The following is a 51,497-nucleotide window of genomic DNA, read 5'->3' as shown; positions in this document are numbered from 1 at the left end:
TTCAGATAATTGATGAAGTAAAACAATTTTTAAGTAATAAGTTTGATATGAAAGACTTGGGACAAGCTGACTTAATTTTAAATACCAAAATAATTAGAAGTGCAAAAAGTATTGAGTTATCCCAAAGTCATTATGTTGACAAGATACTTAATAAATTTAATTATTCCGATTGTCAGCCTGTCTCTACTCCATTTGATCCCTCTACTCATCTTAAGAAGAACTTAGGAACTCCTGTCCTTCAAAGCCTATATGCTCAAATCATAGGCTCACTAGGATTCCTAACAAACTACACTAGGCCAGACATAGCATATGCTGTAAATAGACTTAGTAGATATACTGTTAATCCAAATAGAGATCATTGGACAGCATTAGAGAGAATTCTTAGGTATCTTAAGGGTACCAAGTCCTATAGTTTGCACTTTAGTGGGTTTCCTGCTGTTCTAGAAGGCTATAGTGATGCCAACTGGATCAGCGATACCTTAGATGTTAAATCCACCACAGGATACGTCTTTCTCCTAGGAGGTGCTGCTGTGTCTTGGAAATCCACCAAACAAACCTTAATATCTAGGAGTACCATGGAATCTGAACTGATAGCTTTAGACACTACTAGCACTAAGGCTGAGTGGCTCAGAGATCTACTTATAGACCTTCCTGTAGATGAGTCACCTTTACCACCTGTCTCCTTACATTGTGACTGTAAATCTGCAATAGATAAGTGCAACCAAGAAAATGCCAATGTAAAAATGAACAGGCACTTAAAAGTACGTCATAAATCATTGAGATATAAATTGAAAAATAATGTTATTGCCTTGAATTTTGTAAAATCAGAAAATAATTTGGCTGATCAGCTTACAAAAGGTTTATCTAGAACAGTGGTTCTAGAGTTGTCGAGGGGGATGGGGCTTAGCCCATAAAGATAGATCACCATGGTGGGAACCCAACCTTAAAAGGTTCAATGGGTAGAAACAAACCGAAGTGTGACTAAGAGGAGCACTATTTTATGTTGTCCTCATCCCTATGGCGCTAGTGCTCATAAAAGCAAGCGGTAGGATGAGTTCGTTTGTATAACTCTTAATGAGTCCGAGACCCAAGAGGCAGGAGCTTCCTTGCTAGCATCCTTATTAGGACTCACCTATATGTGCAGTCGTGAGGCCGCGATTATGGGAAATGGGTGATTCCCTAAAAAGCACATGAAAGATACCTGCGCATGGCCATAATAGCGCAACCCGCTTAGAACCTTGATCGGGCTATATTATGTGTGCTGTTGATTTAATCTGAGCCATGGACCGAGGTTCAAGGTTAAGACCACCTTGGCTCCACAGATGTAATCAATTGTCACTAAGTGAAGGTTCAAACCGAAAGGTACCTACACCTATTACATAATATAAGATATCCAGCATTTTATTTTGATTTTAAAATTATTTAAATTTTTGTGGGGGATTGTTGGGAAAAATTTAAATGCGCACGCGGCCCGAAATTTGGCCGCGTGCGCGTTTGAGAGAAAAAAAAAAGGGGTAACGCCCAGCGGGCGTTACGCTTTGGAAACGGCCGCGGCCGCGGCCGCGTGCTCGTTTGAAAACGAAAACGCCAATGGGCGTTTTCGTTTGCATTAAATGGGACGCGTGCGCCCGTTGGCGCACGTTGCGCGGACGCGTCCGCGGAAGGCGCGGACGCGTCTGCCGAAAAGACCATATTGCCCCCGATTAAATCCCTATATAAACCCCTCCATTTCATCTCTTTAGGAGTACGAAAAATTTCAGAAAAATAGTGAAAAAATTCTGAAAAAAATTCTTCTCCCTCTTAGCCACTTCCAAATTTTATTTTTACATTTTTATTCAGTTTATTTAATTATTTTCATTCCGTTCTTTGCTGGATCTGCAAGTTCGATCGGGTTCGCTTTGACTTCTTCCGAGACGTGCCGAAAAAGAAGTTGTAGGGTCGTCGTATCTCCGAGAAGGATTGCCGGGTGACCCGTACGTGGGGGCAAATACTTCTTTGGGACAGCGTCTACGCGCTTCGACCTGCCTTCAATCAGGCTACTTTCTTCTACTTTTATTTTTAATTTAATATTAGTAGATTTGTAGGATTTGAAATTCTATAATATAAATTTATTAAATGCATAGATTTATTTTGTGCTAGAATAGATTTATTTTGCATTAAAATAGAATTATTTGGATGCCGAATAATATGCATGTATATTATTCCCTTTAAGATTTTTTATTAATTGAATTTATAGATTTATTTATTTAGTTAGGAGATATATTGCTAACAATAATCTCATAATTTATTATTATACCATACACTAATGCTTATCTTAGTTTTAGTTTTGTCAAATAAAATATTAGATTTTCTTCTTTCGCTCTCTCTAATATGCTATGTCCAAAATCAACAATTTATATTTTGAAATTTATTATTATATACTTCTAGTGACTTGATATTCAAGTACAGTCTTGATGCATGCCCCGGCATGTAAAGTATTTTCTGGATTATTTTTTTTGAAATTCTTGTTATTTACACTTATTCTTAATATATTTTATTATGTCATCAAAAAAAAAATATTACATAAAATTAAAACATTATAATACTATAATTACTTTATAATTTTTAGATAATTAAAAAAATAAACTCACACCTTACTGTACTAAACCTGATGGTATGAAATGCACCGTATCATACCGATTCAATATCGACATATAGTACGGAAGGTTTATTGATCCTCAATACACTGAATCGACTTCATACCATACTGAGATAATGATAGTATGTAATTGATGGTATATCTTGGTCCCAAGCACTTTGATTTTGGTTGGGTTTTCTCAATTCAAAGTCAGCGCCGTTGCTTAAAATCTAATTCCAGAGGCTGAGAGAACCTACGGGAATCAGCTAGTGTTCGTCCTTCATCCCAGTCCACGTGGGGGGCGCGGAGCCTTTTGCGATTCTGTGACCAATTGATCCACCATTCTCAACGAACCCTCCCACGTGCTCCACGCTCGTGCATAACCGGGTTCGCGAAACTCGGATTCCATCGGTCTCTTATATCCAGCTGTCGTTATTTCCTGGATCTCAGAGATAGAGAGAAGAAAGGCGTGAAGTAAAGTGAAGAGGGAATGCGGGCGGCGTCGTGCCCGGCATCCTGCTGCGCGAGCTGCACCTGCGGCCTCTGCACCTCCGTCGCGTCCTCCATGTCCCGCCGCTCCGCCCGCCTCGCCTGCTGGGGCCTCTTCGCCCTCTCCCTCATCCTCGCCTGGATCCTCCGCGAGGAAGCCGCCCCCCTCCTCGAAAATATCCCCTGTAAGAAGCCCTTCCCCTTCCCCTTCCCCTTCCTCCTCTTCCTCCTCCTCCTCCTCCTCTAAATTTACTACTCCCCTTCCTCACTCTCTTCCTTAAAACCCCATACCTTCTTCCTTTCCTCCAAGATCTCGATAAATCTCTTCGATCTGCTCTTTGTTCCTCCCGAACTTGGAGTCATTTTACACCGTTTCCCAATCGCAATCGTATTCATTCACGATGGCATCTACTCTTCCGATGCTGATGATGAAACCGGCTGCACGCGTTCCGGACCGCGGCATCGCGGAGCTGATTCTTTTTTTTTTTTTTTTTTTTTTTTTTTTTTTTTTTTTTTTGCTAAAACGGGGTATCATACCCGACGGAAACGGATACACCCAATAAGGTCAAAAAATAGGATACCTCGAAGTGCCAAAGGCAACTCCCCATCATCAATCCACAAGGTGCCTCCGGAGTGACAAGCTACATACGCAGCTACCCAATTCGCGGCGCCGTTACCTTCACGGTAAATATGCCTGGCCTGAAAGGCCCATCCATCCCTCGCCATAGCCCAAATGTCACGAAGCAAAGGATGATCACTACCACCACCCCTTGGACCCCTCTGGATCCAACTGATGACAGTGGCTGAGTCACCCTCCAGTATGATGGACCTAGCCTGTAAGACGCACCGGGCATGGCGAATATCCGCCCAGGCTGCTCTCAGCTCCGCACACGGAACCGAAGTGTCAAATAACTGACTGCCACCGGCAGCCACCACCCTGGCAGACGGGTCCCGAATAACAAAACCCGCGCCACCCCGTGTGCCACTATCCAGAACAGACCCATCAAAGTTGACCTTGAGGAAACTCGGAGCTGATTCCTTCGGTGCAAAAAAGATGTAGATATAGTGGAAAAGTTCCCATGAGTCTGCAGTTTGGATGTCTCTCAGTTTGGCTACCAATACCTTGGCCGTAGCGTTATACAATGTGGTACATAGACTAATCGGACGAAAGCAGCCCGGCTCCATAGCTTCTTGCCGCTTCGAAACTAAGGTAACACAAGTTTTCTTCCAGTTTATTGACATCACCCCTGAACTGAAGAACTACTGAATAGCCTCTATCACGTCCTGCCTGATGAGCATGCAATACCTCTTGAAAAATATCGGTTGAAAACCATCCGCCCCTGATGCCTTATCCTCCTTCAGGGACCACACTACCTCCTGGATATTCCTCTCCGATACTGGTCTAGTCAAAACTGCATTCTCCTCCTCATATACCACGACCGAAGGCGTCGGTAGGTCAAGAAGGCCCCCACACCCCGTCTGCTCCATCCATCTCGCTTTGAAAAACTGCTCTAATACTACCCTAATCATATCAAGGTTCTTCGAAATCTGACCCTTAGGCCCCTGATAGCTTTGATTCTGTTCGCTGCCTCTGAAATATCGTCGATTGATGAAAGAATTTGGTGTTACTGTCCTCCTTCAAATTCCACTGCACTCTTGACTTCTGTTGCCAAAAGGTCTCCTGCTGCCGAAGCAAGGAATCATGCATTGACAGAAGTAATCTGAGCTCCCCCATCTCTTCTGTCGATAAACCTCCCCTGCTAGCCTCCACAGGTTGTGAACTGGAAATGGCCTTCTCCATCTCCTCTATCCTCTTGAAGATGTTCTCTACCTCTTTTCGGTTCCATCTCTGCAACCATCTCCTAGTCAGCTCCAACCTAAGTGACACCCTGTACATGGCATCTTCCCTCACCGGTACACCTCATGCCTCTCGCATAATCTCCCAAGATCGAGGATACTGAAGCCAAAACTTCTCAAAATAGAAAGGGCATCGAACCAAAGTAGATGGAATAGTGCTTACCAGGATTGGGCTATGGTCTGACGCAAACCTGGGTAAATGCCTCACATGGTGATCTGAAAAACTCTGAATCCATCCTGCAGTAGCAAATGCTCTATCCAACCTCTCCCACACCCGGGCCTGTCCCTGTCGGTTATTACACCATGTAAACCTCGGGCCAGAGAACCTCAAGTCAATCAGCCCATTCATCATAATAAACTCTTGAAACTCTCTAACATTCCTCTTGTAAGTGAATGCCTTCCCTTCCATCTTTTCCTGCGGTCCATCTATGCAATTGAAATTTCCTGCCACCAGCATTGGATGTCCCTGGTTAACTAATTTGGACGCCTCTTCCCACAGAACTCTTCTCTCCCTGGAATCAGTACTGGCATACACCGCTGCTAAGACCCATGGGCTACCACTGCCCTCTGATATCACCATAACTATCTCCTAATTACAAACATTGAAGATGTCGAATTTGCAAGACTTCTGCTTCCAAGTTGCAATGATACCACCCGATAGTCCCTGAGATTCCACTGCATAAAACTTTCAGGATCTCGACACTGCCCTCTTAGCCTGCTGAAGACTCCCTCCAGAGAGCCTAGTCTCGAAAAGCACACAAATCTCCGAGTTATACTGCTACACCAACTTACAGAAACCCGAGATGAAAGAGGGCTTTCCAGCCCCTCGGCAGTTCCATAGGAGGATCTTCATGTATCCCTCAATGGATTGGTTCGGCCCTCTCCCTCGTAGCCGCCCCCCACAACTCCATTTGAGCTTCCATCATCCATAGACTCTCCTTGGTCAGCCCCCTTCCCTGCCTCCATCACTTTCTTAAGCAATTGAACATGGCTTATTTTACTATATTGGCGTGCCACTCACCACGCCTCATCCACTGAACCTCCTGTATCCCCAAAACCCATTTCACCACCATTCTGTACGGCCTCCTTAGGTACTCTGGCTTGAGATCCCGCTGAACAGGTCGTCGTTGGCATGATTCCGGCCATTGCCGCCGCTCCGGCCTTCATCAGGTCCCAGCCACCAACGCCGTGCGAGCCAGCCCACGCCGGGGCATCTCACCCTTCTCTTGCCGCTGGCCGGTCGGACCATCTTTTGCCCTCATCGCCGCCCCATCCTTGCGGTTGCGTGCCGCCCCCACTGTTCATTTCTTTCAATGCTAGTGCCCATCCGGAGAGCACCATCTTGCCCGAACAGTCAGAAGGAGTTGTTTGGCTTCGGTTGGTTGATACTTTTTTTTTTGCTAGGACGGGCGATTCATATTTGATGAGTACGAATACACTCGATAAAGTCAGAAAACAGAATATCTTGGAGTACCTGAGGCAGCTCCCCATCTCCAGCCCATATGGTACTACTGGCCACATAGGCGGCCACCTAATCTGCAGCCCCATTAGCTTTACGGAAGACATGCTTGGCCTGAAAAGCTACTCCATCCCTCGTTATGGCCCTGATGTCACGAAGCAGAGGGTGGTTGTCGCCCACACCCCTCGGACTCCTTTGAATCTATTTGATAACCGTGGCTGAGTCGTCCTCCAGGATGACCGAGCAAGCTCGCAAATCTAGCCGGGCATGTCAAAGGCCTAAACCACACGGCTCTCAACTCTGCACCAGGAATCGAAACATCGAATAGCTGACAGCCACCTACTGCCATCACCATGGCGTTCGGGTCTTTGATAACAAACCCCGCGCCACCTTGCATACCTTCGTCCGAGATAGATCCATCAAAATTGATCTTAAGGAAGCTCGAGGATGGAGGCTTTCAGGTGAAGAACACCGTACGGGATACTGCTGGAGCAGGATGGGAATCTCAGATATTCCGAGCTGTTAAAGGCCCTTCCGCTGATGTAATATGATTGATTTCTGCCACCTGCGCCCGGGCGCCCTCCACCACGAGCCTCGGCGACATGCAATACTTCCCGAACATTCGAGCATTTCTTGCCGTTCTTTTCAAGTGATACTTCCCTTCCAGGATTCTTTTCAAGTGATTCTGATCCCAATGTTCATCAGGCTGCAGGATTATCATCCTTTGAACTGAAGCCACACAGCTGTGTCTGATTTGCTACTAAGCGGCAGAATTTTGTTGATATTTCTATTCTCCTTGTCTATCTATATCTTGAACATCTCATCAAATAAGCATCTTTGTATCCTAATTTAGGATTTTGATTATAATAATATTTTTCATATCTTGTAATATGACCAGAAAGTTTATGTGTTCATTATTTTTCTGATTTTGTTTGTAATGTTTGTTAATATAGTCTTGTATGCCAAAAGAATGGCTCATTTTAATTTGTTGCTCATCTTCCCATGGGGTAGTCAGTAGGGCTGCAAATGGGTCAGGTCGGGTCGGGTCTTGAGTGACCCCGATTCGACTCGGTTTCTTTTTCGGTCCTAATTTTGGACCCAGACCCGATCCGGTTGAAAATCGGATCGGGTCGGATCCATGCCTACAAATTTTGACCCGACAGGTCATCCGGGTCGGGCCGGGTCAGATCCATGCCTACAAATTTTGACCATGATTAGATCTCAAGAAAAATATGCAAACTAGGTTAATTAAGAAGAATCACATATTGGTAGAAAATAAAACTAGTAGGTCTAAATGATGCTGTCACTCTCTAACTTCCGAGGCCCAAATGATGCTCCCCAAGTGTGGCACGTTGCTGAAAGGGGGAAGGGGGAGATCTACAGGGAACAGCGTCGTCACTCCTCACCATCGTCGTCCCCAAGGAGCTCATCCCTGCCAAGCCCAGAAATTTTGAGGCTCAAATGAGTCAAACGTCACCTCCTCGTCCTCTCCTCTTGGGTTTCTTCTTCTCCCGCTCCTCCTCCAAATCTCCCAGCTAACCCAGACAACCCCCACCTCTCCCTCTCCCTCTCCCTCAAGTCTGGCCTCATTGCCCTCTTACAAGATAAGCCCCCCTCGCCAGAACCTCCTCCCGGCCTATGCTAAAAAAACTCCGGAGGCGGAACATACCTTGGGACGTCGAAGAATAGGGAGAGGGAGATCTACAGAATGGGGAGCTGGAAGTCGGGAGATTTAGGGCACAAAAGCGGTCTTCTCTAGAAGTTCCTCCGCCGTAGCTCAAGATCTAGGGCACGGGAGCGAAAAAGGGATGAATCAGAAGTCGGAAGATATATAAAGCAGGCCATTTCCTTGTGGGCTGCGGGTCTAAAAAAAAAATCTGACCCCAAAAAAATGGCTTGGGTTGGGTTCGGGTCCGGGTCGAAATTGAGTGGATCCGATCCGATTCGAAAATAGAACGAATCCAAATTTAGAACTCGACCCGACCCTGCAGGTCTTAAAATTCGGGTCGGGTCGAGTCTTACGCAGGTCAGGTCAAGTCGGGTCAACCAGGTCAGGTCGGGTCATGGGGTTGACCCGATCCATTTGCAGCCCTAATAGTCACTGGCTGGTTGGCACTATTATCATGTTTATGCTTCAACATAAATGCTTTTAAAAATAAGAACTATCATAGTTTCAAGCATGGACAAAACACTTTTACCAAGCGGCTCCTGCAATATATATGAATGCCTTTCAACCTTCTCTTCTCTTCTCTTCTCTTCAAGGTGCTCATCTTACAATCAGATAAAAGTGAAAAGAACTCCCCACCCCCACCCCCACCCCCCCCCCCCCCCCCCCCCCCCCCCACCAAAACCAAAAAAAAAAAAAGAAAAGAAAAAAAAAGGAGGCAATAAGCAACCGTACGATAATTCATTGTTTGGCAAATCAGCCAGATCTCCATACCTCAGTTTATTAGCCATAGTGAAGATAACTGCAGATGTGGATCACTTGCAAGTGTACAACCAAAGTTTGCCGCACATAAGGCACGTAAGAATTGTGGTCCCTGCAACAAAATAATTGTTGCGATTCTTGTCGACGCGTAAATTGGAATTTTAAAGAGACGAGTTATCATGACAGCGTCAAGGCAAGAGTCACAAGAAGCACGAAGATTTTTTTTTTATATACAAACAAATGCAAAAAGTTGGCGGGACCAAAAGACCACGAAGCAATATTTTTGCTTCAGATTTTTTTTTAAAAAAATATTATTATTATTATTTTAACAGAAGTGCACACACAATAGATATAAATGTGCCCAATAAAATAAAAAAAAAAGAAGACTATACAAAAATTCAGATGATAATACGTAATCATGAATGATACTAAGGATGGCGGTTAGACAAAAGCTCAAGCAATGACGCGTGATTATAAATGACACCAAAAATAGCTAAAAAAAGCTACTAGAAAGTTATTCTCCATAGTAAGCGGCGGCAAGAAGCGTTAACTATGGATGACAACAAAGACACATTGGATTCACGATTCAAAATAAAATGAGAATTAAAATTAAAATTAAAATAAACTAAAATAAAAATTAAAATAAATATATTTTTTGATATTATTGCGATTCTTATCGACGCGTAGGTTGGAATTTCAAGGAAAGGATCTATCATGACAGTGCCAAAGGAAGTTTCCCAGAAATTTCGTAGGGACGTGCGACTTCCGTTTTCCTTTTTCTTTTTTTTTTGGGATGGAAGCATCTTTCATCTTGTTGGATGATGAATAAATCCAACGGCGGCCCGCTGCCACTCCAGTGACATGTGGTTAGATCGCCTTTCTGGGCAGCTCTTTTGGCCGTTTTCGGACTATTGCCGGTGGTGGTGCCATGTCTTGTCACCTTCGCTTAAACAACATGGCAAGAATCGTGCTAAGAAGCACATTTTTTTTTTTTTTAATACAAACGAACGTGAAGACTTGACGGGAGAAAAAGACACCACCAAGAAATATTCTTCCTAGTTGGCGAGGGGAAGAAGAGTAATCATGCTCACACAAAATACATTTGGTTCGCAATCAAAAATAAAACTAGAATTAAAATCAAAATAAACTAAAATAAAAATTAAAATAAATATATTTTTCGACATATTTACTTCATCATTGAAATCAAAATTAAAAAAAATATTAGATTGAATATCAAAAAATCTAAGATTATATTTTGAAAAATTAAGATATTTTTATTTCTTTTTAAAACTGGAATAAAATTAAAATTTTCTCCAACGAAATAATAAAAATAAGAGCCATCTATTTCCGTTCCTATCAAATCTCTCAGCCAAACATCTTCCGATTATCTTTTCTAAAATACGTGATAGCAATTTAGTTTGGTAAGATAAGACTGAAATAATGGGTGGTTGTAATACTGTAGACTATATGCAGAGCAGTTGATTAAACAAGCAGGAAAGGAAAAAGCACAAACAAGAAAAGCTTCCAGAGCACCTACAGATCTAGCGGAAAGAGGGAGAGCATTTCCACTGGGTCACGTTCTTTGCCATTCGTCAACTCTTCTTCCCAAATCAATCGGAGAGACTCTTTGCAGCCTGGAGTAATGGCTGGCGTGCTTCTCTCACCCTTGCTATCGGTGGTGCTTGGGAAGGCGACCGACCATGTTGGAGAACAGTTTGGACGGATGTGGGGCATCCATGAGAAGCTAGAAAAGCTGAAAAGAACGCTGCTGGCAATCCAGTACAAACTTGGAGATGCAGAGGAGCGCCAAGTCAAGGATGCGGCTGTGAAGAGCTGGCTGGCTGCACTGAAGGATGCAGCCTACGAAGCAGACGACATACTGGATGAGTTCAATGTCGAAGCAATGCGGCGGAAGGCAGAGATTCAGATCGATATGACAAAAAAGGTGCGCAGCTTCTTTTCTCTTGGCAATCCAGTTTGGTTTCGCCTTAAGATGGGGCGAGAGTTGCATGCTAGTGCTGAAAAAATAGAGAAACTAGTAGACGAGGGAAATAAATTTGGTTTCGAGGTCAAAACCCAACCCCAAAACAGGGACAGGCCACAAACCCACTCTTATGTTGATGAATCAGAGGTCATTGGTAGGGAGGAAGATAAAGAAAAAATAGTGAAGTTGTTACTGGATCATGATAACATTAACCAGAATGTTGCAGTCCTTCCCATAGTTGGGATGGGAGGTTTGGGTAAGACCACACTGGCCCAATTGATTTACAAAGATGAGAGGGTGGAGAAACATTTCCAGCCGCTGCTCATATGGGTCTGTGTGTCGGATGAGTTCGATGTTGCAAAACTTGCTCAAGCAATAATAGCTTCAGCCACAGGGAAAGAGTGCGAGCTATCGACCATGGAGTTGTTACAACGCGGCCTTCGAGAAGTTGTAAGTGGGAAGAGGTACTTGCTTGTATTAGATGATATTTGGAACGAGGATCAGGCAAAGTGGGATCAGCTAAAAACTATACTAGCAACTGGTGGAGAAGGGAGTAGGATTGTTGTGACTACACGAAGTAAGCGGGCATCGTCGATAATGGGTACCCTCGGCACTTATCACCTACCGACTTTGACTGAGGATGATTCTTGGGCATTGTTTAGGAAGAGAGCATTTGAAGGGGGAGCAGAAGAGCCTCAAAATCTCGTAAGCATCGGCAAGGAGATTGTCAAGAAATGTGGTGGGTTGCCTCTGGCAGTGAAGACACTGGGGGGATTAATGCATTTCAAGAGCCAGGAAAGGGAATGGTTGTCCGTGAGGGATAGCGAGATTTGGGATCTGCAGGTCGGTGAAGATGAGATCTTACCAGCACTAAGGTTGAGCTACAGTCATTTGCCTTCCGATTTAAAACAGTGCTTTCCTTTTTGTGCCATATTTCCGCAGGATTATGTGATGGAAAAGGATCTGTTAATTCAACTATGGATGGCAAACGGATTCATTCCATCCGATGGAAGAAAGGAGTTGGAGGACAAAGGGCATGAGATTTTTAATGAGTTGGCTTGGAGATCTTTCTTTCAGGATAACAAAGATGCTGAGGAGCACAGTGCTCGCTCATACAGGCATGAACTTTATTATAGAACAACATGCAAGATGCATGACCTCATGCACGATCTGGCACGATCCATTATGGGGAACGAATGCCTTAGCATACTGGACCCTGCCAGGTGGGAAGATGTACCTCAGAAAACCCGTCACTTGTGTACACATGAGGAGTTTCGATCGTACATTCATAGGACCTTGAATAATTATCCAAATATTCGCACTCTCCTGTCCTCCGTACCAAAGAGACTCTATACTGATATCACAGTGACTGCGGGTTCGTCAAAGCCGAAGCCCTTGAGAGCATTGGATCTACATGGTACTATTATCACACGACTACCTATTGCAATTGCATATTTGAAACATCTGAGATACCTCGACCTTTCTGATACTCCTATTGAAATATTACCGGATGCCACCAGCACACTTTTCAATCTACAAACTCTGAAACTCTCTTACTGCCGGAATCTGCGTAAGCTGCCCAAAGACATGAGAAATATGAGTAGCCTGAGGCATCTCTACATTGACAGATGTGGTAATCTGAAGCAGCTGCCAGCAGGTATGGGGCAATTGAGCAGCCTGCGAACATTGACCAAATACATCGTAGGCAATGATGCTGGAAGGCGTATAGGTGAGTTGAATAGCTTAAATCTCAGTGGCCTTCTAGAGCTGTATAACCTGAGGAATGTGAGGGATGCAGCAGATGCTAAACAAGCTAATATTTGTTCCAAGCTAAACCTTTGCTTATTAATATTATGTTGGGATTTGATTCAGTGGTATCCCCCTCAGTGCTATGCAGAAAGTGCCCATAAATATTTTGAAGAAGATGTTTTGCCAGTAGAAAATGCTGAAGAGGTGTTGGAAGCCCTTAGACCTCATGATGGCTTAAATCTGCTGACAGTATGGCATTACGGGGGCGGTAGCTTTCCAATGTGGATGATGGACTCTCCATTGCTACAAAATTTAGTTGAGATCCATTTGGGATTTTGCACAGGATGCCAACATCTCCCGCCTTTGTGGCAGCTACCTTTTCTTAAATTTCTCTATATGATTAAGATGGATAGGATCAAGCATATTTGTAGCAGCACCATCTATGGCAATGCAAGTAATGGCATAGTGCGAGCATTCCCCTCACTGAAGAGACTGGTGTTGCATACGATGCATAGCTTGGAGAAGTGGTCAGAGTTTGAAGGAACTGCAGAGGTCACGTTAGTTTTTCCTCACCTTGCTAAGCTTGAGATCATTAATTGCCCAAATTTGATGACCATGCCAGAGCTTCCATCTCTCAAAAGTTTTAAAATGAAAGGAACTACTAATAAGCAGTTGGGCTTGATCTGTAGTCTGACGACACTCTCTTCCCTTAGCATTCATGTCTATAAAACAAGCGATGGTACAGAGTCGCCTCCTGTTGCTGATCAGAAGAAAATGTCTTTCAGCTATTTCAGATCTCTTGAAAAGTTAGCTATTACCGCATTGGAGGATCTAGCACCATTGCTGGAGGAGGAGGAGGATATGAGAGGGCTGAGCACATCCCTGCATCATTTGGAGATTAAATCCTGCAATTGGATTTTTTCACCACCACTGCAATCATCACCACCTTTGGCATTTTAGAAGAACCTTACTTCTCTCCAATATTTGAGCATGCATTCTTGTGATGATCTGCTCTACTGGCCGGAGGCAGAGTTCCGTGGCTTGAAATCACTGAAGACGATATATATCTGGCATTGCAATAAGTTGGTTGGCACGTCACCTTTGCCATTATCCTCGTCATCATCAAGGGATGGAGAGCTCCTACCAAACCTGAAAGAGCTGACTATTGATCATTGTGATGGTCTGCTGGAATTGCCCAAGTTACCTGCTTTCCTCAAAGAACTCTATGTTGGCTGGTGCCCCAAACTAAATTCCTTGACAGAAGGCCTGCGACATGCCACTTCTCTTAAGGATGTCCGTATTGTCGGTTGCCCAAGTCTGACTTCTCTACCGGTAGATCTGGGGCACCAAACAGCGCTCGAGATTCTGGTCATTAACAGTTGCAGCAAATTGCCATCTCTGCCAGAAAGGATGCAGGGCCACACTGCCCTTTGGTATCTGTCTATTGGGCAATGCCCTCTGCTTTCATCACTCCCAGAAGGTATGCAGGGCCTCACTGCCCTTCAGCGTTTGTCTATTACGCAATGCCCTCTGCTTTCATCACTCCCAGAAGGTCTACAACAACGACTCCCCGGCCTTCAGTATCTTGAGATTGAAGGGTGCCCCGACCTGGAGAGACTGTGTAAGAGAGGAGGACCGTATTGGGACCTCATCTCACACATCCCCAGGACTGAAATATTATCTGAGAGGAGGAGCAACTTCAGCACATTCCTTCCTTCCATTTCTTGCTTTAGAAGACCATCTACAGTTTAATGTCATCCCAATCCTTTCGAGGTACAGTCCCATCTCTCTCTCTCAAATGAAATGGAAATTAGCGAGTACAATTATTTATGTTCCTTCACATGCTTGTTCCTGCTGAGGGAATCTAGTGGCAAGTTTTAGATCAGTTTGTTCATGCTCGCCTAAGCAGTTCCTAAAGGGAATCAATGGCATCTTCCTGAGATGGTAGCCACACTACACTGTTCACATAAACTATTATGAACTAATTCATGATTCTCACAAGTATTTTGCAGGGATAAGAGGTCAAGTGGGAGCTGGAGGGATACATATTGGAATATTTTATTCAGCTTTTCTCATCTTATTTTTCTCTTGCTATGTTAGATGAGCAGCAAATTTAGCTTCAGGATGAATCAAGAGCATTCATGGTACAAGCAGCTTTCTTGTCGATCATTTCAGCATTGAACTTCTTTCTATTCTAAATCCAGTAACAGAAGAAACAACATACTATGCTTTGGATAAACTTTTCAAAGATTTCCAGACATTCAATGATCAAGTAGCTTCATGTGAATCTTCTTGATAGATTTGCTTTTGCTGTTGAAGGGACGCTAGGAAGAGAGAAGCTTAATTCCCTTTCAGAAGATGTTATTTGGCGTTTAATGTTATGCTGATTGTTTACTCTGAACCTTATTTCATTTCATGTCCTTCAATATATAAATATTGTATTTGAAGATTTTGGACAGTACTTCTGCTTTATGAACCAAAAATAAGTGAAAGATAGTGATGTTCATTAATTATTTGAACATCCACTTTGGTTTCTCTAAACATTTTTAAGTAGCATCATACAACAGCTATTTGATTGAGAAAACTACTGTCACTAGCATGTTTTTCTAGTTTGCTTTTATGAGAAAATGTTTGGTGATGTTTTCTTACAAGCTTCGGCACTTCTCTGGTTGATCTGGAAGGAGGAAAAAGAGTGGCGTTAAAAGAGTATTTTCTTGGAAGAGGGCTGCCATGGAGGCATTGATGTTTTCTTGCCACTCTTTGTTGTTTTTTGTTGGGCAGTGAATTGGTAAGGTTCAAGAGAAAGAGAAACTGAAGTCCTTGTTTCTGATTGTGGGCATAGATACTGGATAGAGGATCCTAGAGGAGAGGTAAAATCTAGAGTGTAGATTGCATGACAATTCCTCTCTTTTTTGTGTCCTTTATGGGCTCGTTTGGTTCGCGGGAAGTATTTTCCCTCATAGAACTATGATTCCTGGGAATCAGATTCCTGGGAAGAGGATACCTAGGAAAGTACTTTTGACATGTTTGGTTAACCATGGGAAAGTGACTAATTTCCAAAGTGCTTATGTTTGGTTGACCATCCACTTTCCTAGGAAAGTTATGTATAATTCCTATTATGCCCTTAATAAAAATTAGGTCTTTAATGCCTCTTTAATGCTTCTTTAATGCTGAAGGGTCTTTTTGGGAAAAAATAAAAAAGGAGTGATTCCCACCTCATGGGAAAGTAACTTTCCCATGTTTCTCATGGGAAAGACTTTCCCATGAAATGTGGGAATCATATTCCCATGGGAATACAACTTTCCCATCTCTCTCCTTTGAAAACTCCAACCAAACAAGAGGCATTTTATTACTTTCCCGTTGACCACACTTTTCCCCCTCGTTTTCCTGCGAACCAAACGAGCCCTATATATTCCAGGAGATCTAGCTTCACTGCTCCCTAGGAGTTTTTGTTATTTATTCTATTTTTTTTAGGCGTTGTTTCTATGCCTACACCTCTGTTGCATATAATTCAAATACAGATTGCAATTAGAAATGCTGCAATTAAAGTTGCATTTGAAAATTGTAAATACAATTGCGGCTATTGGGTTGTATAATGCTGAAAGTGTTATGGTATTCCTGCAAATGATTGACTGAAGTTGGAAACAATGAACTGCTTTTCTACTATTATACTATAATAATTATCATACTATTTTTATAATTATAATAAAAATGTAATGATATTATTAAATTGTTATTAAATATTATTAAATTATTATAACAATAATTACTATATTATTTTTATCACTATGAAATAATTTGTTCTTATAAATTAGAAATATTATTACAATAATAAACAATATTCATAATATATCTTATTATACTAACTAATAATTATTAGTAAAAATGTATTTTTGTATAATGAAATTTTAGTGTACTAGCAATCCGGTCGGTAAAATTCAGCTCGTAGATATTTGGTCAAAAAGATTAAGAAATCATGCAAAATTCCGAAGTCAGACAGACGAAGCGCAACGTTGTCTGTCCTTTAGTGCCATGTAAGTATGTAACTGCACGTAATTTTTAAATTTGCTGAAGTAGCAAATTAAGAATTAAAATAATATTTTCTACCTAATAAATTAATTAAAAAATTAATTGATTCCTGCAAAGAGAATGGCCAGCAATAAAAATTGAGAGGTGCCACATAATTAATTCATTGTTGGCGAGTCTGCTAGCCTAACTCGCCCAACTCAACTGAGTTGAGGTAGAGTTTGGAACTGGGTTAGGGGGTAAGGCAAGTCCGGTGCTACATAATCCTTCAAGTTGCTCTTCCATATTTAATGTTAAAAAAATTATTCATTGTATTTTCCAAGCCTGATCTATTTTTTCTAGGTTTGCATTGATGCTTGATCTAATTTAATAGGTTTTGACTCAAATATCAAATTGATTTTTTGAGGAATACTAAATTTATTCATCTTTTATTTAGTTGGTTTTAATTATGCCAAATTTATACATGATCCAAATAAAATTACATCAATCTTGTATTTACACATAATTGATGTTTTCATACAACGTTGGCTCTAATGTATTTTTGTCCAAAATACCAATTCAACTATCTCCCACATTGTTTCTTATTTGACATTAAGAATGTATTTACCTGCAAGACTTTAGATTCATCAATTTCCCTTCTTTGCCACGCAAGCCATTTCCACCAACCCGCTTCAGCCACTTACATGCACCATAAATTTTGTCAATCTATCCTATAGAAGACTCTAAAAGAATCAGTTTTATCCAATAAATCAGCTCCCCAAACTTTGTAAATACCTCCTTACCTCATGCACATGAAAAGAAATGAAAGGAAAGATTGAAAATTTAGTGAAGATTCTAGTCAAATGAAGACTTCTGTTCTTCTTCTTCTTCATCATCATCAGATCTTAATGAGAAGAACAATTGAAAGCTTAGCTAAGACTGGAGTCATTCCCTTCTTCTTCCTCTCTCCATCAGACCTTTCAGAACCTATTTCCACCATTCGAGCACCCTTCAGTGTCTAGATTCAACATGCTATATGCTTCCACACACCCTTTCTCTAAACCATTACAAGCCATCCATCAAGGAGATCAGGAAGGACCAAGAAGGATTTGCTCCCCTATGCTTTACTTGAGAGATGTCTACTATAGCTCCAAAGGAGATCTCATTTGAGCAGGGGAAGCACTTGGAGGAACCAGCTTTCCTTATTTTATAGTAGCACATGAGGATGCCGGGCTGAAATGGAGGTGACAAAAATTAGGAGGAGGAAATTCTTTTATATAGCTCATAGGTCTTGTGATGCAGGAAAAACAATCAGATTAAGAGGAGGAAATCTTCCAAATTAATTTCCTTTTATATAGGTGATGGCCTTCGCAAGAAAGAAAAATGGGGTACTTTTCAACTGAGGTCAGATTTTATTAGACTAAGTTAAGTTCCATTCTTTTAAATGGGAAGAGAAGTTATAATAATATAGCGCGAACATCTTAAAGTTTGTTAGGTATGTATATCTAGAAGCTATTGCAGAGACCTACAAATAAAACATCAATGTTGGTTATGTGAAATTTAGAATGTTATGAAGTTAAATATACATATAAATGTGAGTAATCAAATCACCAAGTTCAAATCTCGGCATGGTGTTTATATGGCGATAATGAAAAATTATAGTGTGCATCGACCTTTTAGATATGCTTCTATATATGATTACTGGAAAACTATTTGTGACAAATGTTTTTTATTAGGCTTAAATTAGCCAAATAAGCAATCATCAATCTGATAGGTGTATGTAAACATGCATATTTGTACTAAGAAAACATCTATTATCAAAACATGCATGATATGTGGTCATTCAAAATTTTACATTTCTTATTTCATATATATATATCTTGCAAATGGTTCCTTCTATTTGAGCGATATATATTGGCTCATGCATGTTGTACTAACAAAAGCATCCATACTCAACACATGCATGATATGCGGGTGTTGAAAATTTTACATTTTTTAATTCTCAAAAAAAAATACATATCTTGCAAATGGTTCATTCTATTTGCAAGATATATATTAGATTTGTATAATTTTTGAGTACCAGACCTCCAAGAGGCTCTTAGGAGTAAGTTGCTACCCAACTGTGCTAACAATTCTTAACTATGATGCTCTAGAAGTAACTGGACTATTTTTTTTTTTTTTTGAGAAAAAATCAGGCAATTTGATGGACAAGGGTAGTAAGTAGGCAATAATCTCAGTCTCGATCATGCACCTAGGCTTACCTTTCATCCAATTTAAATATTTCACTCTCCCACCTCGAGGCTTCTTTGTGTCATTAGATAGTATATATGCTATGGAAACAATGGAATAATATCTTTCAGTATAAATTGTCCATGAGATATCTCCATGAAAAAGGCTTCGTGCTCTATTCTTCTCTAAACTTTAGATGAATGGTATACTAAGTTTTTAGGGATGTTGCTGTCACACCCTCGCTTGCGCAGGGCACGTGAGGCACCCAGTGCCCACATGGGAGCCACATAAGGAGGGAACACGGAGCTCCCCTGCTAGATATTGTTTGATTTGGGGCCCGTGCGCACGCGCACGCTGCTCAGACCTCTCCCCGATTTTGTTTTTCATCCAAAACACGTCTGCAGGATTTAGAAACACTCGCATCATATGCTCAGCCTCTGAAACGAGTCTAGCCGATGTGGGATCTTTCATTCACCCACCCTCGGACTAGAGTCGTCCTCAGCTCTGATACCAAATATCACGCCTCCGCCTGTACGGGGCATGTGAGGCTAGGGTTGTTAATGAGCCCGAGCAGCTCACGAGCCCAAACGAGTTCTAGTCTTCCACTGAAAAATTTTATTTCAGCAGCATAATTCATAAAAAATTGACCACATAGAGAAAAATAGCCTGATATCGAGCCCGAGCTCGGGCTCGTTCTGGAGCTCGTAATTGAAACAAGCTTTACAAGCTCATGCCCGAGCCTTTGCTTTGCCAAACAAGCCCGAGCTTGAGCCCAATACAGAGCTCGTTACCGAGCCCGAGCTTCTATGAAACGAGTCGAGCCGAGCTCTCCCAGGCTCGGGCTCGGCTCGGCTCGTTAACAGCCCTATGTGAGGCACCCAGTGCCCACGTGGAGGCCATATGAGAGGGGAACACGGGGCTCCCCTGCCAGATATTGTCCGGTTTCGAGGCCCACACCCGCGCGCACGCGCTGCTCAGACCCCGCCTCGATTTTGTTTTCCACCCAAAATGCGTCTGCAGAATTTGGAGACACCCGCTTCATATGCCCAAGCTCTGAAACGAGTCTAGCTGATGTGGGATCTTTCATTCACCCACCCTCAGACTAGAGCCGTCTTCGGCTCTGATACCAAATATCATACCCCCGCCTGCGCGGGGCACGTAAGGCACCCAGTGCCCACATGGGGGCCACATGAGGGGGGAACACGGGGCTCCCCTGCCAGAGATATTGTCCGGTTTCAGGGACCGCACGCATGCACATGCGCCGCTCATACCTCTCTCCGATTTTGTTTTCCACCTAAAACGCGTCTGTAGGATTTGGAGACACCTGCCTCATACGCCCAGGCTCTGAAACGAGTCTAGCCGATGTAGGATCTTTCAATTGTTACTGTAGTAATGGTTCTAACATTAAAAAAACATTATGTTCGACCAGTTTTATGCCGGTTTCGTAGTTGGCTAGGTAGCATGCAACGCGTGCAAGATGATTCAGGACAAGATAGTACATCATCTCAAGAACCAAACCTACCTGATTGATTTCATCAGGTTAGCTTGGTTGGTGTTTTAATATTAAGTTGTTTAGTTGCAACTTTTGTTTGGAAAAAAAAATCTTATTCGCTGACTTGACTTCGAGGGAAGAGGATGTTCCACCAAATTAAACCCAAATCTTCGTGATTTATATTGTACAATATTCATCTAAAATTTTCGAAGTAAAGTGCATAATCTCATAATTTATTATTATACCATACACTAATGCTTATCTTAGTTTTAGTTTTGTCAAATAAAATCTTAGATTTTCTTCTCTCTTTGTCTCTCTCTCTCTCTCTCTAATATCCTATGTCCAAAATCAACAATTTATATTTTAAATTTTATTATTATATACTCCGATGACTAGATTATCTTATTATATACTTCCCAACATGTAAAGTATTTTCTGGATTAATTTTTTTTTAAAATTCGTGTTGTTTACTCTTATTCTTAATATATTTTATTATGTCATAAAAAATTATTAAATAAAATTAATACATTATAATACTATAATTATTTTGTACTTTTTAGATAATTAAAAAAATGATTTCAAATATGATACATCGTACTGTACCAAATTTGATCGTAATATTGGCACGTAATACGAAAAGCAGCTCCATAGTGTACTTAGACAATGATAGCATGGCACATGTACAAAATGGATGGTGTATCTCAAGCAATTTGATTTTGGTTGGATTCAGCATCATTACTTAAATTCTAATTTCATAAGCTTGGAGAACCTACCGGAATCAGTTCTTGTTCATCCTTTATCCCAATCCACGTGGGGGGCGCAGAGCCGCGTGCGATTTTGGAACCAATTGATCCACCATTCCCAACGACCCGTCCCACGGGCTCCACGCTCTTGTATAACCGGGTTCGCGACCCAAACTCGGATTCCATTGCTCTCTTATTCTCGTTATTTACACTCATTCTTAATATATTTTATTATATCATCAAAAATATTTTATTGCATAAAATTAATATATTATAATACTATAATTATTTTGCAATTTTTAGATAATTAAAAAATGATCTCAAATATGATACACGATGCTGCAATTCTCACCGTATAAAATGTACGGTAAAATACTGATTCAATGTCGGGCGCATGGTGTGGTATGAAAGATTTATTAATGTATTGAAACAATTTCATACCATACTGAGACAATGATAGTTTGAAATTGATGGTGTATTTTGATCTAAAGCAATTTGATTTTGGTTGGATTCACTTAATTTAAAGTCAGCATCATTGCTTAAATTCTAATTCCAGAAGCTGAGAGAACCTATCGGAATCAGTTCTTGCTCTTTAGCGAAAAAAAAAACAAAATCAGTTCTTGTTCGTCCTTTGTCCCAGTCCACGTGGGGGATCGAAGCCGCGTGCGATTCTGTGACCAATTGATCCACCATTCTCAACGACCCGTCCCACGTGCTCCACGCTCGTGTATAACCGGGTTCGCGACCCAAACTCGGATTCCACCGCTCTTTTCTCCAGCTGTCGTTATTTCCTGGATCTCTCTGTGGTCGAGGAGCAGAGAGAGAGAAAAAAAAGTAGGAAGCGGACAGCGCCGTGAAAGAACGGAGATAGAGAGAAGAAAGGCGTGAAGTGAAGTGAAGAGGGGATGTGGGCGGCGTCGTGCCTGGCATCCTGCTGCGCGAGCTGCACCTGCGGCCTCTGCACCTCCGTCGCGTCCTCCATGTCCCGCCGCTCCGCCCGCCTCGCCTACTGTGGCCTCTTCGCCCTCTCCCTCATCCTTGCCTGGATCCTCCGCGAGGTCGCCGCCCCCCTCCTCGAAAAAATCCCATGTAAGAAGCCCTTCCCCTTCCCCTTCCTCCTCCTTCTCCTCCTCCTCCTCTAAATTTACTACTCCCCTTCCCTACTCTCTTCCTTCAAAACCCCATACCTTCTTTCTTTCCTCCAAGATCTCGATAAATCTCTTCGATCTGCTCTTTGTTCCTCCCGAATTTGGAGTGATTTTACACCGTTTCCCAATCGCAATCGTATTCATTCATGATGGCATCTACTCTTTCGATGCTGATGATGAAACCGGCTGCACGCGTTGCGGACCGCGGCATCGCGGAGCTGATTCCTTCAGTCCAAAAAAGATGCAGATATAGTGGAAAAGTTCCCATGAGTTTGCATACTTCTCGTAGTTCTCATGAGTTAATAGTCTGTGCGATGTCGCAGAGTTCTGTCGAACAGCTAGCTCCTGATTTGGGAGTGAGTGATTCCACTCAAGAGTTGCAGAAGCCGTTTTCTTATATGTTTAGGACTGAAATCGGCGGGCTCGTGAAGGTATTGGTGGGGACGAAGAGTATGAGGTATGCTGTTCGTGTTGAAGTTTCGTCCTTGCCTCGGGCTGTTGGTGAGGATGGGTTGGTTATGAATTGGGGTATATTCAGGTCGGATTCTTCTCAATTGTTAGTTCAGGATTCGCAGGTGGCGTTTGTCCGGAACTCGTTAGGAGGATATATGGTGGAGTTGGAGTTTGATTCTGCTCGGATCCCATTCTATCTATCGTTTTTAGTGTCCTCGCCGGCGTCCGTCTCCGACATAAGAACTCATAGGAAGACAAAATTTTGTGTTCCTGTTGGTTTGGGTCCTGGATGGCCTATGCCCTTGGGTGTTTCTATTTCTGATGATGGAGCCGTCAATTTTTCTCTATTCTCGAGGAATGCGGAGGGTGTTGTTCTGTGTCTGTTTGATGGGAAAACAAGGGAACCATCATTAGAAATGGATTTGGATCCATATGTTAATCGCACGGGCGATATATGGCATGTTTCTATGGAGAGTATGGGGAACTTTGTCAGCTATGGATATCGCTGCAAGGGATCGGGGCTTTGGGATAAGGAGGACAGATTTCATGCGCATCATGTCTTGTTGGATCCATATGCCAAGGTGCTTGGAGATTTCGTTCCGGATCGAGGTGAATCGGTGTCCTTAGCGAAGTGTCTTGGCTCTCTAGGCTTTGAGCATAGCTTTGATTGGAGTGGTGATGTCCATCCACGGCTGCCGATGGAGAAACTTGTTGTTTATCGACTGAACGTGGGGCAGTTTACAAAGAACAAGACCAGCGGCCTGCCTGAAAACGTTTCTGGGACTTTTGCTGGTCTGATTGAGAAAGTAGAACATTTCAGAACTCTTGGTGTTAACGCAGTTTTGTTAGAGCCAATATTTTCCTTTGATGAGCATAAAGGCCCCTACTTTCCATATCATTTCTTTTCACCGATGCACTCATATGGGCATGCATCTGATGGTGTTTCAGCTATTAATTCAATGAAAGAGATGGTTAAGATGCTGCATGCCCATGGCATAGAGGTTCTTTTGGAGGTTGCTTTCACTCAGACGGGTGTGGAGGGGGATGCAGCCTGTCAGACAATATCATTTCGGGGAATTGATAATTCATCTTATTATATTGTTGACGGGGACTTGGGGTCTGGGGCCTATAATGTATTGAAATGTAGTAATCCTGTTGTTCAGCAACTGATTTTGGACAGCCTCCGGCATTGGGTAGTAGAATTTCACGTTGATGGCTTTTGCTTTATTAATTCTTCGTTTCTGGCTCGAGGCCTAAATGGTGATTATTTATCTCGTCCCCCTTTAGTTGAAGCTATAGCATTTGATCCAATACTATCCAAGACAAAGATCATTGCGGACTGCTGGTCCCCACTTGACAATTCGTACATGGAAATCCAATTTCCTCATTGGAAAAGGTGGGCAGAAATGAACACAAGGTTTTGCAGTGATGTAAGGAACTTTTTGAGGGGTGAAGGACTACTCAGAGACCTTGCTACCCGACTTTGTGGCAGTGGGGATCTCTTCTCTTCCAGGGGTCCAGCATTCTCTTTCAACTATATTACAAAGAACTTTGGACTAACTCTTGTTGATTTGGTCAGCTTCAGTAATGGTGACCTGGCTTCAGAATTAAGTTGGAATTGTGGTGAAGAAGGTTCCACAAACAATAATACTGTGCTTGATATCCGGCTTAAACAGATACGCAATTTTTTGTTTGTCCTGTTTGTTTCACTTGGCGTTCCTGTTCTTAATATGGGAGATGAGTGTGGCTACTCAACAGGTGGTTCACCATCTTACATTGGCAGGCAGCCTATTGGCTGGAATGGCCTACAAACAGTCTTTGGCAGGCAAATTACCCAATTCATTGCATTTATGAGTTCACTTAGAATGCGTAGAGGAGATATTTTTCAGAGAAGGAACTTTCTGGAATTAGAAAATATTGACTGGCATGGAAGCAGTCAATCGCGGCCAAATTGGGGAAAGCCATCATGCAAGTTCCTTGCCATGACATTGAGGGCAGAGATGGATGACAAGCTGTCAAATTCAGATGATGGTGACTTGTTCATTTCTTTCAATGCTAGTGCCCATCCGGAGAGCACTGTCTTGCCTGAACAGTCAGAAGGAGTTGTTTGGCTTCGGTTGGTTGATACTTCCCTTCCATTTCCGGGATTCTTTTCAAGTGATTCTGATCCCAGTGTTCATCAGGCTGCAGGATTATCATCCTATGAACTGAAACCGCACAGCTGTGTCTTATTTGAAGCAAAAAGGAGCACCCACTGAACTGGAGCACTAGTGCAGCTGCTCTTATGTCTGATTTTCTACTAAGTGGCAGAATTTTGTTGATATTTCTATTCTCCTTGTCTCATCAAATAAGCATCCTTGTATCCTAATTTAGGAATTTGATTATAATAATATTTTGCATATCTTGTAATATGACCAGAAAGTTTGTGTTCATTATTTTTCTGATTTTGTTTGTAATGTGTGTTAATATAGTCTCGTATGCCAAAAGAATGGCTCATTTTAATTTGTCGCTCATGTTCCCATAGGGTAGTCACTGGACTAGTTGGCGCTATTATCATGTTTATGCTTCAACAGGGATTTTACTTGATTAGTTACTTGGACCATTCTTCTTTGCAGGGATAAATACTTTCTCCCACACACCATCAAAAGAATGGTTTCAAACCGATGCAGTCCTCCGTGTCAGTTTAGGAAATTTCTTGTTTTTCGCGATATTTGCCCTGATGATGATCGGTGTCAAGGACCAGAATGACAAACGATATTCATGGCATCATGGTGGATGGATTGCCAAAATTGTCGTTTGGGCGGTGCTCATTATCCTTATGTTCTTCCTCCCAAATATAGTCATTACAATCTACGGTGAGTTGCTTTTAGTTTAGAAAATTAGGCATTAATAGAAACTAAACGGCCTCAATTAATTGTTCTATTTATTAAACATGTCTATTTCTTGATTTTATCACTAAATTTCTATTGTCATGTTCTCATCATTGTTTCCATTTTTAGGGAACATTGCTAAATGTCAACATTCTATCTATGTCCAAATGTCAATGTACCATCTTTGTCCTTACCTTGTTATGATTATCTTCTGTATAACTAGTGTGGGTACATAACTTAGTGCCTATTTTTTCTTTCTTTACTTTTCTTTATCTTTTGCCAGCAATAATAGCTATAATATTTCTTCACATTCTGTTTATTCTGTCTGGTCAGCACATATTGCAGCCAAATAATTGTGGAATTAGAAGATTTGATATTTTTGGATTAATCTATTGACCTTGATTTCTTTGATTTTCTTTTATCTCAAGCAACCTTGAGGATAAAGTTTCTCTATGGTTGTAAAGAACAAGGAGAAAGGGACAAAAGGAGAGAAAATGCCTGTCTTAGATTATCATGCTTTTTTTTTATTAATTTCAAGCTAGCTTTTAAAAATGGTGCTTAAAGAAGTGGAGTATTAAAATGGCCTGCTTCATTGAGTGAAACAAAACAATCACTAGATTAGATGATATTCATTATGTGACTTAAATGACAAATTTGATAGAGGAACATCTTTTACTTAAATCAAAATCAACCATAAGAGACTTCTTAATGAGTTTGATATCGAATAAATTGCATAAATAAAATAATAAGTGAACTAAAATAGCAAAGTTTCAAATTCTTCTTATTGTTGGGTTTCTAAGTTTAAACTAAAAAAAAAAAAAAAATCATGAATGTGGAAATGCCATTTTCCATCACCACTTTGTTATTGTTAAGTTATCTTAAATTTATTCCTTTCTCTTTCGTACTTTATACATTTAATTGTTTGACATGTGTCCCCACCTAACTCATCTCTTTCCCCTTCTTGCCCCCCAACTCCTCAGCTGCAATTTGAAATCATTCTGATATACAACGATGCATCATGGGGAAAATCTCAAAGTCTGGAACATTTTGACTGATTCATTTGCCCATGACACCTACTAACAAACCTCTTTGCCGTTACTAGGAAACCATCAAGGCTTACACCTCTCTTCCCATGACAACCAAAATTCTACCACTCTACCCATTATAGCACCCTAATCACCTTATATGTCTCACCTACTCACTCTCTTCTCTGTCCATAACTAACCTCAAACTTCTCTCCACAATGTTTGCAATGGCTACATTTATTACCAGTGTTACCTAGACACTTTGCAGGGACAAATATAATATATCCGAAAGTGTCTAAGTGCCTTCAAGTGTCAAATATCCGAAAGTCTAGGCACACGAACATGACATATAATATATATAATTTATCACTTACATACGTGTATGTGGTTGTGTTTTAGTGCTTATTCCAAAAAAAGAAGAGAGAGAAACTTAGAACTATAGATGCTATCTAACAAGTAAATTAATGGAATAGCTATGAATTTTCAATTAGTTTAATTTGTTCGCTAGGCTTATTTAAAGTTATTTAAGATTTTGTGAGATCCTTAAATTGATAATTAACCATGATACTTTGATATTTAAGACATAATTATATTTTGCTTAAAGTATATGTAAATTATGAAAACTTTGGATTAAAACATAGTGACACTTTACTTAAGATATTTTACTTGGAGTGTCCACAAAACCTTAATGATACTTTGCTCTAAGTGTCCAATACAAACTAAGAATCCCTTGGCTGATATTCTAGAACCAAAGTGCCTAGTGTTGGGCACTTTCTGTTGACATCCGTAAGACACTTCAAAGTAGAGTGTCCAACCTTGTCATATCATGGCATGCCATGTCCAAGTATCCAAAAGTATCATCACTTACGAACAAATTAAATATGGAGTGTCCACTAGCTTTATTCTCGTTTTAGGAACACGATGCTTGTTCAAGTGAATGAGCTACAAGTTTTAATATCTAGTTGCTTGCCAAGATTTTTTCTTCTCCTTTCACCCTCCCCCCGCCCCTAAAAAAAAGAAAAACCACACACACAAAAGCCATCTGAATTTGAGTTAGCCCACATGCTCTATCTTCGCTCTTGATGGTAACCCTGTAGCTGCCCATTCCACTCACTGTTCCGCCCTTGCATTTGAATTTGAGCTTGCCCATGATCCATGATGTCACCTTTATATTGAGAAGAATGTGTCGCTGTTGCCTTTATCTCTCACACCCCTATTTGAAAGTTTCTGCATTAGTGTTAAGGGAGGAAGCTTGGTGCTACTTAGGGATGGAAATAGGGTAGGTTGGGTTGGGTTGGAGGTCATCCGAGGCTGAACCTAAGACCTTGAGACATCTACTGAGAACCTGACCCAACCCAACCCTTAACCCAAGCTTCTCAACCCAAACCAAACCTAACCTCAATTTTTTGAGCTCAAGTTCAAGATCAGGTTGCATTAAGTTTTGTCGGGTTGGGTTGGGTTGGTTAGATCAGTTTAGCCAAATCACCTATAGATGCTCCCAAGCCATATGAATAATATCTAAAAGAAAGCCAAAATGAACTAGGGAGGCCATGTGTGAGTATAATGTGGATCTGAATTTCAAACAGTTAAACCAACACTTGTGAGATCTTGGAAAATAAAGATGCATCCAATATATGTATATTATATATATATATATATATATATATATATATATATATATATATATATATATATATATATATATGTATATATGGGTTTGAGTTCGGGTTGGGTTGGTTTAATATCTCAGCCCAAATCCAACCTAAATTTGAGTAGGGTCAAGAATTTCAACCCAGGTCCAACTCGGCCATGCCAAACCCACCCAAGCCTAGTCCACTTTTGCATTGGGCTCAGGATGGGTTTGTGTTGACCAACCCATTACCACCTCTAGTGCTACTTCATCAGTTATAGGAATGGGAGTGTCCATTTTTTAACGTTAGGCAAAGGAAGCCGGTTGGCTTAATCATCAATATTAGATTTGATTTTACATCAGCATGGCAAGTGGACACCTAGTGGCTATACTAATGTCAATTTTAGAATGAAGGGTTCATGATTAAAATTCAATGCTACCAAAAACCTAAAATCAACATAGGGCAGGACGACTATGCTGGCATAAAAGCTTGTCATAAATATAGTTCTTTTAGCTGCTATGTGCGTCATGAGGTGACTACCACCTAATTATCGACAATCCCCATTCACCGTTGTATCCGGAGAGGGACTGACCATCTGATTCCAAGATGAAACATGTATCTCCAACTAGATGCAAAGGCTGATCTATGCACAGCTGGATGACCCTTCTATAAAACTTGGCTAATTTGCCAAAGTATGGTGTGCCCATGGATGTGCACTAGCTTTATATTGGCTAAGGATACTAATTGCCAGGTAATAGAAGTACTAAGATAATTATTAACGCAATATGACTTATCAGGCACCCAACATGCCCCAGCCATGTGACTGAATATTCTGACAAATCTTGTTAAGCTTTATTTAATAAGTTTAATTCTTGAGACTATTGCTTGTATGATGCTGGCAATTTGAGGCTCCGAATTTTGATGTCCTATAACACTCTAATGTGCATTCTTCTTGGGAATTTGGTCTACTGCAGAAACCCTATCAAAATTTGGCTCTGGGTTCTTTCTTTTAGTTCAAGTGATCTTATTGCTAGACTTCACGTACACATGGAATGATGCATGGGTTGAAAAAGATGAGCAGAAATGGTTAGTTAATCTACTGAATTATTTTTTAAAAAAGAGACTTTTTGGAATTGAATATCACCGTCATTTCATTTCTTGGCATCTTAATGTTGCAGGTACATTGCTTTACTGTCGGTGTCAGTGGTATGCTACCTTGCTACATACTCTTTCTCAGGAGTGCTCTTCATGTGGTTCAATCCCTCAGGCCATGACTGCGGTCTTAATGTTTTCTTCATTGTCATGACCATGATTCTTGCTTTTGTCTTTGCTGTTGTTGCACTACACCCACAGGTAATTGGAATCACTGACATAAGCTTTGACATTTTTCGTTTAAAATTAGCACAAATAAGAATTTATGTTCGTAAATGCAGATTGTATGGATGATTGATAAGTATTTTGTTATTTATTTTTAAAATTCAGAAGCTGGGGAAAGAATTTTTATGATATTAATACTATTTGTAATTATGAAGCACTTAATCAATATTATGGAGGCATACAGAAGTCACTGTAAATCTCTTGATCTTATCTTTCTAGTGTAAACTTTTGAAGTTTTTGGCAAAACTAGTGACCTAAATGTATTTTCAAGTATTCCTAACCACTGTCATTGAAAACATGGCATACAAGAGCTCTTTGGAGTCCATCTTACAACTATTTATCAAGTTTAAGCTCCATTTTTCATCTCAACTTATAAGTGAGTCAAGCTTTGAACTTAGCCAGCTTTCAAAAATTAAACCCCAAGCTACAAATGAGACCTGGCTTTCTTGTATGGCTCACTAGCCATTTTTTATTGCTGCATTTCATATAGGCAATAGAGTTTATTTATAGAACAAAAGAATAGAGGTAAGCACAAAGGTCTAGAAGATTCATTTTCTTGTATATGCTCCAATTTTCTTCTCTTGCATGCATTGATCATGTGTGTATAGCGAGTGCAGTAGCCAAGTTGCGTGTCATACTCTTAGTGGTGGAGATGTCCATAAGAGTTTGCATTAGAATATATGTCTGGAGATGCTGCTTGATAGAAATTATCAAAATTTGTGCAGTATGCCAGCGTCTTGCAAGTATTCATGGATAGATATTGTGAATGCGATGCTTTAAAGTTGAGGCAGATTCTAGAATATTATAACCATTGTTACCACTCTGAAATGCATTAAAGCGGTGTAGTTGGTACAAGAAAAACTGAGGGCAAAGGGAAACCTAATCCAACTGTTATTATAGGGAAGCCCATTTTCTGGTTCTGCTACCTTAACAAAACTATTCACTGCTGATAAAAGCTCCATATGGCCTCTCTCTGTATCATTTTTGGAAAAAGCCTCATTCTCCTTGGTACTTTCTTTTCCTTCAACCTACATTGTCTCAGAAGTTACAAATGATCTCTCTGTTTTTTTGTTTTTTTTGGTGGTGATCCGAACAGGTGAATGGCAGCTTGTTGCCTGCTTCTGTAATCTCAGTTTACTGTGCATATCTGTGCTACAGTGGGCTCTCGAGTGAACCTAGAGATTATGCATGCAATGGTCTCCATAAACATTCCAAACAAGTATCTACAGGCACGCTTGTTCTTGGGTTGCTCACAACAGTTATCTCGGTTGTATATTCTGCTGTTCGGACTGGATCATCCACATCATTTCTGTCACCCCCATCCTCCCCTAAGTCAGGTATTTTATACCATAGATGAACCATTTAACATGTTAATTGTCATGTCAATGTCTTTATTCCAGATATCTTTGATTGTCCTGTGAGTTGAAAGTAGTTCTCTGAATTGCTGAACTTGTTCTATGGTTGTCATTGGATTTGAATATGATAATGTGTCAACAAGTTGCCACTTTATATTGTCCTCTTTAGTGGCCAGTGGTCAAGGATAATTTCTGAAATCCACTTGACTGCTGTTTCGCTCTCTTCACATTCGTGTGTTGTAGGTTCAACAAAGCCACTGCTTGAAGATGGTGAGTTGGAGTCAGGAAAAGATGATAAGAAAGAAGGCGAAGCACGACCTGTCAGCTACTCGTACACATTCTTCCATCTTATATTTGCTCTTGCTAGCATGTATTCAGCTATGGTTCTTACTGGGTGGACCAGCTCCACTTCAGACAGCTCAGAGCTGATTGATGTTGGTTGGACGTCAGTTTGGGTGCGGATCTGCACTGAGTGGGCCACTGCAGCACTCTATATCTGGACCCTTGTAGCTCCTCTGATCCTCCCTGATCGTGAATTTTGATGGATCTCTAGTTTCCTAGATATGCTACAGTGGATGTTGTGCATGGTCAAGATGGTTTTCTTTAGTGTACCAGTCTGGTTAAAACACATTTGCTGTTGATATATACCCTATAAGTATGTGACATATGACATAGTATTGTTAAAATATAGCTAGGGAATACCCAGTAGTGTATGTGCTCTGTAATTATTTCTGTTGATGGAAATCATAGATGTCTTTTGGTGTGATCCTCTGCTTATGAGTCACACTAATATAATGTCTTATATTATTCCCAGTTGCTTCTCACGATTAGTGCCAGAAACAATGAAGTATTCTGAATTCCTTGTTAAGATCATAATATTAAGGATCTGTTCCTTGCTACCATGGATGTGTTCATGGATACCTATGAATTTGTTTCTCAGAAAATATGCTGGTATTTAATATTTTGCTTCCTATATAATTAATTGTTGTGAGGCAAAAAAATAATATACAAGATCTATTGAACAGATTAGTTATGCAGCTGCTTTCCCCATAATTTGTTGGAAAAAAATGTATTCTGGCAAAGGATCTGCCAATCAGCAAGATGAAGAATATGTAAACTTGTGATCTTGTGCTACGCATTCTTCTGGTGGCATTGCGTAACCTATTGTTGGTACGCCATCTGTTGTACTGCAGGCTGAAAGGGCTTATTAACACCAGTCATACATTTAAAAGCTAGTTTGAATTGCCTGCTCTAGCTTAATCTTGTGGCAATTATTAGCCTCAGATAATAGAATTGATGGCTGCATCTCTACTTGCCTCTATTCAAAGTAAGATCAAAGGAGACCAATGCGACTATTAGTTGGCTTCACAGATCGGTTGCTATCGAAACTTATTTTTATTAGATCAGGGGAGTCCCCAGCTAACCACCGAGCCAATTCTCATCACCTAAATAAAGTCCTGTTCGCCAGTATGGCTCTTAGTAATGACCCTGAGGTTACCAGCCTTCAACAATAAAATAAACCAAATGCTCAAGCATCTGTTGCTAATTTCAGCAGTCTTTATGATTGATCAATATTCTCAGTGCAGAAGACGCTCCAAATAGCCAAGTCTGCACCCTCTGTATGTCGAACTTTTGGATATGAATGGATCATCACGTCAGCGTACACTACCATCAACTCATATCTGGATAAATGGCATTGATGTGATCCCTACTAACTGTGAATTTGGAAATTGGTTGTTGCAGTATAGACCATATCAAGACAGATGAAGTTAATCAAATGTCATATCTCGCACTATGGGAAGGCAATCATGCAATGGACTACCAATAGTAGAGCAAATCTTTTAAAGAGTAACAAGATAACTTCAAATACTAATATAGACAACAGCAGCCCAACTGTCCAATCTCCTACTCATGTTATGAAGGCAATAACAAAATAATCTTGCTATCTCTTTGGTTGCCAAAAACATCATGCCTTTGGCTGCTATTGATGTACGAGACCAAGCTTAATGAATTCTCAAGTATGGATTACTCATCATTGTCGAAATTGCCAAGTGGGAGAGAAATTGGGATGCAGCCAGCCATCCAACTGTTTGATAGAATACCATCTAAAGGTGATCAGAATGATTTGTGTATTTCACATGATTGACCTATGGCAACAAGCATATTAATAAAGAACCAGCTGAGTGTGGTATTTAGTTATTTACACTGAAGGATGCGATGGCCACGATTTTTAGCACTTGCTACTGCTGCTTGAATTGTTGGTATCCATAATGGAGAAATGCATGAGCTGGATCTATCTTCTACCTCCATGTTTGCAAGACAAAGCATATGACAAAGACTAGCCCTCTGATGACATATAAAAACAGCTGCCAGGGTTAGATCACAGTTATCACCAATTCAATGAGATTGCCAGCTCTAGAAGAGCCTCTACTTGATGAATGGTCTGCTGCTTCTCCTGCTGCTTCAACCGGGTTGCAACTGATTCAGGATCAAGTCCCTGTGGAGACTGGATGTTGCCTTGTTCTGCTCGGACATCGCACAGCAGCGCATCAACCTCTCTGACAAAATCAACCCTTAGGAGAACATCATCATCATCCATGGGTGGCAACCCAATTCGGCCTTGGTGCTGTTAAAACAGAAACATCAACGATTCAATGCAGTGAATTCTAATAAATTTACCCTGATAAGAATGCAGATTTCAATCAGTAACACTGAATAGACTTGAGTACGTATAGAACATTTCAGTTTTGGTCTCACGAAAAATAGATAAGTACAAGTTGACCAAATCAATACAAGGGAGACCAAGCACTGTTGTGATATAATTTGCGTTATCATGTAAACACTGAAGAGCCACATAAAGGAGGGCAAATACTCAAAGATTTGACAAATTGTTACAAATCGCTGATTTCCTGCCCCAGATACCATTTATTGTTAAGCAATGGCTGACAGAACCAAAAGCAAGAGGCCATATATGAAGGTTAAGGCCTAGTTCAGACTATCACCAGTTGTCAACACTTAAGATCAATTCTAAACAAAATGTAGTATAACTTATTTAGAGCCAAAGAATGGGCTGTGAATGCTCAGGAATGTTTAAACTATCAATAATTGTTGATTTTACATGCTAAGAGCCTGCAATAAATAAGTAATGGCTAACACCACCATATGCAGGAGGTCCTCATGAAGGTCAAGACCCAACTTACAACACTTCCTCTCACCACGCCATCACAAAAGAAACATTTTGCATATGAATTTAACAACTTCTAGGAACAATTTTATCCAATATGTTTTGCAACTGGTAGGAGATACTAGAGTATGTCATTATACATTCAACAGCTAAGAGACTACAAAACTAATAAGTGCACATAACCAGAAACATTCATATTCTCATTGGATGTAATGCAAATTTTTACAAAGTTTTTTAAACTTTCAGTAGAGTATAAAGGAGGGGGAATTGAGTCAATAAGGCTCCACAGAAGCATAATTGAAACAAGTAAATAGGCAAGTATCTGGTTGAAATATGGTATGTTAGTTGAAAGAGTGTTTGTCAGAGTACGTTCCTTAAAGCTATACATCATTCTTGAAATTATCAACTGTTGCCATGGCTATCTCATGATTTTTTTCCTTAGAATTTTCAGAAAAATTTCACAGATTCTGATTGTTCAATTGACTAATGGCTCGGTTTCAGGGTAAATTACAGGATGGACAGTTTTATGTTCCCACTAGAAATCTATGAACTATATGAGAGGCTGAATCATTGCATTCAGATGGTTGCCTTGGTGGTCAATGTCCAGGCACCCGTGATTATCACCTCCCCCACCATTTAATCATAATAAGAACATTTTGACCATAAATAACTGCAAAATGCTTATGAATATACTCTAACCACTCCAACCATTCTATACTTGTCCTTTGGCCTAACAACTTGTATTGGCACTTAGTATGGCCTATAAATGTGCAAACATGCCCTGCATTGAACATCATTAAGAGTGAACTGATCCCCTTACTACAACCTTTTCAACTTGGAGTTATTCACAAGTCCTCACCACCTCAAGAAAAATCAGAACCTAACTAGTTACTAGGTGACCCAACTAACACCCTATGTGGAGACTAGTTACCTGAGCTTAATCAAGCCCCATATCACCATATTAAACCCTATCTGAATAAACATATATCTATAGTCATGAGTTATGCTACTAATTCTACATTCCAAGTGAGTCTGGCATACCCTATCAGACTCAAACACAACAAAACCACAAAACATATCATATGCTTTGTCTCTGCTAGAGACAAAACCTATAACAAGCCACATGTGGGGAGATATTGTCTTGCAATCCTTTCCCCATACATATCTCACTACACAAGCATGCCACCTCAACCACATCAACACTGGATCCTATTCCTGCAAGGGCCTAGGTGTAGGCCTAGGCCTTGAGGGAATCAAGAGATTAACAATGATGTAAGAATCAAATCGATCTATGTGGTTTTGGGGAGATTTCATCCCTCTCTTAAGAAATAACAGTATAGAGGTCAAAGGTTGGGATGAGTCCCAGGTCCTGCTGATCTGTAACTCATCTAGAAATCTGGATAGCATTATCTACAAGGTCATAATCAAAGAAACATAGTATCATACATAGAATAATCAAAATGGTTCAAGTAGTCGTATTGGTCCCTGTATCGGTACCTCACCTATACGATATGGCACGATATTGACATCAGGTATGCCTCTTGCCGCTGAAACAGCAAAGTCACTTACTGAGGGGAATATCGATACCAATGCCCTACCCATACAGGTTCTTTATGGCTGGTATGCACATATTAGCACTGGTATTTCTATCCTTGATCGACATTACTAGTAAACAAAGACAAATGGATAATCATTTCAGTTGTATGCTTGTATCAATAAATATTCAAAAGTTATACAATGATTTGAAAGGTGGATTCCTAGCACTAGAGCATTACAAACTTAGTTATACACCAGAAGTACAAATACTTCATTTGGTTTCCTTTGCATGTTTTTACGCTCTCCAGTGAAGTGGGTTTCATCATAGACACCAGCCTTCTTTAAACATAAAGGACATTGTACCATATAAAGTAGAACGTTGTTAGAGTTGAAGACTGCATGCGCAAAAAGGTAATGCAACAAATACTACAAAGCTAATGTAAAATAGGTGCAAAAAGGTATCGACATAGTAAGCATACAAGGTCATCATGCTTGTAGATAGAATGATCTGATGATTCAAGCATAATGCAAAACTACACCAAGAACAAAGCATCTTGTATGAAGGTGTTGATCATAATCTAATTGCTGGGAACTCATAATAAAAATATATGTCATGCACCAAGAATTATGCTCTAACCTAACTACCAGTATCTTTTATATTCATTGAATATAATAAATTCCACGATAGATTTAACAAATTTTAAGATGAAAAAACGTTCCTGCATTAACAGTTTCTGAAAAAGCTATCCACAATGTAAATGAGTACTTGACTATTTATATGATAATGCTCTTCATTGATTTGGTTACTAATCTACATCAAGCAAATAGGATTCTAAAAGTTGATGTCCAAGTTTATTTAAAAAGGACGTACTTTTTCAATGTCAAACCCAGCAGGAACAAGCATACTGAGAGGGTCTTCTCGAGGAAAGGTGTCTATCATGCACTTTCTACACTTCTTCAGCCACCCCTCATCATCAAATCCATCATGGAGGTTCAAAAGGTCATTGAGCAATCTCATGGCAGGTGTAGATTCCCTCTTCAAAATTTCTGTCTAGAAGTGGTTGATATTTTGACATCCCAGAAACAAGTGTTTGGAGGAGTTAAGATAATCAGAATGCTAAAATATGGACCACAAACACAAGCTTTGTTGATTGGAGTAACGTATTGAAACCTAAAAATGTCACTTAGCTATGGAGGTATCTAACAGGAACATAATCTTTGAATGAAATAACATACCTCTATCCTTCTATATAGGAGATCTAGGCTTCTAATGACATCCTTTTCTTCCTGGTTATGGAAACAAACGAAAAAAAAACACTTGATTAGGTGACATTGTAATTCAGGTGAAACAGAAATGCATTTCCATAAGAGCCAAGATATCATCATGATGAAAAAAAGCAGAAAATTAATAAAATAGTGTTAGGAAAATGAACAGCAGCTGGAAAGAAAGTGTACTAATGGTCTAATCATCTTCTAGATCTATCAAACTATCTATCACCTCCCAGAAGGCTAACATGTGTGTTTTACTCATTCAACAAGAAGTGTTATTATGTCAAACCTCCAAAATGACCTCCATAAAGTAAAGTTGGATGTAATTTTTCCTCAAAAGTTGACTGTAGTTTGAGTGCAGCCTGGATTTGCTCAGCTCCATTCAAGTGTATTTGACCATGCCTACTTGCGAGGTCATTTTTCCATAGGATTTACATGGCTGAGATAAGATAAGCTGGATTTTGGCTGGGTAAAGCTAAATGTACTTACGTAAGTGATCATATAGTGCTTTGTATGTACATGGATATAGGGGTATAATCAAGAACTTTGCAAATAGTATAACAAGATAATGTGGTGGCAACTACCAAAACCCAAACTTAGACACTATATCCAGTTTAACTTGGTCACTGGTGGAAACAGATTCAAACCTGCTGACAGGCATCTTTGCCTGAAGCCACGACATTCTAGATGCAAACTAATTACGGAGAACTAGCCCTTGTGCATTACTAGCATTAGTCTGTAACAAATTTATCAAGTTAAACGACAGAGGTAGCGTAACAACTCAAAACCTCACCCAAAAGGCTAGCTGAAAGGTGTCTTTTTAGGTCTCTTGGCCCTACATAAGCCCCCAAGAACTACCTAGAGCATGGCCGATGTGGGACTAACTATATGCCCGTACGAAACCTCACATACTCTCCCCATTCAAGCCTTGGCACCCTCTCCAAGCTAAGGGTCCAAATCAAGTCAAATCCAATCACAAACACCATGATTAGTCTACAGTCAACCCTAACAGGCTTGGGCTGCATTGTCCCTTAGTCTACATAGGCCATGAGTTGGGTCCGCTCTGATACTATTTATAACAACCTATGACCTCACGTAAGAAAGCAAGATGAAAGGTGTTATTTGGCTTTCTATCCAAGATCTACTCGGTGTATAGTTGATATGGGACTAGACACATGCTCGCACAGGTCCTCACAGGTAGTTTTTAAGAAAATTCTGTACACTGCATTCTCTCGATATTGTTGAACATTGATAGTAGTTTGACCTCCCAAAGTTTAATCCACTGCAAACAGTTGCAGAGAACTAGAAATCAAAACAGGTAAAAAATATACCTTAAGCAATTTTGGAGGCAACAAAAAGAATTAAAAGTTCTGCAATACAACCCAGTCCAAGGATGAAGTATTATAATAATAAGAAGCATTAAAGTAAAAAAGAATCATTCAACAAATAAAGAAACAGAAAAGAGCTGCACATACATCACGTCGAGCAAGATCAAGACGATTCCAAATGACCATTAGAACAAGTTCATTAAGTTCGCCTTTCTCAGCGGCCTCCTCAATTTTCTGCACATAGTAAAGCAAGTTTAATACAGCCATGGAAACAAATTCAGTTTGTTTATATTTTTCACAAAACTCCTAGAATACTACTACAAATGAAAACACAGATAAAGAAGAAATGCTTCATATAAGCTCAGCATCAGAGCATAAACACATCAAGAAAAGGAATACTTGCTGATACTTCCTAAAGCATTGACACTCTGGTTGCCATACTGGTGTCAGAAAAACAGATCGTCCCACTTCTGATCTCAAGATGAGATTGTTCTCCATGTACGGCTGCCTACATTTCACAAAGAATATGATCCTCATGAAACCCACTTGATTATATCTAAAGACCAAAAGATGATACTAGATCTTTTCAGCCATGAAAAGCCTTGCAATGTGAGGATGGAAATTATGGTTCCCTAAGGACATCAAGAAAGAGCAGTTGATCACTCAAACTGATGCAGCTCAATAATGGAGAAAGATAAGGCAGTGGAACAGTGCCAGTAGCAGAACTAGCAGTCTCCATTGCCTCTTTAAAGGATGACAAAGAAACAAGAAGTAGAGCATGCTGAAGTTTAGAGCCATCAAGATGACCCAATAAATCACATTTGACAAGGTGCTTAAACGGTAACAGATAATGAAGGATCATGATAAAAGTGACTAGTCGTGAAGGGAATGAAATTCATGTTTTGAAAGTTCAAAAAAGAAGAGCAAGTTAGCTGTCAAGAGTGAAAGAAAGAGGATAAAGAGGAAAAGACTTAAATAACAAATTAAATGACTCAATGGGCCAGGGCCAAGGTTATAAGAAGACTCTTCAGAGAAAAACCCATAGAAAAAGATCAGACAGAAATATAATGAAGTAACATTAATTAAAGGAAGGAGAAAAAGTAGGAGATGAGGAAGAAGAGGAAGAAGAAGAAGAAGAGAGAAATGCTTCAAAAACTAACAGAAATTCTCAGTGAAGGATTCAGGAGCACTGGAGGATGCAAAGGCGCATCACAAGATTCTTAAAGGAGAGAAGAGATCAAGGATGAACTGAACCCCCAAAATAGTATAACCTTAGCTGGCCAAACCCAAAAAGTCATGACCACGGCCTCAGGAATGCATGTATTCATCCTACCAGTAACTTATCAACAAGACAGAAAGTCTAGAAGGTAGAACTTGAATATGAAGCTTCCAGAAGTTGTTCATTCCATTCTGATTGTCATATGAGCAAGGATAACCAAAATAGCGTGTTCATGTAACATACACTAATCAGTTGTCTTGCCATTTGAATAGCCAGTTTCAGCAATACCATGACAACACAAGGCCAAATTGATTATAAAAATAGCCAGTCTAGCAAAACTATGATAATCCAACACCAGATCGATGATCTATCTTCAAAAGCCAGCTCATGTCCCTACAGTCTAAACCTAATTGATAGGCATGGAAACCCTGAAAAAATTGACAGCTAGATTCTGATTTCAGTATGACAACTATAACTGATGAGCAACATCCCCATTGCCCATCATGCTCTCAAGGTAAGTAATGCTTCCACCAGTCATGATCGCATAATTGTGAGCCAGCTTATGAAGCTCTTGCAGTAATCCTACGCAAATGAATCTTGGCTGATCAGGAGAAAGGTTGACTAATGCTGAAATGCATCACTATGTTTAGGCAACTGCTTGATATATACAACTAACCTAGGTAAAACCCGTTATACACGGATGCAAAGACTATACAAAAGTACATGTAAAACACTTTTGGCATCCAAGATAACATAAAATTGCAAGCCAAGATTTTTTCTGATGGGTCTATGAAAATTTTATGGAAAAATTTTGTTTGACTCCTCAAAGATACATAAAATGAAGAAAATGTAAAATATTTTAAATATAAGCACCAGAATGTCAGTCTATAAGAATAAAGGTGGAGCACAAAATTGCACCAACTAGCATGGCCTTTGAGGCATATCTGGTAACAAACTTCTAAGAAAAAGGGCATTTTATGATGAAATAAACAATTATGTCTCCAAAGCAATCCATTTGGTTCAAGATGTAAAGAAGAGCTAGTTTAAACAAAAACTAGTTGAAATATGTAAAGGATGAGAAAAAACATAAACCTGATTAACATCAATATGGAGAAACGGCGAAAGATGATATGGATGAAAAAGTTTGTGGGTGTTAAGGAAACAGTGTGATCCACAGATATATTAGAATAATAATATGAACGAAAAGCATTGATAAGTATTATAATATTTGTTAAGAGACAAGGTGATTTTCAGTTTGCGGAAAAGTCTACACCAGGGTCCATTTAGTAGAAATTTTCTGGATCAACAATAATTATATTACAAGGGAACTCTTTAATATATATCCATGATGTAAAATTTGTAGAATATATTTGAACCAGAATGTATCACCTGAATAAAAGATAAATTCACAGAAAGATATGGATTTCAATGACCTAGCTTTATGAAGTATAAATGTGGTGTAAAAATGTATGGAGATAACCCCAATAAAGATAACTTACAAAATGTCGCTATTGTTAGTTGATTGTCAGTATACTGACCTTATTATGAGTTTACTATGAAGATAGCATTGTGAACAAGACAGCATCCGGAATTGCAAAAGAACATGTGATAAATTATAGAAAAAGGAAATTATATTACATAATATGAAAAGTGCTCTAAGGAGGTCTCTAATCAACATTGCATCTCCCAAACAATTCAGAAATGAGGCTGGACGCATTAACAGGAGTCAACACTCAGCATATAGATTCCATTGCAGGAGTAGCAGTTGAACAAACATATTAAGTTGCAAAAAGGGCGCCAAAAAATGGCTATTTTATAAGTAAAAATTTAATATACAAAGGACTGCATTAAATATAATGGTATGCAAATTCAAATAATTTCTACCATAGCACACTTATTTATTTGCACTTTGTAGTGTTCATAATACACAAACAAAATGGTACCAATCACCATTCTAAAATATATTTCACATGGCATTATAAATTTGGCCAAATAAATAAGCTTACATCCATCTCTCTATGTCACCACTCTATGCAATTTTTTCTTCGCAACCATTACCATAGCACACTTATTTTGCACTTTGTAGTGTTCATAATACACAAACAAAATGGTACCAATCACCATTCTAAAATATATTTCACATGGCATTATAAATTTGGCCAAATAAATAAGCTTACATCCATCTCTCTATGTCACCACTCTATGCAATTTTTTCGTGGCAACCATTACATCTGTCATCAGCACGGTACTTAAGTACCATGACACATGAAAAAGGGACGGAAAAATGTTCGGGAAATTACCTCTTCAACTTCTTCAGCAGATCTTATAAAACTTGAAACTAATTTCCTTGCTTTGCGAACTTCTTCCTCAGGGTATCCCTTTAAGCGCATGCCTATCTCTCGATATTCATCTATCTTTCTATTCTCCTTTGCTTCCTCCTTCTGGCGATAATCTTCCCACTCCTTAGCTTTCTCTTGCTGGCATGTTTGCCACTCCTAGAATGGACAAAGTCAATGAAGAGCAAAGAAAAGCATGGAAAAACTTATCTCAAATAAAAAAATGAACTAGACATTGTAGTTGATAATTAATTCTAGAGCTAAGAAATCCCAACAAATCATCACTAAGATGAATAATTTTGTCCAAGCTTTTACTCAAGTAAAAGACTAAATTAAACCAAATATGCCCTCTTCCCTTACTTAAGATGATGTAGAAGAAAAAAAAAACTTGAAAGGAAAGATGGGCAGGAATTACATAAATAATGAAGGAGACATTTCCTAGCAAGTTCACAGAGAATTAAGAAAGAAAGAACAAAGAAACATACTTGCAAGAATATAAAGAGATTGCCTTCTGCATTTTAAATATAAAGAGAGGGTAAATCAGGAAAAAAATTACTTTCATCTTAGAAGATATGACATTGGACATGTACAACACATTGGGGCAATTGGAATGGCACGAAAAACAATATTCTTTTAGACTAATTTACGATGTAAAGCAACCAAGGATCACTACACTGCTTTATCTTGTTAAAATTATCACAGTAACTTCTTATCAGAGCATGTATATGACCATGAATAAGCTAATTAATTAATACATGAAATGTTTAGTCATTTGTATAGGGACTAAGAAGCTTAAGTACTTGTGAAATGGAGCTTAATTCGGTCCATTCACAAGGTCCTCTAGCAATGATTTTTAATGGTTCACCACTTTTTATGACTTTATTAACGCAAGGATCGATCTTTGTTATAGTTTTTATGATACAGATTGATAATGCAACTCTATTGTCAATGTGAATGCCTTGAGCCTCAGCCAGTGAGACCCTCTTTTAGAAACACTATTGGTATTATTCTTGCTTTGGTTCTGACTTAAGTAGGGTATAACTTGTGGGCCCCACATCTTCTATACTACACAGCATACACACATCTTTAAGACACAGGACTGCTACAGTTCTCTCTCTCCCCCTCTCTCTCTCCCCCCCCTCTCTCTCTCTCTCTCTCTCCCCCCCCCCTTTTCGAAGAAAGAGTCACGCATCAAAATTCAAGATATATTTATCATTTAAGAAAAACTAGTAGAAATCTTTAATTCTACAGGGAATCATGGCTATCCATGCTTCCTCTTGTGATCATTGCACATGCATAACACTGGTATCTTTATAATGCATGCATATACTATAGTGACCATGCACTATAGTTGGATATACTTGTAAAATAGTCTTATTTGGAACAATTCTATAAGGTGGAGGCCGCATGTGTTTTCCTTTATTAGAATTTTTTCTTTATTTTGAGAATGATACGTTGTAAATGGATTTGAGGCTAAGCACAATAGTCTACAATGATACAGACTTGTCTCATCAATTGAGGTTTGTTCCGGAGCCAACCAAAGACACAGCTCCACCATTACATTGAGAAGCATTGTATGAACAGATATCAATCTGATCTCAACATTTCAACCTAGAGTAGTCAGCGGAGATCAATTGGAGAGAGGAGAGGTGGAAGAATGGTGAGAAAAATATGAAAGGAAAACTGGATAATAACAAAGGCAACAATTAATCTAAGAGTAAAGATAAGTGTATGTTATAAACACCTCAAATAAAAATGGAGCTTGCATGTATAATTAAATCATGGTAGAATTTGTTTCCCCATTTACATTGTTTTGTGCCAACTTGAAAAGATATTGTTTTGTGCCAATTTGACAAGGTATGTTTGGTGCTAACATTCAGGTTTTCCAACAAAGATGCATCTCAGTTTACAATGTTTTAGCCCTGCCTCTTCATATCCTTTGATCAACAACATTGAGTATATGACATCCTCGATGCAGTTAATAGCTTTCTGTTTAACTCTATTAACAAATTGTGATAAAATTTAAGCATTTCACTTGTTGAAATATTTCATGATTCAGTTTAGGAAAACAAATGATCCGTTGATTCTGACTCTTGAGATTTATGCATGTCGAGTGTTCATACAAATGCTGGTGTACTATAACCTTTAACTAACTAATCGCATTTACAATCTTCCTAAGTTTAATTAAGTCAACTTGACAAGTCCTTGAAAATTTCTTTGAACAAAGCTGAAATAAGGTTGGTTGATTCAGTTGAACTCCGTGGAAACCTAAGCAACCATAGACATGCGCAATCATCTATCTAATCTTAAGATCCTACAAAGGAAAGCATCATGGTACATATCGAGTGCATGCTTTTTGAGTAGTGCAATCTCAAACTACTCACCACTCATCATCTCCTGAGAAAGAGATGCTCAAGAAAATAAACAGGTCCCTAAGAAATTCCAGTGCATATATAACATCTATTTTTGTGCACACGAGAGCAACTAGAACAATCTATCACTACTGGAATTACCATGAAAAAAAAAATGAGATTAGAGCTACAAGCACCAAGTGGGAAAAAACTGAACTAAAAAAAAAAGTCATAACTAGAATTCTGTGATCATTCGCATTATCTTTAAACATCGTTCCACTACTCAATGACCATATTGAACCATTTTTCTCATGAAAGCACCTTCCACGATGTCTTTCATGTTCATGTAATGATGTTAGAAAGCATAAAGGAACGAGTCGGGTTTCTGGTGAGCAGCGATCTGAAAGTAAAGCATACAAAACTTGATTGAAGGCTCCCCAAATCACCCAAAGAACTTTATCTCATGCACTATCCAAAATAAAAACTGAAGCAACAAAACAATTAAAAAAATAAAAATGAATTTAATTAAAAGAAAATAATCAATCACCCAGGAAACTTAACAAGCTAACAATCGGCTACAACCTATACGACAAAATGCCCAGCAGAAAAAAAACGAGTGACATTGAAGAGCGGAAGCCCAACTAATCGACAGCACGATTCCAAACATAAGGTTGATCTCGCTCCAGTGCTAAAATTACGGCGAGAGATAGAAATAAAGAGAAGGCAAATTCAGGAGTGACATACATCGTCATAGAATTCTTTCGGCAGCCCGCCGTAGTCCTCGTCATCTTCAACACCGAATTCGTCCTTGCTCTTCTTCACAGCTGCGGGGTTATAAAGAAAACAAGCTCGTTGGCAGAAGAGGAAAGGAGGTGATTTGGCTTTAGAGAGAGAGAGAGAGAGAGAGAGAGCAGGAACCTCGGAGAAGTGGAGGAGACTTGGCTCCGAGAACGGGTTGATATGGGGGAAGTTGGACACGTCGGAGCGTTGGATTCGGCGACGGAGGCCGAAGGTAATTGAAGGGTAGCGGCAGGGCGAAGGCGTTTGCTTGCATTTCTCAGCGGCAGAGGGAGGGAGGGAGGCGAGCGATGAGAGTTGGATGGTAAAACTTTCGGGCTGCGTCCGCTCCCCAAAGCATAACGGTCGCCCTAACGGCTACGAGCCTACGAAAAACATAGGGGGGCGGATGAACTAATAGCAAATACAAAACCATCACCCATAAATTTGGCCTATTTAAGCCGATTTAGGAGCTGTTGGCAATAGTGCTTTTCGAAGTAGAATTTTTTGAAATAAAATTTTTATAAAAACCTATTTACTGTTTGGTAACTATATTTCTAAAGTGTTGTGGTACTTTAACATATATGTGGTAAACAAAATGAGAAAGTACTTTTGTACGACAGAATTACCATAAAAGATATTGTATAGTATTATACAACAGAGCATAATAAAATATAATATATATTAATATATAAATATATGATATAGTATAATATTACTATAATGTAATATAATATTATTATAATATAGTAATATAACATTGTATACTATAGCATAATAATTTAATATAATATTAAATTATTTAACATAACATATCAATATATTATGATATAATATAATAATAAAGATATAAAATATTATAATTATTAACGTACATTAATTTTTCATAATATAATATAATATTAAATTATTTAACATAACATATTAATGTATATGATATAATGTAATATAATATTATATCTATAGTATAATACAATGATAAAGGTATAGAATATTATAATTATTAGCGTAAATTAATTTTTCATAATATAACATAATATTAAATTATTTAACATAACACATTAATATATTATGATATAATATAATAATATATTATATTTATAGTATAATACAATAATAAAGGTATAAAATAATAATAGGAAACAAGAATATCTTTTCTTGCATGGAAGGGAGTCTGATTCACGGCTAGCCGAGCTAGGATTCTTTGTTAGGGTTCCAACAGCTTTTTAGGTTTATAAAGGGACAAAATATGTAATTATTATATTTTATTATGGATATTTTGGTTAAAAAAAAGCTTTCCGACAAAGCTCAAAATAGCTTTTTCAGAAAACTCCAAAATGGAGCTTATCCTAAAAAATCTATTTTTAGCTTTTTGGAAAAGTTAAAACAGCTTTTTGAAATTTTTACCAAGCATTCTTTTTCATCTAAAAGGACTTTTGGATGGCTCGAAAGTACTTTTTGACCCTCCAAAAGCTTCCCAAAACGGAGCCTATTCATAAACTAATCTAATTTGTAAAGCTTGATATCTTTCCATCTCAACCTATCTCACTCAATCTACACTTCTTAACTTTTTTTGCAAGATAAATTAAATAATTAATATTAAAAAATAATTATTTATGCGATAAATATAGAAAAATACCTAAATTCTAAATAAAAAAAGATCATTGTTTTGACCAAGAAAAGTGGGGAAAATCAAAATTTGAAAATAAATACGAGGAAACAACGACCCCAAAAACAAAAACAAAAAAAATGAGGAAATGCCTTTAAACAGAATAAAAATCTAAAATTAAGCATTCAAATTAATCCAGCAAATCCTTGTTGTCCAAAATCTAAAATTTAAAACATTGGACAAAAAAGAAAGGCTCAAAAGAAGATGGATAAACCAAGACTTAGATCTTGAGAAAGCTATTGCTTTCACTGTGGATTGGGCTTTCCCTGCTTTCAATTTCGCAGATAGGCTTATTTGATGGGCAATAAAACATATAAAGAAAACATCAAAAACAAATTTTTTTAATAGTTGAAGAGACATAAAGTAGATTCCGTTTTGATTCGATTCTATCTATATCAATTTGATCAAGAATTTTTGTCCTTCTCATCTTGCTTAAATTTTTTAAGATGGCATCGAGGACCACCCTTTGGTCTTAGTAGCTTGAGATTGCTAGTGCGAAATAGGGAAGAGAATTTTAAATTGATCTTAGTTAAGAAGAATAATAATAAGTTAAGAAATAGTGAATTTTCTTTTTTAACCAACATCAATCCTTTTCCACTTATATTTATTTGAAAAATTCTTAATAGATTGGTAATTTTAAATTTCAAAATTTCACTCTTAAAATAGAAAATAATGAGGTCTTCGATGGCAGTATAATATTTTTTTATATTTTTTAAAATTTTAATAAATCTCTAGAGAGAGGAGGAGTGTCTCTCTCCCATAGGTTTAATAGCTATAGGGATACTCATCAATCCATCAAGAATTGCCTCAAATTAGAATTCAAATTCATTTTCTTACATCTCAACAATTGCATATGTAATCCAATAATTAGCGGTTGTTGGAGCCGGATACAAACCTCTCCTTTTCTTTCCACGTGCTCCCTCCCACCCACACTGACCAAAGTCAAAAAAATCAACGTAAAAAAAAAGTAAGCGATGAAAAAGCTAAAGAAAGAAGAGACATTGTGAGACCCTGGAACTGGGCCTGGTCCACTTGATCGGCCTAGTCCCAAGCCTTAGCCTCACGTGCAATGCACGTGAGGCAACGGGATGAATTCCTTCCATCCCGAAGAAAAAGAAAGCCCTGTTTTTAGGGCTTCTTCTCCTTCTCTTTGAGGCCACCCGAGGTAGCCGCTTTCTTCTTCGTATTGCCGCCGAAAGAGAGAGGGAGATAGAGAGCTTTGGGTCGGTCTTCTTCGGTACGAGGGGTCTTCTTCTTCCTTAGCGCCGGAGAGGAAGAAAGTCGCCGGACTTCGTCGGGGTAGAGGTAAGAATCCTTAACCTTCCTCTCCTCTTCTCTCAATGCTTGGCCATGACGTGTTGTGGGTTGGAACCGGCCAATCGCCGGATTTGAGTCTAAAACGGCTTGCTCTAGCCGTCGGCGTGTTCACCGCCGCCAGTCGCCGGGGGTGGCCGGGTTTGCTCCGCCACCTCCTGCCGCTGTCAAGGCCGGCCACCACGGCCGCCCTTGGGTTCGATCGAGAGGAAAGAAGAGGGGGCAGTGGGGGGGGTCACGGATCCCCTGTTTCGCCGAAGGAGAAGAGGGGAGTCGGGAGAGAAAAGAAGAAAGAAGAAAAAGAAAAGAAGAAAAAAAGAAAAGAAAAGAAAAAATAATAATAATAATAAAGAGAGAGGGTGGTTTACGGGTATGAACTCAAACTCGGGGTGCTAGGCACTCCTGCAGGGCCAGCCATGGGAAGATATTAAAATTTAAGTCTTTGTATACATATATTGTGATGAATTTTAAAAGAAGAATACGATTTTTGAATATTAGGTTCTGCGAGAGATTTGCGGAATTAATTGAATTTGTTGTGGATCGCGTTCGCAAGATAAATTATGTAACCTCTTTTCTAGATTTATCGGCAAACTATATATATGTTTTACGAATCGAATTATTCGTGATTTTGAATTTGATGCATTGATTATATGTATATTTTTAGAATATTGTATGACTCTGATTGAATGTATTTGCTTCTGATTTGAATTGTATTTTATTGCTCTGACATTGTGCCTTTTGGCCTGGAACACTGAACATAATGCAAGAAAAGATAATGACTTGAAATAGATTCAGACTTGCAGTCGGGCTATGTTGAGGACCCTGCTAATGGAGGCTAATACATTGGTACTGCAAGAAGAATAGTCGGTGATATGACCTTGCCACAGGGAACATGTGGTCATAGTTCCTAGCTGTTGAGTTGAATCTGATAAATTGAAAAAAATTAAGATATGAACGATATTTGGTTTTAACACTGCATGTTTTCATGACTGAAATATGAAATAGAGAACTAATTGAACTTCGACCTGGCTATGTTGAGGACCCCGCCAATGGGGGCAGATACGTTGGCAATTGACTGTCCTGAAGGACTCACCGCAAGAAGATTAGTCGGTGTTGATGACCCTGCCACAGGGAACATGTGGTCATAGTCCAGGATCGACAAGATGAATTGAATATGTGAAAGAATCTCGAAACCGTAAAAAGAATCTTAAGAATTTAAGAAATATTTGACTTGTACCTTGGAACTGCATATATATTTATTTTCTTCATATTGTTGCCTGATTTATCTAGCTAGAGTGTTCATTACTTACTGGGCTGTTTAGTTCATTATACAATTTCTTATTGTTTTACAGATTGCGAGAACTAGTCTATTTGGATTCTAAAATGGAAAAGCGACTAGAAGGATTGTGACGCAAACTATCTTAGATTAGGGTTATTTAAGTTGAAATGTTATCTTGGACATTCATTATGATTGTTAGACATTGCAAGGTTTTGTTATTTTAAGAACTAAGTTTTGCCTGTTGGTAAATTATTGTTCCGCTGCATATTTAGAATTGTGAGCCTTTATGACTTGAGTTAGTTAATAGAATAAGATCATATTTATTCAGTTGAATTATTTGAGATCTATATAATTGAGATGTTGGTTAAGATGCCTGGCATGCTCGTGGGGAGAGTTTCCTACGGGTGTGCGGCGGTTGGCGCGACCCTCGGCTCGCGATCTCGGGCCGGGGACATGACAGACATGTACGGTGTTTTTCACCTGAAAGTCTCCACCTCCAAGTTTTTTCAAGATCAACTTTGATGGGTCAGTCCTGAACGGTGGTATGAGGGACGGTGCGGGTTTTGTTATTTGAAACTTGTCTGCTAGAGCTATGGCTGTTGGGGGCAGTCAGTGTTGACCCCCTAATGGATTTTGATGGATACAAAACACTAGAGTATAATTTCATTTATCTTAACAATTTAATTGAGGAATTCATGTGCTTTATTAAGAATATTGTTAAGAAATGTCTAGGCAAGTTCCCATAATTTTTATGAATTTATTAAAGAAGTTTTGAGATGAAGAAAACAGATCAGGGAAAGCCGAGACGTCTCCTGATAGTCTCAGAGACGTCTCTGGCACAAACAGGAAGAACTGGCACGTTGGGAGACGTCCCCGGCACCTGCCGAGTAGTCCCCGCGATAGCGGAGTCGACTCTCTCAGTAGCGGAGTCGACTCTCTCAGTGGCGGCAGAAAGACAGTTTTTCAAGAGATATGCGCGAGACGTCCCCACCGTACGCGGAGTCGTCCCCGCAAGTAAAAAGCAGACTTCCCGAGTTGTCCCCAAGATAGCGGAGACGGCTCTCTCAGGGTTTTCCAGAGAATGATTTTTTCGGTGATAAGGCAGCGGAGACGTCCCCTGAAAGAGCGGAGTCGACTCTCTCAGGGAATTCCAGAAGACATGTTTTTCTGAGATAAAGAAGCGGAGTCGTCCCCGAGAGAGAGGAGTCGTCCCCATGCAGAAAGTGCAAACAAGCCGAGACGTCCCCGTAAAGCGCCGAGTCGACCCCAAACAACGTAAAAAGTAAAATCTTGTAGCCGAGACGTCTCTCGTTGAAGCGGAGACGTCTCCGGAGCGCCTGGGACGCGACTGACAACTTTTTGCAGGTTGTTTTGAATTTCAAATCTCTCTAACTTTATCTCTAACGGCTATATTTGCTTTTTGGTCTATAAAAGGGACCACGTAAGTGCTTCTCAACAACTCTTCAAAAACCCAAAAGCTAGATCATTTAAGAGAGAAGCAAGAGAGAGAAGTTCAAGGAAGTGAGTGCATTCAAGTGAAGAAGTCAAGTGCTTTCAAGCTTCCCAAGCGATTTCAAGCTCAACTACTCTCGCGCGCTCGAGATTCAAAGCTCACACTCAAACCTACGCGATCCACATCGGAAGAATCACCATTTCCTACGCTTCCAACGGCAAAAGGATTCTTCCGGGTTCTATTGTTCATCATTGTCTTATTTGCTTATTTAGAGCTTTTTTAATCCTTTGTAAAATCTTCTATTGTGGTGCTTGTTCCAGTCAAGGGACTTGGAACAAGGGAAAGGCGTCCCAAGCCTAAGTGTAATTGGGGGTTTTAGGGTTTGTTGTTAGCCCGGTGTAAAACAACGAGTTGGGTAGTGAACTCGCAAAACTACCGTACTGTAATCGTGGATTATAGTGGAAATTCCCAACGGTGCTTTGGGGAGTGGATGTAGGAGCGGTGGAGGCTCCGAACCACTATAAAAGCTTGTGTTTGCGATTGCTTGTCTTCATAGCTTTATTTTTGTTTAGCTCATACATTTGTGAGTTCTATTTTTTTTAAACAGTCAAAAGTTTTTAAAACACCCAATTCACCCCCCCTCTTGGGTGACCATCTCTGGGCAACAAGTGGTATCAGAGCGGGTGCTCTGTGTATTTCTTAAAAGACCTAACCGTCTTAGCCAAAGATCTAGATGGCAACACCCTTTAACAATGTTCCTGCCGAGGGGCAAGCAACCAATAGACCTCCACTCTTCAATGGGACAAATTATACCTATTGGAAGACTAGAATGAGAATCTTCATTCAAGCACAAGACTATGCCTTGTGGAGG

The 51,497-nt window shown here is 39.6% G+C and overlaps 5 protein-coding genes and 1 long non-coding RNA gene across 8 annotated transcripts; 5 read left to right on the top strand and 1 right to left on the bottom strand.

The window, feature by feature from the left end:
- The first annotated feature begins 3,046 nt into the window (after window positions 1-3,046).
- On the top strand, window positions 3,047-7,313 carry LOC113461495. The gene is made up of 2 exons (XR_005514505.1): window positions 3,047-3,291; window positions 7,135-7,313. It is a non-coding gene; the product is annotated as an uncharacterized LOC113461495 (long non-coding RNA).
- A 3,016-nt stretch (window positions 7,314-10,329) lies between these two features.
- On the top strand, window positions 10,330-13,566 carry LOC103699709 (putative disease resistance protein RGA1). The gene has a single exon (XM_008781712.3). It carries the CDS (start codon window positions 10,493-10,495, stop codon window positions 13,541-13,543), a length of 3,051 nt encoding a protein of 1,016 aa, XP_008779934.3. The 5' UTR covers window positions 10,330-10,492; the 3' UTR covers window positions 13,544-13,566.
- LOC120112864 (disease resistance protein RGA2-like) lies at window positions 13,549-15,159 on the top strand. 3 transcript variants are annotated; one of them, XR_005514504.1, is made up of 2 exons: window positions 13,549-14,727; window positions 14,903-15,159. XR_005514504.1 is itself a non-coding variant. In XM_039132838.1 (2 exons), the coding sequence occupies exon 1, from the start codon at window positions 13,574-13,576 to the stop codon at window positions 14,333-14,335; it is 762 nt and encodes a 253-aa protein (XP_038988766.1). In that variant the 5' UTR covers window positions 13,549-13,573; the 3' UTR covers window positions 14,336-14,356; window positions 14,684-15,159. The 3 variants fall into 3 exon arrangements, 2 of the variants coding, with proteins under 2 accessions (XP_038988766.1, XP_038988765.1); XM_039132838.1 differs by having other exon boundaries at window positions 13,549-14,356; window positions 14,684-15,159; XM_039132837.1 differs by having other exon boundaries at window positions 13,549-14,356; window positions 14,596-15,159.
- Window positions 15,160-21,833: 6,674 nt separating this feature from the next.
- Window positions 21,834-31,807, top strand: LOC103713863 (probable serine incorporator). Its single transcript, XM_008800912.4, has 6 exons — window positions 21,834-22,141; window positions 25,269-25,508; window positions 29,154-29,265; window positions 29,358-29,532; window positions 30,653-30,893; window positions 31,155-31,807. The coding sequence occupies exons 1-6, from the start codon at window positions 21,958-21,960 to the stop codon at window positions 31,451-31,453; spliced, it is 1,251 nt and encodes a 416-aa protein (XP_008799134.2). The 5' UTR covers window positions 21,834-21,957; the 3' UTR covers window positions 31,454-31,807.
- LOC103713862 (isoamylase 2, chloroplastic) lies at window positions 22,148-25,097 on the top strand. Its single transcript, XM_008800911.4, has one exon. The coding sequence runs from the start codon at window positions 22,347-22,349 to the stop codon at window positions 24,909-24,911; it is 2,565 nt and encodes an 854-aa protein (XP_008799133.2). The 5' UTR covers window positions 22,148-22,346; the 3' UTR covers window positions 24,912-25,097.
- Window positions 31,808-32,914: 1,107 nt separating the features above from the next.
- LOC103713861 (protein PALE CRESS, chloroplastic) lies at window positions 32,915-45,304 on the bottom strand. Its single transcript, XM_039132836.1, has 7 exons — window positions 45,053-45,304; window positions 44,879-44,958; window positions 41,748-41,942; window positions 38,376-38,462; window positions 36,868-36,918; window positions 36,503-36,682; window positions 32,915-33,537 (listed from the first exon to the last, which is right to left on the bottom strand). The coding sequence occupies exons 1-7, from the start codon at window positions 45,186-45,188 to the stop codon at window positions 33,301-33,303; spliced, it is 966 nt and encodes a 321-aa protein (XP_038988764.1). The 5' UTR covers window positions 45,189-45,304; the 3' UTR covers window positions 32,915-33,300.
- Window positions 45,305-51,497: the final 6,193 nt, after the last annotated feature.

This window comes from Phoenix dactylifera, chromosome 13 (assembly GCF_009389715.1).
Source record: "Phoenix dactylifera cultivar Barhee BC4 chromosome 13, palm_55x_up_171113_PBpolish2nd_filt_p, whole genome shotgun sequence".
Lineage (NCBI taxonomy): Eukaryota > Viridiplantae > Streptophyta > Magnoliopsida > Arecales > Arecaceae > Phoenix > Phoenix dactylifera.
The sequence above is the reverse complement of the archived record's forward strand: the minus strand, read 5'-3'. Positions and strand labels throughout refer to the sequence as shown.

Coding starts and splice junctions, on each gene's coding strand:
- LOC103699709 (XM_008781712.3), top strand. CDS start 10,493: ATGGCTGGCGTGCTTCTCTCACCCTTGCTATCGGTGGTGCTTGGGAAG.
- LOC103713863 (XM_008800912.4), top strand. CDS start 21,958: ATGTGGGCGGCGTCGTGCCTGGCATCCTGCTGCGCGAGCTGCACCTGC. Junction 25,509..29,153: donor TATAGTCATTACAATCTACG/GTGAGTTGCTTT, acceptor GGTCTACTGCAG/AAACCCTATCAAAATTTGGC. Junction 30,894..31,154: donor CCCATCCTCCCCTAAGTCAG/GTATTTTATACC, acceptor CGTGTGTTGTAG/GTTCAACAAAGCCACTGCTT.
- LOC120112864 (XM_039132838.1), top strand. CDS start 13,574: ATGCATTCTTGTGATGATCTGCTCTACTGGCCGGAGGCAGAGTTCCGT.
- LOC103713861 (XM_039132836.1), bottom strand. CDS start 45,188: ATGCAAGCAAACGCCTTCGCCCTGCCGCTACCCTTCAATTACCTTCGG. Junction 41,943..44,878: donor CGAAAGAATTCTATGACGAT/GTATGTCACTCC, acceptor TGTCCATTCTAG/GAGTGGCAAACATGCCAGCA. Junction 33,538..36,502: donor CTGGGTTTGACATTGAAAAA/GTACGTCCTTTT, acceptor CTGTTTTAACAG/CACCAAGGCCGAATTGGGTT.
- LOC103713862 (XM_008800911.4), top strand. CDS start 22,347: ATGATGGCATCTACTCTTTCGATGCTGATGATGAAACCGGCTGCACGC.